This window comes from Petaurus breviceps, unplaced genomic scaffold (assembly GCF_028583685.1).
Source record: "Petaurus breviceps papuanus isolate PSGF00001 unplaced genomic scaffold, PetGlider_PUasm1.0 523, whole genome shotgun sequence".
In the NCBI taxonomy this organism is placed as follows: domain Eukaryota; kingdom Metazoa; phylum Chordata; class Mammalia; order Diprotodontia; family Petauridae; genus Petaurus; species Petaurus breviceps.
This window is the reverse complement of record NW_027186356.1, coordinates 404,413-475,624: the sequence shown is the minus strand read 5'-3', so window position 1 is coordinate 475,624 and position 71,212 is coordinate 404,413. Positions and strand designations below refer to the sequence as shown.

Genomic DNA, 71,212 nt, shown 5'->3' with positions numbered 1-71,212 from the left:
AAATCTGGGCTCAGATACTTACTAGCTGTATGACCCTGGGCAAGTCACTTCACCCTATTTGCCTCAGTTTCCTCATCTGTAAAAGGAGTTGGTGAAGAAAATGGCAAACCACCCCAGTATCTTTGATAAGAAAACCCCAAATGAGGTCACCAAGAGTTGGACTCAACTGAAACAACTGAACAATAACACTGGCCAAATTACCATGGCCAGTGGAGGAGGAAGAGAGAGAAAATCCCCTGCTCCTCCACTCCCCTAAACCCAGAGGTGATGAGACTAGCTTCTGGATTGGACTCCAGAGCTGGTGAGCTCAGTCTTTTAAGAATCTCCAGGGATATGGCCAATCTTGCTCCAATGGCTTTATCCCTTTCAATTCAATCAAGAAAAATTCCACATTTCAAAAAGAAATGGTAAGTCCCAAGCAATTAGCTACTCCTCTAACCCTGGGGTTCTAAACCCTTGTTTCCATACTGTACTCCTTTGGCAGTCTAGTAGAACCTATGGACTCCCATTCAGAATGTTTTGTTTTTGTTTTGCTTTTTGGAGGGGGGAAGGTAGGGCAATTGGGTTAAGTGATTTGCCCAAGATCACACGGCTAGTTTTTTATGTTAAGTGTATCTCAGGCCAGATTTGAACTCAGATCCTCCTGACTCCAGGGCTGGTGCTCTATTTCCTGCATTACCTAGCCTCCCCCAGAATGTTTTTAAATGCATAAGATAAAACATAAGATTTAAAAACAAACCAATTGTATTGAGATAGTTATCAAAAAATTTTTTTTTTAATTCCTGGAGCCCAGGCTGGCAACCCCTGGTCTAACTAAAAAGAAAACTTTTTCACACTTTGCAAAGAGATACAGGGTGTTATCTCTTTAATATATTAGTATCTTAATATTAGTGATGTTCCAAAGTGGAATGGACAGAGTGGACTCCTCTTCTATGGAGTTCCTCTGGCAAAGAAGGAATGAAGGGTGCACGCAGTGAGAATTAGACTGGACGGTTACTGGAGCTTCTCACATTTGAAAATTCCCCAATTCCTTGGTTCTCACCCTTGGGCCAGTCTTGTCCTTATCCTCCCATGAATCCTCCAGAATGGGGTCCACTCTGAATACTGGGAGCCTTTTCCTTAGTCCCTTTCAGCAGCATCAAGCACACCAGCTGTCCATTCATTTCCTCTTTTTGCTACACTCTGTAACCTAACCACCTCTTTTTTTTTTTTTTTGCTTTTTGGAGGGGGAAGGCAGGGGAATTGGGGTTAAGTGACTCGCCCAAGGTCACACAAGGTTAAGTGTCTGAGGCCAGATTTGAACTCAGGTCCTCCTAACTCCAGGGCCCGTGCTCTATTCACTGCACCACCTAGCCACCCCATCCACCTCTTTTCCTAGTCATGCATTTCTGACAATCTTTTACATCTGTTTGTATTCTTCCTTACTGACAGGTAGGTGGTACAATGGCTAGGACTCTGGACCTTGTGTCAAGGAGACCTAAGTTCAAATCTGACCCCAGACTTTTTATTAGCTATGTGACCCTGAACAAATCACTTTACTTCTGTCTGCCTCAGTTTTCTTCTCTGTAAAATGGGGATAATAATAGCACCTGACTCTCAGGGTATCATGAATATCAAATGACCTATTTGTAAAGTGGTTTGCAAACCTAAAGCATTATTCTTATTTATGCCCACCTAGTATCTTCCAATTGTTATTCAGGCATCTAGAAATTCTGATTCTATAGAGTGTGTAGTATTCTAAGATTCACAGTCAGGTTTAGCATGATGTCTGGCACATAGTAGGCCCTTAATTAATGTTTATTGATGGATGGATGGGGCATCACTGGAAGATTATTGGCATTTGGGAAGGGAATTTTTATTCCAGGAAGAGGCTTGGGGTCATTAAAAGCACTGTGCTGTTTCCCCAGTGCTATCCAATTTGCTTTCTTAATTCTATTCCATCCCAGACCCAGTTCATTGTCCTACTGTAGTGTCTGTCCAAGAAATCTGTACTGCTAGAGGAATCTTCTGGACCATTCACTCATATAGCATTTAGGGCACATAGCCTGGACAATATGTATCCTTAATCTACCCCATCCATGTTTTTGCAAACAATATTCTATGGCAAGTGCATCTTTACAGTAGCATGACTGACTGATCTGTGCAGAGAAAATAAAATTCTACTGTGATTATTATTTGCAAGTCATAAAAATCATTTGATTCCATAGAACAAAGTGCCATCTTAATCAATCAATTTTTTTAAAAGTTTAGCTAAATTTTAATTTAACTTAGAATTTTTAAAGTTTGGGGCGGCTAGGTGGCGCACTGGCCCTGGAGTCAGGAGGATCTGATTCAAATCCAGCCTCAGACACTTAACACAAAACTAGCCATGTGACCTCGGGCAAGTCACTTAACCCCAATTGCCCTCCAAAAGGGAAAAAAAATTTGTGATCAGATAAAGGAATTCTGGAGTTCATGAACATGTAAATGGAACATTGTGAGTGATGGCAAGATCAAGGGTCAGGCCATCTCTTTGTAGATGAGGTAGAGTGGAGGACAAGGTCATGGGAGTTGAGGAGACCAAAGAACTGGGAAGTTAGGGTATTTGAGAGTATTAGGGGGCGGCTAGGTGGTGCAGTGAATAGAGGACTGGCCCTGGAGTCAAGAGGACCTAAGTTCAAATCTGACATCAGACACTTACAATAAAAAATTAGCTGTGTGACCTTGGAAAACTCAACCTCCAATTGCCCTACCTTCCCCCCTCCAAAAAGAAAAAAAAAAGGAGAGTATCAGTACATGTGTTGAAGTCCCTCAGCATCAGAACACGTCACATGAAAAGAGATCAGCTAGGATAATGAAAAGTCTTGAGGCCATTGTCATATGAAAAGTGGCTGAAAGACCTAGGTCTATTTATCCTGGAGGATGGTTGGTGAGGGTTTTAATTTCTTTTGCTTCCCACCTCCCTGAAAAAAAAACAACAACAACCAATAAATAGAAGTTGCAAAGGGAAGAGTTTGTCTGGATGTCAGGAAGAACTTGATAACAATGAGACCTTCCAGTAAGTGGAATGGGCTGCCTAGAGACATAGTGGGTTCCCACTCCCTGGTGGTCTTCAAACAGAGGCAAGGTGACCCCTTGCCTGCTATGTCAGTGTCATCACAAAGGCAGGTTACACAAATGTAATCTGGATGTACTATTCAGTACTCCAGTGACTTCCTATTGCTTCCAGGATCAAAAACTCGTAAACCCTTCATGTTCTGTCCCTTTCCTCCTTTCTTAGTATTCTTATGGGGGCCATTTCCAGTCTATATCTGATCTATATCTGGCCCCTGGACCCAGACGGCTCAGAGGAGAAAGTGAGACTGGTAACTTTGCACAGCCCTTCCCACTCAAATCCAATTCACTCCCAAGTTATGACATCACCTTCCTGATGTCATGGTCCTCTTCAAGAACAAAGGGCAAACAATAGTATTCTTTTTTTTTTTTTTAAAGCAATCGGGGTTAAATAACTTGCTCAAGGTTACACGGCCAGTTATTTCTGGGTGTGGTGCTAAGTATCTGAGCCCGGGATTCGATCTCCAGGTCTATCTCAACACTGGAGCCAGTGCTCTTACTCGCTGTGCTACCTGGCCGCCCCAACAATAGTATTCTTATACCATACTCCCCTCCACATGCTCTCATTCGGTGAGACTGGCCTCTTGGCTGTTCCTTATACAAGACAAATTATCTCCCTATTACAAGCATTTTTATTAGTTTATTTCTTTTTATTTTCAACATCCACTTCTATAACTTTTAAATTTTCTCACCTTGCCTCCCTCCTCCCTCCCCAAGATGGTGTGCAATCTGATATAGGCTCTATATATACATTCATGTTAAACACATTTTCATATTAGTTATGTTATATAGAAGAATTATAACCAATGGGAGAAACCATGAGAAAGAAAAACAAAACCAGAAAATAGTCTGCTTCACTATGCATTCAGACCCCATGGTTCTTTCTCTGGATATGGATGGCATTTTTTAACTCATGAGTCCTTTGGAGTTGTTTAGGTCCTTGCCTTGCTGAGAAGGGCTAAGTCTATGAAGATCAGTCATCACATACCATGGGTATCACAGGCATTTTCATTGGCTGTCCCCATGCAAGGGATGCTCTAGTTCCTCTCCTCTGGGTTCTCCTCACCTTCTGAGTTCCCTGGCTTCCTTCAAATACCAGCTAAAGCCCTGGGTATGTATGGAGTGTCCAGGGAGGGCCAGCACCTCTGGTGTGAGGGCTACTTATCCACCTTGGTGTCTACCTGCCACCCAACTCTCACCTGTGGATCCAAGAAGCTGGAGAAGCCACAACCATAAACTGTCTCAGCAGACAGGCCAAACCAGGCTGAGGGTAATCAACAGGCCTCAGCCCTGTGTGTGAGCTAAAGGGCTGTCTACCCCAAGCACGTGCAGACTCTCCCCAGCAGAATGGGTGGATGGGAACAATTTGTTCCAACAGGGAGCCATCTTCACTTGTGCATGAGTTGGATTTAAGTGAGGTGGAGCAGCCCAAAGTTATGAGCCTCACTCTTTCTTCCTGACTCATTAAGTTTTTTGGCAAGACAAAAGTCAAGATGACTGGAGATGGCCCAGGATGCAGAGAGTCACGTTGGCATCTTCGATGTCTGACCAAGCGCCTGCTTCGGCTGCCTTCATGGCTGTTGGAATAAGTTGTTATCATCTGCCCATGCCACTGGGGAAAGTCTTCACATGCTTGGGTAGATACCCCCTAACTCACCGACTGGTTTGTGGTCTGTTGGTCACCCTCACCCTGCTTTAGCCCATTTGCCAAGACAGTTTACCGGGATGTGGTGTGTGCACATGCCACAGCTTCTTGGAACCACAAGTGAGACTTGGGTGAATCAGGTGGACCCCAAAGGTGAGTGAGTCCCAGGAAGGACTCAGCAAGCCTTTCCACCAGAGGTGCTGGTCCTCTGAACACCCCATATACCCCAGACTATAAGACCACAGATCAAGAATGGAAAGGGATCTAGAGGCCATTTGATCTATACCCACCCCAACCTCCCTTCATTTAGCAAATGAGGAATCTAGGGAGGGTAAGGAATCTACAAATACTACAAAATCCAAGGTCAAGGAATTTACAAGGTCAGCATGATATAAATGCTTTTTTCTTCCCTAAAAGCTAGATGGATAGGGATAATGTCTCTATAAATCTCATATTGCCCAAAATATCTTACGTGTTTTTTCTTATTTTTATAGGTCTCCAAAATAGGCCAACTTGGATAATTCCATGATTCATTTCCCTTGAGGCCACTAGGTGTCTCTGTCACTCTTCCCTTCCCTTTACTATCATTCTCCAAAGGGATTTGAGGCATCCAGTTCAGCTATCTTGTCCCAGAAGACACTAGACACTCGCTCACTAGAGGCAAGACTGTATGTAACTTCTAGTTTCAGTGGACAAGTGGGGGCCCCATAGTGGGATGGCTATAACTCTCAGAAGGCCTCTCCTTTCTGAATCATGTCTTCTCTTGATTCTGTTTTCATAGGGGTCAAGAAACAGAGTCAGGTGTCTGACCAAATGAGTAGACCATTTCCCAATGCACCTTTGTTGTAGTTCCAGGACAGCTGGGCCCTCCACAAGGCAGCTTTTGTGGAGTAGAAAACACAGGGGACTAGAATTAGAAGGCCTGGGTGTGAGTCCTGGCACTGGTACTTACTTGCTGTGTGACCTTGAACAAAACTCTTGACCTCTCTGATCCCCAGTTTCCTCATCTCTAGGATAGGGGCCATCATTATTTTGGTTAGCATTGTGAGGAATGCGCTTTGTTCACCTTAACATGCTCTAGAAATGTCCTTGTTAGAGATGAAGCATAAGGTAGAGGGAAAAATCCTGGATTAGAAGTCAGAACGGTCTGAGTCTTCTTTTTGCCACTCATTCATTCACTTCATGAATTTGTATACATCACTTACATTCTCTAGGTTTCAGTTTCCTCATCTGCAAAATGAAAGAATTCTAACATTCTACACTTCTTTATTCTAAGGTCTTTTCCAGCTTCAGTAAGGCAGGAAAACTTGCAATTTCTCATAATTTGTAGTGCATAGGAAGAAGATGCCTCCATTGCCCATCTCTATAAAGGGAAAGGAAATAGGTTGTCCTGTGACAGTCACAGGTGGGTCTCTCCCTTGGTCATTGCTGGCAAGATTCTTGTCAGAGTCTTCCTTAATAGGCTGATCCTTCACCTCGAAGATGGTCATCTACCTGAGCCAGTGTGGCTTCAGAAAAGGCTGAGGAATAGTTAATATGGTGTTTGCTGCCCAACAACTCCAGGAGAAATGCCAAGAGCAGAACACAGGTCTATATATAACATTCATCAATCTGACCAGTGCCTTTGATAGTATCAATTGTGAGGACTTGTGGAGGGTCATGGCAAAATGCGGTTGTCCAGAGAAGTTCATCTGTATTGTATGTCAGTTCCACTAGGGCATGCTTGCATGGCTTTGGGATAGTGGGCCATGCTTTTAGTTTTCCCAGTCACCAGTGGAGTGAAGTAGGGCTGTGTGCTTGCTCCCATGCTTTTTAGCATGATATTTTCATTGATGTCATCAGACAACTTTAACAAGGACAAAAATGGCCATAGTCAGCTTTTGTCCTGATGGTAAATTATTTAACTTGAAAAGGCTACAAGCCAAGACTAAAGTGGAGGGAGAGTTGGTGAGTGACTTTTTGTTGGCAGATGATTGTGCACTCGATGCACTCTGAGACTGGGATGAAACAGATTTATGGATCGATTCTTTGCTGTTTGTGCTAATTTTGGCCTAACAGTGAACACCAAGAAAACAGAGGTTCTTCACCAGGAAGCACCCTACCACCCATACATACATGGAGCCATCAGTTATAGCAAATGGAGAGATCTTGAACACTATGGATAAGTTCACTTACCTTGGCAGTATACTTTTTTGGGATGCACACATAAGTGATGAGGTTGATACACACATTGCAGAGCTAGCTCAGTGTTTGAGAGGCTCTGAAGGAAAGTGTGGTAGAGAAGGGGTATTAGACTGACTACCAGACTGAAGGTCCATAGATCCATTGTGCTGGCCTCATTGTTGTATGGCTGCAAAATCTGGACAGTCTACCGGTGCCAGGCCGGGAAACTGAATCGTTTCCATTTGGATTGTCTTCGGGAGAGTCTGAAGAACACACAAGATAAGGTATTGGACACTGAGGTCCTTTCTTGAGCTAGACTGCCAAGCATGCAAACTCTGCTGCAGAGAAGACAACTCTTCCAATGGGCTAACCATGTTGTTTGAATGCCAAAAGCACATTTGCCTTGTGATGAATGAAAAGACAGAGTTTCTGGGTAATTAATAATCAATTTATTAATTAGACTAGCAAATAATCAATAAATTGATGGTCAGTGGACTCTCTGGGTAACCAAAGACAAAAACCATGGAGATCCCTGAATGCTTAAATACCTTTGGGAAAGGAGGTGCCCCTGACAGGTAGAAATCAGCCCTGATTGGTGAACAATTAGTGGGGGTGGGCATATTAATGAGGTGGGACAAAAGTTTTCAACTTCTGCTGAGAACCTGACTTGATCAGGATAGTAGGAAGTTTCCAGCACTTCCAGACAAAAGAATCCATCTCCACCCAGACCACTAAAGTTGAGCAGTAGGAGGGTGTCGGGTGTGTGGGGGCTGCTTTTTTTCAAGGTCATGATTTTAGGTATGGAATTCACCTAGACCAGATTCTATTTACACTTTAATCAAAAGTAAGCTATCCCAGTAGGATGGGGTCCTGCCCAAGACTGAGAAGAATGTTCCCTGAAGATTAAGCCAATCTCATCATCAGCCATGTCCTTCAGAGACTCACTGACCTACAAGGACTGGTCCATGAATGAGGAAATAGAAAGGAAAAAACCTCAATCCTAATTTGGTTATTAATAATAGAAAAATAATCATTTTTCTCAACCTTAAAAGACTATTTTACGGAGAACGCACACAAGGCAAGTGCTTACGTGGAGGTCAAGAAGAAAGCTATACAAGGACACTCTCAAGGTCTCTCTGAAGAACTTTGGAATCAATTGTGAGTCATGGGAGACACTGGCACAGGACCCTGCAACAGGGTATATCCACATCAAAGAAGGGTCTGTGCTTTATAGGCAAAATAGAATTGCAGTAGCTCAACAGAAATGTGAGATGGGCAAATTTAGAGACATCTCCATTCCAAATGTTCGTGTGGAATATTTGTGCCTGACTTGTGGTAGAACCTTGTGAGCTGTGTTGGTGTGATCCACCATACTCAGACATACTGTGCCTTTACTCCAACATAGTGATGTCATTTTGGCCCTCTTCAAGAATGAAAGACAACAACCAATCAACTCTATGTCAAGGGTGGCTACGTGGCAAAGTGGATAGAGTACGGAGCCTACAGTCGAGAAGACTCATCTACCTAAACTAAAATCCAGCGTCAGACACTTACTAGCCGCGTGACAAACAGGGTCACAAGACTAGATACAACTAAACAATATCCAGGCAAAGGCAGCTTGGTGGATAGAGAGCTGTGCCTGGAATCACAAAGATCTGAGTTCAAATCTGATCTCAGATACTTACTAGATATTTGATATCAGTTTGCCTTAAGCAGCTGGAGAAGGAAATGGCACACATTATCTCATCCGATCCTCATAACAACCCTAGGAGGTAAGTGCTATTATTAGCTCCATTTTACAGATGAGGAAACTGAGGCAAATAGGGTTAAATGACTTGCTCAGGATCAAACAGCTGGTAGGTGTCTGAGGCCAGGTTTGAACTCAGAAAGAGGGGTCTTCCTGACCCCAAGAGCTGTGCTCAACTCCACTACACCACCAAGCTTCCTCTAGCTGCTAGCATTTATTAAAAACCTACTGGGTAGGCCAGGCAGTGTGCTAAGCTCTCTGGTACAAAGAAAGACAAAAAATAGACCCTGCCCTCAAGGACTTCACAGTCTAATGAGGGGGAGTAGGTATCAGATGAGCCTCATTCATTTTAAATGGACAAATAAGGCTCAAATATACAACACAAACAGTTGTAGAAATACATTAAACTCAGCAGGGAAATCGAAATATAGAGGCATGTGGTTAAGAAGAAAGATAATAATGGGAAGAAATAGATGAGAACAAAATATACTCCCTTATCCTGAAGGGGGCAGGGGATTAAAAAGAGGAAGGGAAAGAAAGCAAAGATTTAGAATCTAAGAGAGTGCCTTAGATTGGGTCCCGGGAGGATGCAATAGAATATTATTGTACCTTAAGAAATGGCTAAAAAGAAGACTGCAGGGAATTCTGGGTAGTTTGAACTGATGCTGAAAGAAGTTCCTTTCTCTTGGGGGAGATGGTTGCCAGAGAGGGAAAAGTCTAGAAATATTGATGCAATGAAAAGAAAAAAGAGGGTCATTACATTTTTTTAAAAATCACAGAAGAGAATGGAAGTTCAGAAGGAAATAGACAAGCTGGACAGTTGTAGCAGCAAGCACCCCAAGCACGTCCTCAGGGTTTGCTGTCCATACAGGTTCTTGGATCTGCTTTGTTAAAGGAAAGCAACTCAAAATGGGTTAACAAGCTTACTTTAATCAGTCAGACCATATATCGTTTACCTTGTTCAGGGGAAAAAGGTCAGCATCCCGAACTTCAAAATATACAGGCAGAATTATCAAGACAGAGACAGATCAAGTAGACAGATTTCCAAACTGTCCAACCATTACATCCATACCCAGTCAACATCTGGGTTTCCACATCTGGGTTTTTCAAAGCCGGGGGACTCTCAACAACGGCTTCCCAGAATTCAGATCAAATCACAGAACACTTCTCAAAGTGAGTCCCAAAACAAAGCTACACATCAGGGCTTATATAGCCTTCTCCTGGCTCAGAGAATGTAACAACCTTATCGACTCACTGACCAATCAAGAAGTATCTACTGAAAAACAAGCCTAGGTCCCCAGGCTTCAGGTGCATTTTAGCCTAGGGGCAGGGAAGATCTTCCAAATTTGCATTCCCATTACAACAGTTTTGAAAGTAACACATGGAATTTATTTGTAGTGAGACTTTTTTTTTTTTTAATATGGAACAGGGCTTTGGCACACGTGCCCAAGTCATCTAACATGAAGGAGTCCAGGTGGGAGAGGGCAGGGATCTTCTGAGAGAAGATATCTAGCATTCTTCTGCCATGTGGATGGGGGCAGCCTCTATCTTAAGTGATTTGGCCTTGTGCCCTAAAAACCCTTTTCCATAATAATAAATTTTTTAAAAGCAAGTCATACAAAATAGAGATCCATATTTTCTGTTGTATATATAGAAATACTCTTTATTGGAGTACTGAAACCCAAACTTCTTTAATTAAGCAAAAATGAAATTTTATTAGATGATGGAATTCTTAACTGAGGAGTTTGTGAATTTGTTTTTTTTTTAATTTTGATAACTGTACTTCAGTAGAATTTATTTCCTTTGAAATACTTTGTATACTTTTTAAAGCATGATTCAGAGAAGAACCCATAGACTTCAGCAGGCTGCTAAAAAGGTTAAGAATTCTGTAACAGTTTAATGCATATCTGGTTACTTGCAAAAAGGTCTTTCTCAATCCAAAAATAAATTTTTTTTTAGGAAAAGAAAAGAAAATCAAGCTTCTCTTCTCAAAAGGAAACATACAGAATTCCCTGAGCACATGGGTTTGTCTCACAGTCATTAGGGACCTGGAAGTTACTCTCTCACTCTATATGTGAGAAACCACACTTACTGGGTTTTTATACAGAAAACCCCAGGGTCCTTACCCTCTCCCTCCCCTGGGGCACAGTGTGGTTCCAAGTGCTACAAGATAACCCGAACTTCTGATTTAATCACAGATTTACTCAAAAGGACAGGTCAAGCTACCTTTCCTAGAAGTCCCTCCAGAATTTCTCAGATCAGCTGGGGCTCTGTCCACAAGGAATCTAGAACCCAGAGACTACTGGAAATAACTTCAACTTACCCGTAAGATGGTAAATTGATTAGATTTGGTTCTTATAACCCAGCAAGGGACCTTCTCCTTTTTTCCCTCTTCCATAAGACTAACCGTGCCCTCCTCACTATTCTGGATTAATGCTACAAAAGTCCACTGGGTCCCTGTACCAACAGAAGACAACCCACATTTATTTTCCTCCAGGAATCCCTGAAACACATAGGGAGTCCAACTAAAGGTCCTATGAGATATATGTATCAAAATAATTTTTTAGAAAAAAAGGCTTGAACCTTACCTGAAGAGCCCCTGTGGGTTTTGTTTTGTTTTGTTGGGGAAAAGAGGATAAGGATTCTTGTATTATTGTATTTACTTTTTTTTTTTGGAGGCAATTGGGGTGAGGTGACTTTCCTAGGGTCATACAACTAGTAAATGTCTGAGTAAATTGAACTCAGATCCTCCTGACTCCAGGGCCACCTAACTGTCCCTTATAATTATATTTACATAAACATCATGGGACAAAGCATGGCATTGAATTTCACACTTAAATTGCACAAAGAGAAAAAAAATCACGATACTGGTTAGTTATAGACAGTTGAGGGCACATGTAAAACTCGAACAATAGGTTTTTTTTTTTAGACATACAGGGCTCTGAAAGGTAAACATACTCATAATATTCTGTTAAAATCCATACCTTTGCAGGTAGGGGAGCTGTGGCATTCAGTCCTGAATACCTGAATTCCAGGAAAATCTCAGAAATTTACTGACTGTGTGACTGTAGGCAAGTTACTTAACCTCTGTCTGCCCCATTCTCTTCATCTATGAAATGGGAATAACAATACTACTTACCTCCCATGGCTGTTGTGAAGATAAAATGAGATAAATATTTTTTAAGTAAAAAACACCTTACAATGATATATGTTAGTGATTGCACTGATTTTATTCCTGATGTCAGAGATTATATCCCTCTTATTTTGTACCGACATACAACATGGCACGTGTATACACACACACACACACACACACACACACACAAATTTTTCTCTTACTATTCATGCTCTAGCCTACATATTGTAGACTGAGATGTACTGTACAGCTGTGATGTTATTTAGTCATATCCAACTCTTTGTGACCCCATTTGTCTTCTTGGCAAAGATACTGGAGTGGTTTGCCATTTCCTTCTCTAGCTCCTTTTACAGATAAGAAAACTGAGGCAGATAGGGTTAAGTGACTTGCCCAGGGTCACACAGCTAATAAGTATCTGTATTTGAGTTTGTCTTTCTAACTTCAGACCCAGTGCTCTAGCCACTACTTTTTCAGAGATACATTTTAAAAAAAAGATAGGAAACTAACAAGAAAATGGTAGCATAGTTTTATACATGTTAAATGTTTAAGAAATGCATAAATACCACGATAAATAGTAGCCTAGTCTGCTATCGAAAGTTGCTATGGCTAGGCCTGGGTCCAGGGTCTATACAGCTATATAACTGCTTTAAATGATACATGGATCCAGGTACCACATCAGTGAGGAGCCATGGAATAAGAATCTCATCCCAAATGTGACTAAGCTAAACTCTATAGGAGCTATTGATATACTGAACCACTCATTCAGTTAGTCATTCAGTTAGTTAGAAGCATTTATTAAGGACCTACTGTGTTGAGTCCTGGTTGAACCATTCTAGTGGTCTCCTCAGAAATCATATACAATATAACAATCAAGTCTAAAACATAATACAACAGTCCATCTGTTTAAAAATTAGACATGTATTTTATATGTGTATTTTGTTACATTATTTTAAAAATGCCATGTTGTAAAGTATATATCCTACTATATTGTTATATAAAAATATATTGTTAGAATATTTTATTATATTGATGTTGTTAAAATATAATATATTATGTTAGAATATATTGTTATAACATATTATATATGTATTTTTTATATAAAATCTCATTCTTCCAGTATAAGTTGGGAAAGTTGTCTTTTTTGAGTGTGTTAAGGAGGCACGTTCTTTAATGAATATGAGGTTGCTGAAATGGTTTTGCCTGGTATACTAACAACAAATATAAGGAGGTCAGGCCATTGTAAGGGGGTCTGCAGGCCTTCCAGGACCTGTTTTAACTCTTTAAACAATGGAATTTGGAGCCCTTTTCTAGGTTTATGTAATGGGAATGTAAATTTTAAAGATCTTCCCTGCCCCTAGGCTAAAGTGCACCTGGAGCCTGGGGAGGGAGGCTTGTTTTTCAGTAGATACTTCTTGGTTGGCCAGTGAGTCAATAAGGTTGTTAAATTTTCTGAGCCAGGAGAAGGCTATATAAGCCCTGATGTGTAGCTTTGTATTGTGGCTCACTTTGAGAAGTGTTCTGTGACTTTATATGGATTCTCGGAAGCCGTTGTCCAGAGCCCCCCCCACCCCCCCCCCCCCCTCCCGGCTTTGAAACCCCAGATGTTGTTTGGTATGGATGTAATGGTTGGACAGTTTGGAAATCTGTCTACTTGATCTGTTTTTGTCTTGATAATTCTGTCTGTATACTTTGAAGTTCAGAGTGCTGACCTTTTTTCCCTGTACTAGGTAAATGATACATATCTGATTGATTAAAGTAAGTTTGTTAACCCATTTTGAGTTGCTTTCCTTTATCAAAGCAGATCCAAGAACCTGTGAGCAGCCACCCTGGGGACGCTGGGGTGCTTGCTGTACAGTTTACCAGACACAGTCCAGCTGCTAGCTATGAATCAGCTCACCACTGGTGGGGACCAAGTGGACACCCTGGACACGAAGGAGCAACAGATGATATCTTGGTTTTTGAAAGCCCAAGTTTGCTGAGTTGGTCTTTTCTGTGGCATGTGCAAAAGTAGATAGGAAGCTGGGTCTCAAAGCATGCTCTAGTCTGGAGCATTATCACTGACCCCTTGGATGGCAGACCGTTTGTGTCTGATGATACTACAACGGCATGGAGACCTTTAATGTTTGATAATTTTTTTTGTGATGAATGTCAAATTCATCAGCCTTGTCCTCTCAGAACGACAGTTCTCACACCTGGCTCTCTGTTGCCTGGTCCACTTCCAGCCCCAAGGATGGCTTCCCAAAACCCCTGTCCTATGGGCCCTCCCACCTCTGACACTTTGTTCTCAGAACCTTCCCAACTCTGACATTCTGTGTCATAAAGGCCCTCCCAACTCTGACTTTTTTTTCTAAGAACCTCCCAGTTCTGACATCCTTTGTTGTAAGAACCTTCCCAGCTCTGACATTCTTTTCGAAAGGTTCTACCATTCTGACATTCTGTGTTCTAAGGATTCTACAAGCTCTGACACTGTATGTTCTAAGGGCCCTCCCAGTTCTGACATTCTACCTTGTAAGGCCCTTTTGAGTTCTGACATGTATATTCTAAGGTCCTTTTCATTCCTGCAATTATATATTTTGTTCTTATGCATAGCAAATAATGAAAGGCAAAATGTAATTAAGTGTTTAATTGCATTCTGCAGAGTTCAGAGGAAGGCTCTCTCCAAGAGCTGAGACTTGAGCTAGGATTGTTCAGATAGTAAGCATTTTGTGGAGAAAGAGGGTTATGGAGGGCAAGGTTGAGTTTCTATGAGCAGTGTAGAAATCTCTGAGCCAGGGTACTAATGTAGGAATGCACTTCAATTCATGATACAGTAGAAAGAGCCCTTGTTTGGGAGTGAGAGGACCTAGCTCAGTCCTCATTTAATCCTATCCTAACCTTTAGAAGGTCATTTAACTTTTCTTGGACTCAGTTTGCCCATCTCTAAAAAAAAACCCCAAAGCATTTGGATTAGATAGCCTCAAAGTCCAACTTTGTGATCCTATAAAGAGGTGGTAGTGATACAGAAAGTAATGCTTGAGCTGCCTCTTGAAGGAAGTAAGGGATTCTATGAGGTGGACAGGACACATAGGAAGAGGGAGTACATTCCAGGCATGGAGGATGGCCAGGACAAGGCATGGAGGGAGGAAACAGAGTACCAGGCATGCAGAACAGAAAAGACAGTTTTGTTGTTTGTTGGATTGTTGAGTGCATAAAGGGGTGTGATGTATGAGACTGAAAAGATAGATTGGGGCTTGTTTATCAGGGACTTTAAAAACCAAAAAGAGTTTATAGTTTATTCCAGGGGTATTAGTTAGGTGGTCACTAGAGTTTATTGAGTAGGGGAGAGAGATGGTCAGATTGGTAGTAAAGGAAAGTCACTTTGGCAGCTGTGTGGAGGATAGATGGATATTGGCAAGGGGCTCAGTAATGAGTCTATTGTAGTCCAGGTGAGAGGAGGTGAGGGGCCTGAAAGTAGTGGCTGCCGTGAGTAAGGAGAAGGGGTCAGGCAGATGTGAGAGATGTTGTGGAATTAGAAACAGAAATACTTGGCAACTGATTGGATATATGTAGTGATGGAGAAATACGGCCACCATTATGAACCTTTGCCAGAGATAGGCAAAGTTTGGTAACAGGATAAAGTTCGTGAGTTCTGGTTTGGATAGATTGATTCTGAGATGTTTCCAGAGGATCCAATTTGAAATGGCCAATAGAAGAGCCACTCCCCAACAGATAACAACCTTGAGAGATAGATGTTGTTATTAATACCATTTTACCATTCAGGAAACTGAGGCGAGCAGGTTAAGTGTCCTGCCCAGAGTCACACAGCTAATAAATGTCTAAGGTCAAATTTTAGACTTCAATTCAGGTCTTCCCAATACCAGAAGCTATGTGGCATAGTGGATAGAGGCCTGAAGTCAGGAAGACTTCCTGAGTTCAAATCTGACCTCAGAAACTTACTAATTTTGTGACCCTGGACAAGTCTGTTTGCCTAAGTTTTCTCATCTGTCAAATGAGCTGGGGAAAGAGATGGCAAACCACTCAAATATCTTTGCCAAGAAAACCCCAAAATGGGGCCACAGAGAGTTGGACACAATTCAAACAATTAAACAATGACAATAACAAACTTCCTGACTCCAGGCCCAGGGCTCTATCCACTGGGCAACCTAGCTGCCTAGGTGCTATGAAGACCCTAATGTCATAACTGGAAGGGTCTTAAATGCAGAATGTCAGAGCTGGGAGAGACTTTCGAACATAGAATATCAGAGCAAGAAGGATCTTTATTCCAACCTTCTCATTATATAGATGGGAAAACTGAGGCCTGGATTGTACATAGAAAGCACTTAATAATGTATTGAGTTTGTTTTCCTAATTGACTTACTCAAGGTCACATACTTTGTAAGGGGCAGAGTCCATGACATGGGTGGGGAACCTGAAGCCTTGAGGCCACATGTGGCCCTCTAGGTCCTTAATGTCGATCCTCTGACTGAATCTAAACTTCACAGAACAAATCCCCTTAATAAAAGGATTTCTTCAGAAAAATTTGGATTTGGTCAAAAGGCTGCACTTGGGGACCTAGAAGGCCACAGGTTCCCCATCTCTGGCCTAAGGTCTATGACAGACTTTTCTGGGGCAAGGACGTGTTTTCAATGGTCAAACATTCTGTGGACTCTGCACATAGTAGTATTTATAGTACTAGTGCTTATTGAGTGAGAAAAATACATGACAAATGATAATAAATACACAGCAAAAGGGGTATACAAGCATATATCTATATTTATCTATCTGGAGTTTTAGACAGGTTGAATTTGAGATGTTTCCTGCGGATCCAGTTTGAAATGGCCAATAGGAGAGTACACAAACACATACACAACACATACACACAAATCCACAGTGAGAGGTGAGGGCAAATACATGTGCGCCTCCCCCATACCATTCTATGTAAGTGTGTATACATGTCCTTGTGTAACCTTGCTTATATACACATATGTACACACATTTGTTCTCGAATAAGAAAGTCCGTTCCATCTCACCACCACCCCAAGGCTAGCACCTCACCTAGCGCTTTAAGAAACGTTGATTGATTGATTGACCACATAATTAACTCACATTTGAATATCCTTTGAAGGTTAGTATTTTACATCCATTCACTTTCTTTTTCCCCAATACATTCTCTTTTGATTCTCCTTACGGCCAGGGGAGGGAGTCAGGGTGAGTACCATTGTCCCCATTTCCCAAAAGAGGACGCAGGTCCAGAGGAAAACCATTTCCCTATAGAACGTAAGAAGTGGAAGGGCTCTGGATGGGATTGGACCAGAGGACCTCTGATGTCCTTTTCAGTTTCTAGCTCCAGGGATTGTCGACGAGCGTGTGCGGGTGTAGGGGTGGGGTGATGCTTGTGGACCCCTCCTTGTAATAAGGTTTTCAAATAACTGATGGAACGCAGAATTTCAATTAGAGATTACAGAAAATAAAGAGGTCTTTTTTTAAAAAAGTAAGTTCCAGGTCTCCCTGAAACCTACTCACTGACGCTTGGACCCCAGGTTAAGAACTCCTGCTCTATCTCCATCCCTTTCTCCTTCCAAATGGGGAAACTGAGGCTGGCGACTTTAAGGGAGCTGCCAAGATGACAGAGCGACGGCCCCGCGGGTCGGTCCCCGGGTCTCCAAAGTTGGCTTTCTGTAGGATGCCAGCGCCCTTCCCCGGCCGCTTTGTCTGCTACCCCCGGTGTCCAGGGCAGCGCTGGTCGGCTTCTCTTCTCCCCGCTCTCCGGGGTTTCCATTTTGGGTGCCCCCTCCTCCGGGAGAAGCCCCCGGCTCGGAGCACAGGCCCGCCCCCCTCCCCTTCCCTCCTCCCCAGCCTGTGCTGCAGCGCGCGCGCCCTGCCAAGCCTGCCTGCAAGCACGTGGCCGGGTTCAGCTCGGGCCAGGGCGAGGAGGAGGCCCGCGAGGAGAAGCTGCGGACTTCATTTCCCAGGCTACCACGCGACTGGCCTAGCGCCGGGCGCGCGCAAAGCTACCAAAGGAGGGGGAGGGGGGAGTGAGCCGGAGAGGGGGGAGGGGGGAGAGGGGAGAAAGAGGGAGGGGAAGGAAAAAGTAGAGACCTAGGGAGATCAGGAGCAGAAAGGGAGGCAGAGCTGGCAGAGGAGACAAGAGGGAAAGGACAGAGAAAAAAGGGCACAGGGTAATAAAAGACCTATTTGAACTCTCTCCTTTGATCCGGGTTTTCTCATCCATAAAAGGAGGGGTTAAACTAGATGCTCTCCTAGGATCAGCAGATACAGAAAAGTGACCATTCCATATGAGCCCAAGAAGCTAATTCAATATGATGCTCCATTAGTAGGTTAGTGTCCAGAATGAGGGTAGTGCCTTGATCGGGTCATACATTGTATGGAGAATCGGGTCCCCTTCTGAGTAGCACCTTTTAGTAAGAAAGGATAGAAACAAATTCAGACAGGAGGACAACCAGGATGGCAAGGGGTCGAGTTTATAACAGGACCAAGTAGAAGGAACTTGCCATGTTTATAGGCTGGAGAAGAGAATGGGGATGAGATGTTTCCTATGCTTGATGTAAGGGTAAAGACCATCCACTGATCTGCTCCAGGTCAAGTTGAGGTTTGCTGGTCACTTTTCAAAGGTATTTATTTACAGGGGATTCTTGATGACGCTGAAGTCTGTCTGGATGGACTCCAAGGTCCCTTTAAAGAAGGGAGAAAGAGGAAGGGTAGTGAAAAAGAGAGACAGAGGAGAGGGGGCACAGAGGTGGTGAAGAGAAAAAAAGAGAGGGAGAGGTGATGGAGAAAAAAAGGGGAGAGTGGAGGAGAGAATGAAAGGAACGGGAGACAGACGGGATGGCCATCCAGTCTAACCCCCTAATTTGACAGATGAAGAAACTGAGGCCCAAAGAGGTTAAATGAACTGTCAAAAGTCATCAGACATGGGATTTAAACAGAGGTCCTCCGACCTTTATATAGTTCATCCTCTTTCCACTGCACCACGTGGACTACCCTAAGTGGGGAAAAAAGGAAGGGAAAGGAAAGAAAAAGGAGAAAGAAGGACAGAGGAGGCAGAGAGGAAAAAAGGAGGTAATGAGAGAGTAGGAAGGGAGAGAGGAAAAGAAGGAGCATCCGGGAGAAAAAGAGAGGAAGGCAGGAGAGACCGAAAGAGCCGCAAAAAGGGAGAAGAAAAAAGAAGGGGGGGAGCGCGCCGAGGACGCACGCACGACGTGCCCTGGCCCCGCCCCCGGCGTCCCGTGCGAGAGCGCGCACGGGCGCAGCGCCGGCGAAGGGGGCGGCACGGCGCGGGGGCGCGCGGTGACCGTTGGCGCTGAGGGGAGGAGGCAGGAGGAGCTGCCGCCGCTGCCGCCGTCGCCGCCGCTGCCGCCGCCGCCGCTGCTGCCGCCGTTGCGCAGATCCGGGCTGGGGCTGTGGAGAGGGCGACGGGAGCTTGTGACCTTCCGGAGGAGGGAGCGAGGCCCAAGGCCTGGGGGGGGACACGGAGCAGCGCCGCCGCCATGAACAACTCGGGGGCCGATGAGATCGGGTAAGAGGCCCGGCGCAGGCCTCCCTCCCTCCCGCCCGCCCCGGCCGAGCCCGGCCCTGAGGGAAGTCCGGAAACGCCGGCGGCCGCGGGCCCCCCCCTCCCTCGCCCCGGGCCCCCAGCTCGTGCCTGCTGCCGCAGCCCGCCTCAAGGTCACGGCAAAGACCGGGTTAGCCTCTCCTCCCGGAGGCCGGGGCAGCCCCCCCCTCGGTCCCCTAGTAGTCTGCTGGGGCCCCGTAGCGCGGCTCTCGGGCTCCTTCTTGATTCTCTGGGCTTAAGAGCCCGAGGCCGGGCGCTTCCTGGGAGCGGATTTACCGGGGCCCCTCCTCCGGCCTGGGGAGGCCCCGGCACCTTGGCGGGGCTGGGGCGGGGGGGGGGGCAGCCTCCTTGGTTGCTGCAGGCGGGAGCTCCAGCCAATCTCCCCGCCCCCCATTCCCCGACCCGGCCCGGGCTTGGCCACCATTTGCCACCTCCCGTGCCGCTGCCTCCATTAACTTAGAGGAGGAGACGAGCCCATTGGCTTACCCGGGGCGGGCCGGGAGGGGGGAGCGCGCCTGCACCTTGGGCTGGGCCACCATTTGCCAGCCGCCCCGGGGCCGCCTCTTAATTTGGGGTGTCGGGGCCGCCGGAGATGGAGGGGGTTGTGAAGCCGCTTTGCTGGCACCTGTCTCCAGCCTGCTGTAGGGCACCAATTGCCAGTCTCTGGATGCTGGGTCGGCCCCATTAATTTTGGGGTGAGGGGGGCTATTTATCCCGAATGGAGTAACTTATGAAGCTGGATTTTTAACCCCACCTCCTGGAGGTTCAAGAGGTACCCTCCAACCCCCGGCCCAGTTTGGAGGTGGGGAAATGTCTTTTGTTGTATCTGGAGATGGGCAGCAAGAGGAAGTTAAAGCGGCTTTGTGAAGTTGAACCCTGGCAGTGGAGGTTTTCCCCAACTTTGAGAGGAAAGCAAGCTGGGGAGTGGGGGGGGGTGAGCACTGGTTTATTAGTCTGACATTCTCTTGGGCCAACTTTGGCCACCATTTCCCAGCTTCCTTGGGGCTGCGCCTCCTCTCCACTCTGCTTTGGGGTGCGACTTTGTTTTGTCTGGAATGGGGACCTGGATGGGGGTGAGGATTAGGAAACTGAATTTTCTCTTTTTTTCCACCGATGTTTTCTTTATTATTTGCCACCCTCCCTAGGACTGTTCGAACTGAATTGTAACTGGGCTCCTCGTTTTATTCCCGGATTAGGTGAAACTGTTAAGCAGATTTAGACCTCAGAGGAAATAGGGCTTGCCACCTTCCTGAGCCCCTAAAAGTTGGTTTAAAGCAGGAGGAAGTGGAAGATGTAGGTAGTGCCAGGAAGCCCACGTGGTAAGGCACTACCTAACTAACCCTTAGCTTGGGGAAAGCTAATCTGAGTTTTCTCTGATTCTGTGCCTCTACCGAAGAGTCCTTTGAACCTTTGAAATATCTTGTGCCACTCACCTTCCATTTCTTCTCCTGTACCTTTAGCTTTTCAGAACACAGTTATTTTGCTTAATGTTTGAAAGTTAGTGACTTCACTTGTTTGAGTTAGGGCTGGGGAGACAGAGTGGGAGAAATGCTAGATATCTTTGTTTGTAGTGTGTGTGGCCTCCCCAAACCCCCACTTCTAAAAGATCTAGAGCTGTGTTGCCCAGATTGCCCCCCAGAAGGAAAAAAAAAAAGAAGTAGGTCTCTGAACTGAGAACAAGTCTGGAAGTTTTTATTCAAAAATCTCTACACAGATTTGGTAGTAGAAGAAAGTATTCATCCTACCTTAATTCCATCTCTCATTGATATTAAATGAATTGAAAATAAGTTGTCCTAGTAGATGGAGAATTTTTTTGTTTTTGGAGGGGCAATTGGGGTTAAGGGACTAGCCCAAGGTCACATGGCTAGTGTTAAGTGTCTGAGGCCACATTTGAACTCAGGTCCTCTTGACTCCAGGGCTGGTGCTCTATTCACTTCACCACCTAGCCGCCCCCTGATCAAGAAAATTTAATTCTAACTAAGTAAAGGTAGATTTACTTTGCAAAGAAAAAGATTTCAGATTATCCAGTCTTCAAAATCACTAACTCTTGCATCATAAAGAGCTTTGAAAAATTGTATTTGGCATAGTGAAGTGGCCGGGTTTTCTTATCTTCATTTTAGAAGAGGCCTTTTGAATTCTTCAAGGCTGAAGAGTTTTGAACACTAGTTTTATTTGCTTAATACAGTAAATAAAAGGGGAATGTTAGCACATGGTACATTTTGACTGATACACTGTTCTCTCCCATTACTGTATAGTGAAAAAATCTTTGACAGAAAACCTTTAGAGAATTGGGCTAGTCTTAGCATTATGAAATATTGTTAAAGCAATTTACAGACATTGGTCAAGTCTCTCAGTACCCCTGTGTGGTAAGTATGAACAATATAGAAATACACCATCCTGTGGGTGGGTGAGTGAGAGAAGGGCCACCTGCATGGTATAAAAAAGTGTTTGTTTAAAAAGTCCGTAACCACTTGAAACCTCTAAAGCTCTTTTGACGGGTAAAATAGTAACCCAGAAGTGAACTTTAGAAACTTCTCCAATGAATCTTTGATCTCCATGCTGTGTGGCTGTCAGCACCACTGGACAGATTTACATGAACCAAGGCAATCTCTTCATACCTCATTCTGAGTGATTGTCTTTCTTACATTTTCTTTCAGGGATTTCTTATTGTGCTAGAGGTTTTTAGAAACTTCCATATCTTAGCCTGATTTTTACAAGATCAATTTAAGACCTTTGTGTTTCTTTCTCATAACTGACAGTAATTTAAAGTTTTCAGAGCTCTTTACATATATCAGTTCATTTCATCTTCATAACACTACCAGAAATATGTAAGTTCCTACCTGAAGTAGGAGTTGTATTACCAATATTGAAGAAGCAGAGTTAGCAAAGTTGGACATGGATGGTTCTCCAGCTATTAAGTAGCAGATGGGGAACTTACTGACATTTGAGTCTAAAACCATATATAGTGCTTCTTATTTGAATAGTAGAATTTTTGAACTAGACAAGAACTTAGCTGCATTAGAGAAGCAATATATATAGTTGGGTAGGAAAACAGTCTCTGAACTTGGAATCTGGAGAGACTTGGGTTTGAATGGTGCTACGCTTATTAGCTGAGTGACTGGCCAAGTCACCTCTTTGAAGCTGTTTCCCCATTTGCAAAATGGGAAGCATAATATTCCTGTCTGTTGAACATGTTCTGGGTTTGTTGTGAGATTTAGGTGAGAGAATCAAGGTAAAAATGCTGAACAAACTTGAAAGCGCTATGATGGAAGTGTTTTATTACTTGCAGTAACAATAATTGCCTTCATTTTCCTAAGCCTTAGTTTCCTCGTTATCAAATGGAGGTAGCTAGATTTTGGTGAAGATAGAATGAGATGATGCTATGTAAGCACTTGTAAACCTTAAAGGCCAACACAGATTACTGTTGATAGCTGCTCCAGTGATTATTAGGGATCATTTAATCCAGTCTCATTCTGTAAATGGTAAAACAGGCCAGGGATCTTGCCACTCTTACTTCAGAGCAATTTTCTTTTTCTTTTTTTTGGGGGGGGGGGGAGGGGAAGGGAGAGAAGGTAGGGCAATTGGGGTTAAGTGACTGCCCAAGGTCACACAGCTAGTGTTAAGTGTTTGTGTTAAGTGTCTGAAGCTGAATTTGAACTCGGGTCCTCTTGGCTCCAGGGCGGTGCTCTATTCACTGCACCACCTAGCTGCCCCCTTCAGAGCAATTTTCACACAATCATGGGACTTTTCAATAGTAAGTCGTGTTTCTAGAGTACTTTGAAGATTTACCAATTACTTTCTTAACTGTCCCTTAAAGTAGGAAGTGCAAGTATTATCCCATTTTAGGGATAGGGCAGGGATTAGACCTATGGTTTCATTGGTATAGGGAACTCCTGGGTGAGGAAATAACCTCTATGAAAGCAGGTCAACCCCTTTTCTGCAACTTAGACCCTTACATGAAATTTCCTAGAGCATTGAAAGGGGCCCTCCCCAGGTTCACACAGCTAATATGGGTCAGAGGTGGGACTTAAATGAATGTATTCCAGGCTTCTAGGCTGGTGCTCACCACTACAGCATAATGCCTCTCATCCCATTTTATGGATGAAGAAACTAAGAGGGTGTAAGTAATTTGTTTGCGATCACATAGTGAATTTCTACTAGGAATCTTGAGTCAACATGAATTAGGTGATTTTTAAAACAGGGAGAGTTTTAATGTAATGTTTTTTCTTCACAACAGCTCTCTTAAGTTGTACACTTATTAACTTTTATTTATGGATGAGAAAACTGGAGCTCAGCAATGTTAAGTGACTTGCCTAAAGCCTTAAAGAGTAGTTAAAACAGAACTTGGGGTGAGAACAACTCAGGTCTTTTGATTTTAAGTCTGAGTTCTTTGTACTACTACTGTAATACCTCTCAAAAATTTTTGTGCCCCTTTTAAAATATGCTAATGGCTGTGCTATTTAAATTTTCTGTGAAGTCAACTTGGTGAATTCTGAGTGTGGGAGTATGTTTAATGTTGGGATCAAAGTCATATATTTAACTTTTTCATGTTTAAACAGATAACCAAGTTTCAGAACTTAATTGGTTTTAATTGTTCTTGATAACTTTCCCCTTTAATAGATCTTATTCTGGGGCGGTTCTGCTCTGGAGTTGGGAGGACCTGGGATCAGTTCTGGCCTCAGATATTTAACATCTACACAAAATAACTGGCTGTATAACCTTGGGCAAGTTACTTAACCCCAATTGCTTTAAATAAATAAATGAAAGTTTCTCCTCTTCACCTTCTTAAGAAGTCTACCTTGTAGTATTTGGAAGTGAAGAAAGTTGAAATGGACCTCCCATTTTCTCTGCCATGTATTTACATTTTCTCTTTTCATTGAATGAGAAGATCCAGTGTGTTTATTGGCATGTTAGTGCTACTAACCAGATTAATGGTGCTCCAGTCCCGAGGCGCCCCCCCCCCCCCGACCTGTCTTTGGAGACTTGTGAGAGTTAATAGGCCTAGTTTAAAAACCACTACACTGCTCTTCTTCAGATGGAATTAGACCACTTTCCATCATCTGAATTTGCTTGAAAGTAAGATTCCTATTCTTCTTTGTTTTTTAATAATTTATTTACATAGTGCTTTGAGAATTTCAAAGTCTTTTCAGATAACAACTCTGAGGTAAGTATTCTGAATACTGTTCCTTGGTTTAATTGAAAGAGCACTTGGCTTGGGAGTCAAGAGACCTGGGTGCTAGCCCCACATGCTGAATAAATCACTTATGTGAGCCTCAGTTTCTTCCAACATGGAGATAATACCACAGGTTTGTCGTAAGGAAAGTGTCTTTCAGATCTAAAAGTGCTATAGAAATGTGAGCTGTCCTTACTAATTTTAGAGTAGTTAGAGAATTTAAACTAATTGGAGTCAATAATCAAATTCTGCTTTATATAGAGTATATTGTTCAAAGGCTAAATATTGGGCTTGTTTGGAAAGAAAGTATAAGGAATCTTGGATTGCCACAGTTTTAAATTTTGAATAGGTTGTTAATTCATTGCCCTTCCAGAATTTCTCGCATTTTACTGAGTTTGTATCTTTTAAATGAGATTTCAGACATTTCTAAAAGGTGGTATTCCCTGCCCATTTGGGTTGATTACAGTAGCTGTGAATAGTTGGATTCCTTTTTTGTGGAAGATGTTCCAAGGATTGGTATTATATCTTTTTATTAATATCTTTATTATTTTTGGAAGAGACAAAAGGTTGCTTAAACGTGTTAATTAGAGACATGTGTTTGAAGCATAGGTACACAGATGGAATTACCTTTCTGTAGCTGCATCTTTAATTTGGAACAAACTAGGAAAGGAGGGCTGACTAGGAGCTTGATAAATGTAGAGAAATGCAATTATGGCAGCCTTGTGTATGGGATTAGGAAGTAAAACATCTGCTTCCTGGTCTTGGCTCTGCCATTAAGTATAATTATGTCATCTTAAACAAGTCACTTCCCTTGCATGGTCTCAGTTTCCTTTTTTACAAAATAGAAGTGCTGAAAGGGCCTGCTCAGTTTTAAGTCCTAAGATTTCAAAGATAGTAAATCAAACCCTTCTCCCCATTTCACAGATGAGGAAATTGAGGCTCATTGAAGTTACATGACTTGCTCAGGTCACATGGTTTAGCAAATGGCAGAGTCTGGGCTTAGATTCAATCTTCTGACTCTAGGCCCAAAGGTCTTTACAGGTACTCTCTTGTCTTGGTGGCTGGTGGACTATGTCTGACAATTCATACTGTGCCTTAACTGAAGTAGGACTAGAGAGAGGCAGCTGTTGAGATTTTATCAAGCAAACTGAATTTCATTTGGTCACCTTGAATCAGTAAGTCTTAGGGAATTTGGAGGGAAGATAAAAGCAGCATTTTTAAACAAATTTTTTTAAAGCAGTTGGGGTTAAGTAACTTGCTCAAGGTTACACGGTGGTGCTAAGTATCTGAGCCCAGATTCGATCCCCAGGTCATTTGATCCCCAGGTCATCCCAACTGGGGCCAGTGCTCTTATTTGCTGTGCTACCTGACCGCCCCTAAAAGCAGCATTTTTGTTAGCTTCACTAAAAGTAAGGAAGGTTATATCAGTCTACAGATCATAGATCTAAACATTAAAAAGGGGAGAAAGCACAAAAGATATAATTGAAGAATGAAGTTAACTTGAAAATTTGGAAATTGGAAGGGAAAGAATGCTGAACTGGGACATAGGAGTCTGAGATTTTCTGTTTGTGACCAAAATCTTTGTCACTTTTCCTTTTGGGGTTTGGATTTCCCCATATTTAAAATCAGAAAGGATTGCATGCTCTTTTAGTTGCCTTTAGACTTTGAAATTTGTTGTAGTGGCCCTTTCACCTGTCTCTTTTAAAAATCTATGATTCTGTTAAACTGTTAGAAAAATATTAAATGCAAAAATTAGGTTACAGCATGTTTTCTCAAGATTAGTAGCAAAGTCCGTTTTTTGAAATAGTTAGAAACAAAACAGTGACCATCTAGTAGGTACCTGTAAACCTTAGAGACCAAAGACAAAATAAAAACAGAAGACCTAAAGTTAGTTCTTAAAAGGTTTTCTGAACTGGAAAATGACTCCATTCCAGATCTGGTCTCCTGTTTTGATGTTTTTTTTGTGAGGGAAACTTCCTTCCAATTAATAAGCATTTATTAAATACTTAGAATGTGTCAGGCATTGTACTAGACACTGGGCATAAAAGGAGAATACCTTGCTGTGGTCTTAGTCCATTTCCAGATTCTTTGGTACTGTTTTGTTCCTTCTGGCTTTTAGGACTTGTTCTTTGTCACTGATAAATCTGATATTTGCTTAAAAAAAAGGCTGTGGTTTTGAAATGGAATACTCTGATTTTGATAACTTGACAAGGTAGATCTAAAAAAGCTTATGGGATTTGGGGGTTTAATCATTGGGTTTCAGGCAGAAAATAGTTGACTGCTTGTTAGTGGATTCCTGCTTTAAGTTAGACTAGATCATCTCTAATAGTTTTGTGGAAAAGCAAGGACTGGACATGGATATTCTCTAATATGTGACTTTAGGGAAGCTATTTTCCCTTGGAGGTACTTATTGTTATCATCTGTAAAATGGTTTCCAACTCTTGACATTTTGTGAAATTGGATCCCTCCACCTCTGAAATTCTATAAATTGGGAATATCATATTTTGATCATCTGAATTGAAGGATAAACTTCTGGTGGTCAGAGCTCTCTTTTTTCCAGTGATGACCATGTTTGACAAAATATGTCTCATTGCATATTTGCAGTCTGCCACCTCAGTCAAAGAGAGGCAAATGTGCTTATTTATCTGTCCACCAAAGTCAAGATTATTCACTATTGCATATTCATTTGTGTGAAAACTCAAGTCAGTGTTTTCCTTTATATTGTTATGTTCATTGTGTACATTCAAATACTTCTGCCTTCTTTCCTCTTGGATAGAAACTTAGTCTTCCTGTTTCTCGGAATTCTTCATATTTGTCGTGTTTTTTTTTTTTAAGCACTTGGGGTTAAGTAACTTGCTCAAGGTTACACTGCCAGGTGTTTCTGGGTGGGTGCTAAGTGTCTGAGCCTGGATTCAATCCCAGTTCATCCCAATACTAGGGCTAGTGCTCTTACTTGCTGTGCTACTTGGCGCCCCAATATTTGTAGTTTCTTAAAGAACAATAATACTCCATTGTGTTCATATGCCATGAATTCATTCTGCCATTCCCAGTTGATAGGCACCCATGATCTTTTTCTCTCTCTGTTCCTCTCCCTTCCTTCCTCTCCCCTCCCCTCTTCTCTCCTTTCTTCTTAAAGAAGGAATAATCATTTATTTATATAGTCCCTTCTGTGTGTTAGGCATTATGCTAAATACTTTTTATTTCATTAACATATCTCATTTAATCCTTACAACAACCTTTCCAGGCAGGTACTATTATTATCCTCATTTTACGGTTGAGGGAAACAGATGAGTGGCTTACTCAGAATCACACAGATAATAACTGTCTGAGACCAATTTTGAACTCAGGTCTTCCTGATTCCAGGCTTAGTGTACCACCAACTGTCTACAGGCTATCTTTCCTTTTGTCATTTGCCTCCTTGGAGGCTGTATGTGCCTGGTATGGTATTGCTTAGTCAAAGAGTATGCATAGTGATTTTTTTCCATTTATTGTTTCTCAGAATGATTGGACCAGTTTGCAGTTGTGTTCCTATCTTTCTAGAGCCCTTCCAGTATTTATCATTTCACAGTATTTCCTTTTTCAGATATTTTAATCCCATCATTTTTATGGTATCCCAGTCAGATATCTTAGTGTTAAGCAATAGCTGGTTAATTAGCCCAATACATTTACTTAGAATCTGGCAAAAAATCCTAGGGCAAGGGAATAATATTTATATAGTATATACTATGTGTTAGGTAATGTGCTAACTAAACACTTTACACATTATCTCATTTGATCCTGCAGGCTTGATTCTGTTATCCCTATTTTACAATTGAGGAAATGGGGACAAACAGATGTTAAGTGACATCTTAAGGTTAAGGGTCACATAGCTTGTGTCAGAGACTGGATTTGAACTCACGTCTTCCTGACACCATCCTGTATTCTGCATCATTCAGCTATCAGGCAAAAAATTTTGGACTTGGTGTAGCTGTGACTTACATGACTGATAACTGGCAAAGGATTCACCTTTTTCAATGATCTCTCTTGGACTTAACATTTTTTTAAGAAGGACTTTTTTTTTAAAGTAACTTGCTCAAGGTTACACGGCCAGTTATTTCTGGGTGTGGTGCTGAGTATCTGAGCCCGGATTCGATCCAGGTTATCCTGACACTGGAGCCGGTGCTCTTACTCTCTGAGCCACCTGGCCGCCCCTAATGAAGGACTTTTCTTATACATTCTTCCTTTGTGCTTCAAATCCCTATGTGGCTAGGTGGGAATTATTGTCCCCATTTTTTGGAAGAGAAGCCTGGCTCAGAACTGAAGTGACTTAGTAGGTGTCTGGGTGGTGAAGTCAGAATTTGAACCCAGACCTTTCTGACAGGCTTAGGTCCCATTAAGACCCTTCTATCTACCATTGTTTTTTTAGTGGTTTTAATGTTCACTTGCTCAATTCAGCATTTGAAAAATGCTTATTATGTACAGAACATTACTGGGCTTTAGGGAGATAGGGAAGATAATCACTCATTACTACAGCATTGCAATGGTTATGTCAGATCAGAAACATTGATAGCCAGCTGATCATCAGTTCAGTAGTTTTATCATTCCTAGAAAATAGACAGCTGAGGATGTGCTGTAATGAGAGAGATTTTTTGGTGCTCCTTATCCCATGGATTCCTGAAAATACACCCTGCCAATGCAGATCTCTGATAATCTTACTCTAGTTTTACATATCAGGAAATGTATGAATTTCAACTACTGGGTCTGTGTGTTGATATAAAAGAAGGTCCTTGAACTCAGAAAACCTGCCTTTGATTACTAACTCTGCCAGTGACCTCATGTCACTTTGGGCAAGTCACAACCTCAGTGTCCCCATCTGTAAGTTGGGTGTAATTCTTAGAAGGCTTTACAAGGTGATTTGGAAGATCAGTGAATACTGGATGTGAAAGTACTTAGGTTGCTAGAATTCTGGGAATTCAAACCTCAGGATTTGATGTCCAAATGAACAGAAGGTTGAAGGGAACTTTGGAGGACAAATTTTCTTGGTAGTTTTTGTGATTCTGTTGTGTTGAGATCACTGATGATTGAAATTCACCACTGATCTAGGTCATATTTTAGACTCAGTGTTAAGGATGAAGTGCTTTGTACCCTTTGGTAATCCCCCAATCCGTATAGTCCAGTTTTTAGATAGCACATGGAAATTTTATACCAGTAGCATATAAAGTCATTGTTTTTAAACTAACTAAACTTGCCACTACAGTGATGGTCTTTTATTAATGTAAAGGCAATTACTGCTTGCTCAGTGAATTGATAAAATTTAGTAGAATCTTTTTAATACTGAATGTTTTGATTTTGGCATGCAATCCATATTTCTACCTCTCAGTTCTAGAGGTGGTTTTGTTGCTCTAGCAGACACATCTTATAAAAAGTGAAGCAGTAGCCTGGAGTAATGGAAAGAATTGGGTTTGGAGTCAGAGACCTGGGTTTGAGTTCCAGTCTTGACATTTATTACCTGTGTGATCTTGGGTAAGTCACTTCTTGAGTTTTCTTGGCCTTGGTCTTCTCATCTGTAAAATGAGAGGGTTATCTGAATCTCTGAGGGCCCTTCTAGTTCCCCTGTTCTATACTGGTAGGATCCCAGTAGGGTTAGAAATATTTCCTCATATACTGCTTTGTAGCATAGCAAAGACACAAGGGTAAATGGGATGGAGGAACACTGAACTTGAAGTAAGAAGGCTTTTATTGAGGCTCCATTTCATCCCTTTCTGAGTCAACTGAGACAATCAAATGGGGGCTAATAATCCTTGTCCTTCTGGGAAAAGTAGTGAGAAAAGTGCTTTGTAAACTGTAAAATACTGCCTTATATTTGTTATTGTTTTTAGTAGGTCAAGTGCCATCTAGGATGGTTTTCCTTATCTACAAGAACTGAAGATAAACTTTGATGACTTTAGAATGATCAATTTTTTGTGTGTGTAAACAGTAACTTTTGAGACTTTAAACACACAGGACATGATAGGACCTACTCTCTGAAGAACCAAAACAAAAATTAAATTTTGACATTGCATTGGCACCTAAGTTTTAAAATTTAAATAATGATGTTTGGAACGTTAACTGGCCAGACTTGTTCTTCTAGTATGTAAAGTATCATATTGCTTGTTGGGGAGCACCTGCTTATTAAGTTACTGTTTTTGTTGGATGTAATACTTAGTAGAAGTTGGTATTTTTAAAGTAAATTGAAGTGTTTTGAATATACTTTAAGGATTTTGCTCCTGGGAAACATCTCTTTAAGTGTAAATACTAACCCTTTTTTTGAAACCATGCAAACTTCCCCCCTCCCCCCCAATAATTTCTGAATATAGTAGTCTAGATTTTAAAGCTTCACATAGAGGATCCCCATGATTATAGTATAAATGGCTATTGCTTAAATGGTATCACAGCAGTCTACTGTGGGGAGCTGGAAGACAAATGGATGCCCTTCCTGAAAATAGATGCCATCTTTTGGGTAATTGGTAAATGGGGAGAAAGTAAATGTTAGCTCAGCATTCTCTTTGGCCTAATTTAGACATGGTATGGACAGGAGTTTGGTGATTTTTAAGTTAATGAGGTTTGAATTGGAACACCATTATGACTTTTTGTCCCATATGTTTTCCTAAGAAACCTTTGGCTTCACAATTGGAACTTGGAAGGGAGCCTCGTCATGTGAGATGCCCAGACATCCTTGTCACTTTCTCCCCCATCGAGTGTATTACTAAACAATACTAGGCATCAGTATTAACAGCAGTAGAATTGTGTCTCTCAAATGCCAGCTTTAAATACTTCTCCTTAGAGAGTGAGAAAATGTAAACTGCAGTAGAAAAGAGCACTTGAAAATTGTGCTATTCCACTCATTTTTGCAAAGGGATTTCTCTTAATTGCAGCCTGCCAGTTTATTAGGCCCTGTACAGTAGTAAGATTGAGTAGAGTTAATGGGGTCAATAGTTATCTTGGAAGATCTTTAATCAGGCAAGATGTTAGTGAACTTCCACATTAGGCAAATACCTATTTATTCAAGTGTTTTTTTGAATATTCCCCATCATTGCCACTGATGCTTAAAATTTTCCAAGTGTCTTTATCTACTCATCTAGAACTGTGTTATTCTCATCATATAAATCTTTTTTTTTCTTTTTGGAGGGGGGAAGTCAGGGCAATAGAGTTAAGTGACTTGCTCAAGGTCACATGGCTAATAAGTTTATTAAGTGTCTTGAGGCCAAATTTGAACTCAGGTCCTCCTGACTCCAGGGCTGGTGCTTTATTCACTGCGCCACCTAGCTGCCCCCATCATATAAATCTTACATGCTACCTCCCAGCTTTCTCCACTGGTCCTATATTAATCTTTTGGATTGTCCTTATTTCTAAGGAAAAGAATATATGGGACTTAGATTATCCGTTCAGATATTTAGTGAGCACCTTGATGCTATAGGTGTTGTGAAACATAGTTTTTTAGGGAGCCTTGATTAAGGTGGGGGCATTAATATCTAATATGTTAAAAGTTTTCAGAGCACTTAAAAAAAAGAACTATTGGGGGTGGCTAGGTGGTGCAGTGAGTAAAGTGCTGGCCCCAGAGTCAGGAGGACCTGAGTTCGGTTCCAGCCTCAGACACTTAACACCCACACAAAAAAACTAACCGTGCAACCTTGGGCAAGTTACTTAACCCCAATTGCCCTCCAAAAGGCAAAAAAAAAAAAAAAAAGAAATTTAATCTTAATAATAGACTTATGGAGGTCAGCAGGGCTGGTGACCCTCCTTTTATAGAAGAGGAAGGATATCGAAGTGTTGAAGAATTAAGTCATTTATTCAAGGTTACAGAGTTATTGGTACAAATGTGGGAAGGTAGTGCTTTATCTAATCTGCTACATGTAGAATTGAACTGTGATGTGTAATCGTTCTTTTTCATTATATACTTTTTTCCTCTTAAGGAGATCCAATTTTAGCAGTCTGGTCTCTACTTGGGGGTGCATTTATTCAAACCAATACACAATGAAAAAACCAGGTTTTCTACCTTTGGAACAATTAAACTGAGTCACCAGTGTAGTAGAAGACTAGTTTAATGGCAAGAGCATAGAACTTGTAGTCAAGAAAAACTGGTGGATTCAAGGACTAACTGGGCCATAGGCTCCTAGATTTAGATTTGGAAAGGACCTCACAAACTAGGCCAATCCCCTTGTCTTAGAGATGAGGAAACTTAGGTCCAGAAAAATTGTTGCTTACCTGGCTCATACGTGTAATAAGCATCAGAGACAGGATTTGAACCAAGTCATTTAACCTCTTAACCTGTTTGCTTATCTGTAAAAAGAAAATAATCTTTATACTTTTAAACCCCACACAGTTCTGAGGAAAGCACTTAGTAAACATTGTCATGCAGGTATGGGCTATAAGAATTAATAGCATAGGGAAAGATTTACTTCGACAGTCATTTTCAAGCCTTTTGGGAAAAGATGTTAAATTTGAAGAGGAAAGGAGGACCCTTCAGAGACTAGCTAATCAGTCCCAACCCCTTTTATTCTACAGATAGAGAAAACAGGCCTACACAAGTGAAGTGACTTGGCTAGGGTCACATTGGTGGTATAGCTAATGTTTTAATCAAGGTTCAAATACAGCATTCGTGTGCTATGATTGCCTTATACAACGTGGTTTTGAGAAAGAACCAATGGCCATGTTTTCAAAATCTTCTATCTTTTTTAATGCCCAGGCCAGTGCTCATTCTGTCCATAGTAGGTGCTTATTAATAAATGTTTATTGTAGTTTTTTGCACAGAGATAGCACATAAAACAAGTCTACATACATACTGTAATAGTAGAAATGTAAATATAAGGGGCGGCTAGGTGGTGCAATGAATAGAGCACAGGCCCTGGAGTCAGGAGGATCTGAGTTCAAATTTGACCTCAGATACTTAACACTTAATAGCTGTATGACCTTGGGCAAGTCACTTAACCCCAATTGCCCTCCAAAAAAGCCCCCCCCCCCAATGTAAATATAAGGTTTCAAATTTTTAAAACTTTGAATATGTTAATTTCTTGAAGGTACTTCTTAGATGAAACAGGAATAAGCCAAAACAAAGGGTTATGATAGTTATGCATTAGAAGCTTCTCCACTGCCCTGCTAATTTACACCCCGACTACCATAAGCTGTTACATATCTTGTTAGAGCATTGTCAACTTGAATGTTTTTAATTAAATTTGGCCACAAGTAGAGATTGTCAGCTTTAACCATAATACTCTATTCTGTGAATTACAGAAAGCTCTTCGTGGGTGGCCTTGACTGGAGCACAACGCAAGGTAGGTCACAAATTTTATAACTTTGACTCCTAAGTATGTTTTTTGTTTCTCAGATTCTATTTTTTTTTTTAAACAACAACAAAACACCATGTCTTTAGTGATTTAAAGAACTAGATTCCTTGAAAGTACATTTATGGTTGAGGGGTAGGGGACTGGCAAGAATGCAATACTGACACTGTCATATTTCATTTTCATATCAAATATGAAATGAAGTTATGTAGGCTTCATGTTCCTAGCTGGTATTTTAAAAGGCCATGGTAGTTTTTAAAGGCAGGACAATTCTTGGCTATATGAGACACAAAGGCAGGTGCTGTAGTCACTGGTCAATATTTAGACAAGCTGTATTGTTAAATATTTCCCTTCATATTGATTTCCTGAATATCCCAATCAGTGTTCTCTTTCTCTCTCTCATTGTGATTGATAAGATGCTACTGCCTTTGTGTAGCACAGAAAATAACTAAAATGTGTTTTTACCTTGCATTCCTTTCCTTATCCTCCCCCCCAAAACCAAAAATCACCAAATCTAAACAGCAGACATAGCCAACATAAAGAGTTCTAAGTTACTATGTTATGGAAGAGTTCAGGTTGCTGAGTTAAGAAAACTGCATTCTTTCAGGTAAGCCCTGAGAATAAATGCTTAACACTGGTTATATGTTTTTGTTTTTAATTTTGGAATAGAAACGCTGCGCAGCTACTTTTCGCAATATGGAGAAGTTGTAGACTGTGTTATCATGAAAGATAAAACAACCAACCAGTCTCGAGGCTTTGGGTTTGTTAAATTTAAAGATCCCAATTGTGTGGGAACAGTGCTGGCCAGCAGACCACATACATTAGATGGCCGCAATGTAAGTTTCCTTTTTTGTTCACTTTGAATTTTTTCTTAGGGTTAATTCTGTAAGGGGAAACTGTATTTTTATGTTGTTTTTTTCTTTTACAAATTGGGATTAAGAAAAAAAATGAGATTTACTTCTCATATCAGTTATTGTAATAATAATATATGGTAAATTGACCCAGTGAGGTTGTGGTAATTTGCCACTGGCAGCTGTTGCTAACATCTTGTTTTGTAGAGAAAGTAGTCTGCATATTCACAACTAGCTGGTTTGAAACTTCCTACAGATTGACCCAAAGCCATGCACACCTCGGGGAATGCAGCCAGAAAGAACACGACCAAAGGAAGGATGGGTAAGGGAAATGAAGGTGGGGCAGTGGGGAGTAGAGGTATATTGGTAATTCTATAAAGAAGAATTTGGAGGAATAATTCAGTTCAAGTTATACATGAAAGATATGTTTCTGATAAATGATTGACAGAATAAAGGAAGGCTCTCCAGTTTGATTGAATAATTGAAAGTTTATTCAAAGCCATTCAACTTTCTCATTCTGAAAATTGTTCTCAGTCTTAGCTTTTACACACCTATCCAGTTTGATGCATACATTTTTTTTAGCCTGAAACTTCTACTAACTTCTAATTCTATTTTAGGATAGAAGACATCAGAGTTTAGTAAGAAATGTATCTGAGCCTTCTGTTCTACCATTTGATTTATTTTCTTGGAAAGATGTTTTAAATATTCAGTGACTCAGTTATACTAGCCAAGTTACCTTCTTAGGGACATTGGGAAATAGGTAGAATGAATGTCTTGAGTTTTTTCAGGATAATACCGCTTTATAAACTAAAGATGATAGTATTTTTTATTTTTTTGCCTTTTGGAGGGCAATTGGGGTTAAGTAACTTGCCCAGGGTTACATGGCTAGTTTTTTTGTGTGGGTGTTAAGTGTCTGAGGCTGGAACCGAACTCGGGTCCTCCTGACTCCGGGGCCGACGCTTTACTCACTGTGCCACCTAGCCGCCCAGTAGTATTTATTAGAACATTTTTTGAGCATAGTTCAGTTGGCTTAGGCCTTTCAGCAGTGTCTAGTAAGCTCATCTCATTGGTTGACTATCCTTGCTAGAGAGCCTTTCATTTGTAGTCTTGATATTTTTAAAATGTATTAGTAGCAGACTTTATGATCTTATGAAAAGAGAATTGGATTAGGAATAAGAAGATGCAGCATTGAGTCTTGGTATCACCATAAATAATTGGACAAGTCATTTGATCTGTGTCTGTTTTCATATGTATAAAATGAGAATATCGATGCCTGCCTGCAGTAGCGCTGTCTCATAAATGAGGTAAAGTCACTGAGTTCTCCATTACTAGAGCTCTTTAAACACAAAGACTGAACTTGTTAGGGATGTTCAGTCAGTCTCTCAGCTAGGTGGTTATTAAATGCTTGTTCTTTGCCAAGCTCTGTGCTAGGCACTGGGGATACAAGTACAAAGAATGAAAGAATTTCTACTTGTGGTGATCTTAACATGTTAATGAGGGAGACAACAAGTATGTCTGCAGCTAAAGCAGGAAAGGGACTTTGGACTTGGTTCACACTCTATGGTACTATGAGATGATTGATGTGAAAGCATACCATAATTGGTAAGGGATTCTTTACTACTTCAGAGAGCTATGATTTTTCTAATCTGATCACTGCTTTTCACTAAAGCAAATTACAAGCCTTTATGCCTTATATTAATGAGTTGCTGTGGCCAGCATTCAGTGAGCCTCTCTTAGTCAAGCTGGTCCTTGGGCATAGAGATTTTTTTCTGGGTGTGTTCATGAGGCTTTTGCCATAGTTAAGAAGGCAAGACCATTAATGGGGCATTCGGGGGGTTAGGTTCATGAATTTGGATACTAAAATTTCTGAGGCATTATGGTGTAATGGAAAGAACACTGGATTTACTGTAATAAGCTATGGTTCAAATCTCTATCCTGCCATCTGTTTACTAGAGCAAATCACCTAACTAGTTCAGAGTCAGTATCTTCATCTATGAAATGAGAGGGTCGTGCTAGGTGATTTTAGGAGGTCCTTTTCAGCTCTTTAATCCTGCGACCCCAATTAAACATTAATATCAAATTCTTCTATTCCAGTTTAGTCATTAATGATCTAATGTTCTGGTTTTTCTCTCTTTATGCTGTTGATTTATATAAATTTCCTTGTTATCTCACAAACAGTGGCTGTTGAAATCTTAGCTTGCCTTGTTTGTTGCAATCCATCGCTGTTAAAAACATGGTTTTGGTTTAAACACAGCCCCTTTTTTGTAAAGGCAGGAATGTAGGACAGTATATATACTAGATAGCTATCTCCTTGGGCCTCTGCTGCAGAAGAATGAAAGCAAAACCATTCATGGAAAACAAGCTGAGCAGCTTAGGTTGCTCCTTTCGGTAGAGCAGGGAAAATTAGATGGGCCTAGTATGAGGACCATCCTCTAGATTATATAATAAGCACAGAGATAAACTTGTAATTACTTTCTGAATTAAAGAAGTTAGTTTTGATTTTCCTTAAAGGGTAGCCACTAAATAAGGATGTTAGTAATAATTTTAAATTTCAGATTTGTTATTTTTGAGGTAGTACCTTTAACATTTAACTTGAGCTAGGCAGAAGGTTTATATTTAAAGGAAACAAAAAGGATGGTTTTCTTGGATAATTGATTTTTTCCCTTTTGTTTTGTTAAATTAGCAATCAGCAGTTTAAAATCATAAATTATTAGGGGAAGTTAGAAGGTACTTTTTCAACTAATCAGATGGAGATTATGCTTAAACCTCTGAGATTTTAACTTGATAATTGCACAGTTTAGGTCAAGATTACTTTGCCAATCCATAGTCCCACTTTCAGATCTTCTTTCTGTGAAGTACTTTTGAGTACAGTTGTATACAAGACACTTTTTTTTATTTGAGATGGCTAAATCTTTAGTGTTTTACTCAGGTGGGTTGTCAATAGATTAGCTTTTTCTTTAAAGTGTGGCAGTGTTACACACTGTTTTACACAATTTATTGTGCCCTATTGCAAATTATAAATCAGTATATTCGAATCATACTTTTTGTGTTCCCTTCCATGTTAAGGAAGAATTTGAGATTAACAGAATATCTGACTTGGTAGAAAATGGGGTTTGAAAGTTCAGAGGCAGCAGTGTTAAACATGTTACTCTGTTATTAAGGGTCTTCAATTAGAGACTAGAAGCTAGCCTGTTGGAGATGTGGAAAGGATTTGTGTATCCCCTTTCCCCAGATGATTTGGCAGGGAAAGAAATTTGGTAATTTAAAATCCTAAACTAACTTAGGATTGATAAAGTACAAATGAAGAATACTTTATATAATACCATAGCTGAGGTAAGATAATTGTAAAGAATTTCTAACATGAACTAACCAATTTCTCCTCCTTGATACAGCAGAAAGGTCCTAGGAGCGATAACAATAAATCAAATAAAATTTTTGTTGGTGGGATCCCTCACAATTGCGGCGAGACGGAGCTCAGGGAATACTTCAAGAAATTTGGAGTGGTGAGTCATTTTTCATGACAGCAGGTATTGGCTTGTTATAGAAGACATTGCCCTTTATTTTAGTTGCTTTGATTGAATTAAGGTATTTAAATCTCTTTGCCCACAGACAGAATCATGGGTATTTTTGTAATCTTGGACACATCTTTAATTGGTAGTAGCTCTTGGCTCAAACATTTTCCATTTTATTTATTTTTATTTTATTTTTGCACAACTCTCAATCCTTCCATCCTTTTTACTTTGAAATGAATAAACCAGGATGCCATCCATTTCCCCGCATCATTTTGGTGGTCTGACTTTCTGGTCCTACCTGAAAATAGAAAGTGCTTTAATGGTTCAGGTTTACCCTAAGTTTCTACCTTCTTACAGTCGACAAGAGGATGAGATGCTTTTGGAAATGTAGGTTGCAGACTTTTAATGATTTGTTTGATTATAATGGCTTTGCTGTAGTAGATGGTACAGTGTAGCAGCAAGCACCCCAGCGTTCCCAGGGTGGCTGCTAGCAATACAGGTTCTTGGATCTGCTTTGTTAAAGGAAAGCAACTCCAAATGGGTTAACAAGCTTACTTTAATCAGTCAGACATATATCGTTTACCTTGTTCAGGGGAAATGGTCAGCACCCCAAACTTCAAAGCATACAGGCAGAATTATCAAGACAGAAACAGATCAAGTAGACAGCTTTCCAAACTGTCCAACCATTACATCCATACCCAGTCAACATCTGGGTTTCCACATCTGGGTTTTTCAAAGCCGGGGGACTCTCAACAACGGCTTCCCAGAATTCAGATCACAGAACACTTCTCAAAGCGAGTCCCAAAACAAAGCTACACATCAGGGCTTATATAGCCTTCTCCTGGCTCAGAGAATGTAACAACCTTATTGACTCACTGGCCAATCAAGAAGTATCTACTGAAAAACAAGCCTCCCACCCCAGGCTTCAGGTGCACATTAGCCTAGGGGCAGGGAAGATCTTTAAAATTTACATTCTTATTACATACAGGCATACTCCTGTTTCAGCCACTGTGATGTCACAAAACCTCATTGTAATATCATTTGGCTGTTTGCCTGACATATAAAACAGATGGTCTAATTAGAGTACCAACTATACCCTGTAACATTTCACCTAACATTTTGTTTTTGCAAAACTAATTAACAACATTAGACAGGGCTATGCCTATTTTCAGAGAAATTAAGTTCATTTGGCTTCCGAGAGTTGACTTTTGGTATATGAACCAGCTTTTTATAATGAGGGAAGGAAGTGCTTAGGCCAGATCTAAACTAAACCATAGCACATTTCTGAGAACTCGGAGGTTGTTTTGTGGATTGTGTGGAATGAGTTACATAGATAATAATTGTGACAACAACTTAATGCTAATGGATATGAATGTCATTTTATTTGTATTTCTGTTAGGGACTCCATTTTGGCCTGTTCTTTGTTTCTGAGTAGACCTGTTTCATTTTTAAGTGTTTCAGAGACAGCAGAGTATAGTGTTTAGAGGTAAATACATATACAAGATCTCTTACAGCACAAAACTTCTTAAAGTCTGAATATCACTGTGGTTGGCAAGCTTTCTAGGTCCATAAGTTAGCTGTTAACCAAGAGAATAAAGCCTTGCTTCTGTCTAAATTTTTAGCCATATTGCTGCTTGTTTGGGAATTTAGCAGAGCATAGTAATTACTGGGGTGAAACTCAAATTGGCCAAATTACTTTCCTAGTACAAAGTGAAACTCTACAAAGCTATCTAGCTTTCAATCCTTGTGCCCCTCTGTACAGTTTTGGCCCATGAGATTCATGATAGGTGTGTTTTTTAGACCGTTCTCATTTCTAGGCAGTGCTGAATTTTCTCATCTCATGGTCAAGTGACCCCAAGTAGTCATTTTTCTTTGGATTTGTGTTTTAGCCGAGAAATTCTAAGTTTGCCCAGGTACTTGTCTTCTATTGATGTGACTGTGCCCTGGCCTGGCATGCTGCCTTCTTGTAATCAACCCACTCTCCCTGCACAGCACAGCATGGTTAGTGGAATTTCCTTTCTCTCTTTCAGGTCACTGAAGTTGTCATGATCTATGACGCAGAGAAGCAGAGGCCTCGAGGTAAAGGCTGATCTCGTTTGTCCTTGAACTTCTTCATCCTCTCCTTTTGCTCAGATGGCAAACTATTTCACACCATCCAAAGAAAAAATTAGCTAGATTTTTTTTTAAACATTGCCTCAAAGATTTTGAGACAAATATTTAAAATGTAGGTCTTTCATGTACAAATCCATTACGTGTGTTTGTGCTTTTTAAGGTCAGACATTATGCATTCCTTTTTCTTTTCTTTTTTCCTTTTTCCTTTTCTTTTTTTTTGCTAGTTCTTTTGAATTGAAGTTTTAAAAACTGACAAGAATTTGGTTTCTGTTTTTAAGTGTATGTAGAAGGATTTGTAGATATTTTTAACTGTGGTGAACTGCTCCTGCTTAAGACCTGTCTCTCTTGTTTGAAGTCAACATGAACGTACTTGGAAGTGTGATTTCATGCTGTCACCTGGTTCTTTCCCCACCTCCACCCCATCTATCCATTCCCTACTCCCCAACCTCCCTTGGTATACATAATCTGCTTGAAACAGAAATTAATTCATTCCATGTTCTTTTTTTTCTCCCCTATTTGGGAGGGTTGTTTAGTCTAATAACTTTAACATGAGGCTGGTGCAAAAAGAAACTTTCGTGAGTTGCCCAAAAGCACACCTCCAAAATCGATTTGTGGAGTTGGGATGACAAAGACACAGTTTGTGTGTCATGGTTTTTAGTTTTTTATTTTGGGGGTGGTTTGGGGTCATTGTAACTGTTGCCCCCATATAGTCTTTTCCTCTCCCTTTCCCCTTCCCAAAACCCCCACCTTGTTTTTGGTTAGTGGATCACTTTTGGACAGGCTATGTGAACCAATATGTAAGTTTTGGTCTGTCTGAAATAATTGCCATGTCATTCACTTCATCCACCATCTGCAGAATATTTATTTGAGGCAATATTTTATGATTGCATTAAGCTTAGTTGCACCAACTGCCCTGTAGCATGTTCCATACATGCTGGAGAATAGTTTGCCATTTGAACTTTCATTTCTCCTCTGACTCCATTATTATGTAATGTATTCTTCACTTCATATTTATTAAGCTGTTAAGTCTTAGTTTTATTTTTAATTTAGACATACATCCTTAGAAACGTATTCAAGTGTTTCATAGTAAAAGTACAGTAATGTTAAGTAAGTTGTTTTTTTTTTCTTTTCTTTCTGTGAATTGTTTGACTGTGATTAACGATATCTCTTTAGATTTCTCTTCCCTAGGTGTTAAATTATATCACACAGGTACAGGCCAGTTCCACAGTCAGAGGAGGGACGGGCTTTGTCTGCATTGGGGTGTAAACGAAGTTTCAATAGATTTTTCTGTTCAGCTTCTTCGTTGGTGATGTAATCTTATTGAAAGATGCATTCTTTAGAAAAATCTGTTCTAGGAGTCTCCAGAATCTGAAATTTGCCACTTCTTTGCTGCTGCCCATTTAAAAAGAATTGGAACTCTATATTTGGTTAAAACAATCCTGGAGTTTGAGAAAATACTATTTTTAACCATATTGCTACATCCCTTATATTGTTCAGAATATTTGCCCTGATCTTGCAGTAGCTTAGCAAAGGGGATATCTAAAGTTCTGCTCTCTATCTGACTAGCTCATCCACTTAAAGCTTTGCAAAGAATAAGTACAAACAAGAGTGAGGTGAGTTCACTGTTTTCAGATCATTACTCAGGTCCCTTTACTCTTTTAACCCTTGCCTTCTGTCATGATGAGGAGCCTATAGTTAATGCCTAGTTGATTGGGACCTGGAGGCTAAAATAAGGGAATGGGGCAGTCAGTTAAAAGGTGGGGGAGATAGATGAATCTTAGTTATAGAATTAGGGAGCAGTGCCTAGGAATTGAGGCTGAAGGTTTTTGAGATTTTGGTAATACTGGTTAGCAGTACCAGAAGTGAATAGAGAACATTTTGAAGTATGGCTAAGGCAGGTAGTTTCCATGGACTTAGGCAAATTAAAATAACGATAGGCCCATGGTATCCACTTCAGGTCTCTGACATTTGAGTTCCCTCCCCCAAATATAAAAGACAATTGCCCAGCTTAATAACATTCTTAAATGTGTGGGTGTCTGTGTGCAAGTGAGCATGCGTGCGTGCGTGCATGTGTGGGTGTCTGTCTGTTTTGTGTGTCCTCCTGTGTCTGTCCCCATCCAAAAAGTAAGATAGAGACAATGATTTGAGTCAAGTCCTCCTTTCCTTAGAAAGCACAGCGGACCCTAGGGATCAACCTTCTGATTTTTCTAACCTTTTGCATTGTTTCTGAATTTCTGTGATACGATAAAACTCTACTTGTACGCAATGTTCTGCATGTAATGCATTAATGCTATTTCAAACAAACAAACAAAATTTCTATAGTTTGTATTCAGTAGATGCATTTATTCCTGATAGAACTTCCCTGTCTCACTGTTCATAGTATAATGCTGTTTGAGTATTTTCCCTTTTCCAGTTCCTAACCTTGTTATCTAACCTTCATTTCTACTCTGAATTACCTTCTTCAGTTACCTTACAGTTTTCCTTGTCCTTTGCATATCAGTTAAAACTTTTGCCTTCCTCCTTTGTATTTGCTACCTTCATCGTTTTGAACCTCAAATTTCATCCCTTCAGTTATATGGTCATGTTGCTGATTGATATAGATATATATATATATGAAAATTGTAAGTCAAATTGATCCTAAAATCATTCCCAACTGTACTTTGCTGGTAATCTTTGTCAACTCAGCTTCCTTAGCCTTGTCTCCCCCCATCCCTTTCATGCCTGTTATCTTACCAGTGGTATTTTGTTAAAAAATATCCTGAAGTCCCAGGTAACTCCAGTCTCAGCTTTCCCTCATCTACTTTTGTTTACTCCCTGAAGTAATCTGGACTTGAGGCACCATTTATGAAGTGATCCTGGTAATCTATAATTTTAGCCTTTCCCCTTTACTGTATTTAGACCTTTGCTATTGACTGCACATAAATTCTACCAATCCTTGAGGGCTTGAGTTTGTCCTAAGCCCCTTCTTAAATGTACTCTAAACTGCTTTCCAGACAAATAATAAGTTTTTCCTGCTTTCACTCTCCTGCTTTCTCGGACAGCAGGAGTTGTGTTTTGGTAAACATACACCTGCCATTCTCTCTTTTCTCTCTCCCTCCTCCAAAAGAATCCATAAGCAAACAAGCAAAAGAAATGTGTGTGTATATGTGTATATATATATATATATGTATGTGTATATATACATATATGTGTGTGTATATATATATGTATATAGTGTTATTATCTTTGGTCCTTTTGGTGCCCTACTGAATTCTTTGAGAATTTCATCTTTCTTCCAAGTTCTTTGGCATCTGTCTCCTCGCAGTCTTTCTTTTGTGAACAGAGTCAGTGGACCATCTCTGGAGGTGGCGGGTGCTCCCTTCTGTTCTCCTCTTGACATCTAGAGGGGAGTCTGTGATATTAAACTGATCCAGGATCCCTGCAGAGACTTGAGAGGGTCTTCTTGGCAGTGCTGCTAAGCTTTCCAGTTCACTACAGACAAATACATTGTGATGAAATGCTGCTTTCCATTGGATGGTCGCTCTCATCACAGACCAACCAAACTTCGTTTATACCACCAGACTCTTGTGTTTGGGAAATGCTCAAGTTTTTCTTTTTATTTGATTTTTATTTAATTTTTAAAATTTTGATGATGCCTCTTGCTCTTGCTGCTGACAGCAGAATTTGACCTGCTGGAATCCATTTTGGCCTGTATCTTTGTGTATTTTATATATAACCTCCTTTGATAGGCCTCCTTGGGCTTCCCCAACCACGTTGGGGAAGCTTAGTGAGGCACTAACTGTTATAGATACTGTGTTTCCGTTTAACGCTTTAGAGCAATATATATATATATATATGGCTGCTGTCAGCACTAGCTGCAAAGCAAAATGCAAGCCAAGGTGGAAAATCTTGGGTTTCAGAAAAGCAAACACACACCCAGACTACACATTCCCAATTTGTCTTCCTTTTGTCATGGTCCAGGAGCCTTGCAGATGGTTGATAGAAAATGTGTGAATTTCTTATCTTTCATTAAGAACTTGGGTTTTGTTTGAACACTTAGTATATAAGAGGCAGTGGCTTGAGTGGCAGGAAAACTGGGTTTGGAGTCAGAAGATCTGGGTTCAAGTGTGAGCTCTGCCATTTAACTACCTTTATAACCTTGTGTAGGTTGTTCCCTTGTCTGTAAAACAGAGGCAAGGTAGATTAGTTAGTAGGTCAGGGCTCTTCTGGCTCTAAATCCAGTGATCTTTGTGCCCCCTTCCCCCCCCCACCAAAACAAAACAAAACAATTATACCAAGTGTAATCTGAATACATTCAGTAAAGAGATAGGGTGAAACCTTAGGTCTGTAGAAAAAGACCTTCAAGTTTTGATTGCTTCATGATCCAAGTATTCCCGTATGTTTTTTGACTACTTAAGGATATTTTTCTCCTATTTTAGTTCAAATTGGTTAATTTCCATCACAGTTGGTTTGTGGGGTTTTGTTTTTAGTTTTTAGAGTAGTTCTTATAGCAAAGTGTAGACACTCCTTCTAAGATTTTAACCTATGATGGTTCAGAAGCTCTACCTTCTTCCATGACCAGTTTTTCCCAACTTAGCCTGCTCCCTAGCTATGTAAAACCTTTCAGTATCAAGCCAATTATATGAACCCAAAACATGTATATTTTGTTTTGCAAAGGAGTGTGGTTAGCTCAGACTCAGCCCCTAGTAGCCAGCCACACTGTCCTTGCTACTTTTTCTGGGGGCTACTGCATTTTCTGAATTTTGTGAACATACTTGGCTTATCTGAAACCCTTGTTTGATCCCTTGGTCCGCCCCTAATACTGTTCATCATCCTGTTTTGTGTCACAACACCCTGCTACCTTGATTCACTCTTCGTCGTTGGCTAGGTTTTGGATTTATTACTTTCGAGGACGAACAATCAGTGGACCAGGCTGTCAACATGCATTTTCACGACATCATGGGCAAAAAAGTGTGTAGTTGTAGTTTTATTTTACCTTAAGAACAAACCAAGTCTTGGGCAACTGGGGATTTCACTGGTAAATAAGTATAGAGTTCATGGTTTTATTTACAGAAGGGAAAGATTAGGGAACTTGAGTAAAGTAGATCATTTGGCAGAAACAAAGTTGAAGGATATTATTCCATTAGATGTAAGTTCTTTGGGAAGTTTGGGCATAGCTTTCCTTTTAGATGTTTTCCTTTGGGTAGGTGACACCATTCTCTTAGAATTCCTTTTGAATGTGGAATGACTAAAACAAAAAATGAACAAGTGGGAAATTCAGCAGGAGGGAAAGGTGTTTAGTGAGTCTGTGTTTTCAGTCTGGCTTCCAGTGAATTCTCTGTGTTGTCTAAGGTTCGGTTTAAGATACCACTCCTTCAGATGTGGATTTCATATTCAAATTGTATAGCACTTGAACTGTTAAGTGAGTAGAAATGAGCCTTTAAGAATCCCAAGTAACAATTTAAAAGGAAAGCAATACTGAAACATCATGAAGGATTGGTTTTTTTAAATTGGGTCACTTACTGTGAAACTTCGGTACAAACCCACAGACTTTATTATAGTATTTAACAACAATGCAGTTAAGTGACCTCTGGTTGTTTTATCTTCATACTGTGTTGCCATTATATGAAGATAGTAATAGGAAGTTGAAGGCCTGCCCCTCCCCAAGTAATCCCCTTGATTACTCTGTTCCACAGTGAACACTGAGCATCATCTGTAAATGAGCCTCTTTGAGCATCTGTGCAAAATCAGTACCCATATCTTCATTTTACCTGGATCCTTATGATTTCTACAAAAGGAGCTCTAAAATGAATGACTGGGACTTATTAGTATCAGATACCATAGATCTGAATTTGTGTTGAGTTTGGTCTTCCTTAAAAAAAATAAATCCCTATTAGTGCATTAAGGGTGGAGTTCATTTCAATAACAGTGCCAAATATTTTCCTGTGTTCCTGATCTGGTTATAACCCAGAGCCATGAATTTTTTTTTAATTCACTTTGAATGCAGAACATTTATTCTGTTGTTAGACTCACAGGCATTTCTTTGGCTAATAGTTAAAATATTTTGGTGGTGGTAATAATGTCATCAACCCACTAGTCCCCCTCAAAAAAATGATGGTGTTAAAATTTTAAATTTCTCTATACAGTTCAGTGTATTGTGATTATTTTTATATATAGGTGGTTTAGAATTTGTCAAAGTTTTAATGAAGTCTATTTGAACCTACCTAAAACAGGAAAAAAAATATAACTTGTACTGACAATCATTGAAGCTTTTAAGTTTAAAATTAGCATACAGATTGCAAGGATGCATGACAATTATGAACACAAGTTCAAAGGAGTCTGCGTTCAATATTTTAAGGTACTGTGACATGGTATTGAACATTTATAATTTGGAAAAAGTGTAATCTTTATATATGGAGCAGAAGGTATTTTGCCGAATTAATAGATTAGCTAGTGTCTACTAGTAGGGTCCCAGCAGGCCCCTATGCTAATGTTAAACAGTGATTTTTGAGAAAGCTTGATGCCAAACATGATTGACATAAAACTTTGAAATTACTTCCCTCAGTGTATAGGTCAGGTATAGGCATCAAAAAAAGGCAAGCGTATATTGCTTAAGGAGTCTGGCTCTTGGACTGGACATTGAAAGCAATCCCAAGTTCCCATTTACACATAGGTCAGAATCAAGCTATCTAGACAAGTGGGATGCTCGCCTTCCCATTCTTAACATTGGTTATTTAGTGGCTCTATTAAGCTTTTAAAATGCCCCAAGTCCTATTCAGTGATTAAAAATGTATTGCTGGGGTGACTCTGCATCTATATGTTCCATCATTAAGGTTAAAAAATTTTAAATTACAAGAACTACTTTGCTTTGTAAGCAGGAACCAAATTCCCCTAAGGAAAAGTGTGTGAAGGCTCATTAATTTGAGTTCTTTGAAAAAGTCCCTTGGTTCTGCTATATAGCAGATCCTTTCAGCTCACAGAGATTTTGTTACCATCATGTATAATGTCCTTGGGGCATCAGCAGAAAGGCGGGGAGTACTAAACCTTTGTCCCTGAGCTGGGCTTGTAAGGCAAAGCAGACAGAATTCTGAATACAAAATGCCCGCCTGCACTACTGCCAAGCCCCCATTCAGATTGGTTTCCTTTGTATAGGGGCCCCCATTAAGATTTATCATCAAAAAGAATTCTGAAGACATGAATACAGATTCATTGAATACAAAATTGGATTTGGGGTGAGGTTTTGGTGGGGGAAAGTATTGTGATGAGGAGAGGGCTTAGTTTTGGGTGTACAGCTTAGCAGAAGTAGGTCAAGTTCCTTTCTCCCCAGCTGTCCCAAGCCACTCAGTTTTATTATTGACAATAAAGTGTTGTGGCTCAGTGAGCGTTTCCACCATGCGGGGTCTGGGCAACTGACCTAACACAGTATGAAGATTTTGCTTACTGATTCCACTGTCCATTTATTTGCATGTCTGTTTACTTTTTTGTTAGATGTAATGTAAGATTGATTCTCTTATCACATCCATTCCCTCTGACATTATTTTGAGTTAATTGAGATTCTTTAAGCCTTAGCCTGGGGAAGGTAAGTCTTTATCTTCCATTAGACATTTAAACAAAATTAAAACCTAAGTTTAAAAACAAAACAAAATATAAACAAACCAAACCAAACCAGACTTGTGTTTCTCAGGTATGAGCAGAGCTGAAATTGCAATAGGCAGACTGGGTGGGCTTTTTCAGCTTAGCTTAGTTTCGAAATGCAACAACCAGTGTCATTCATGGTTTAAAGCATTAGTACCCTCATTCAGTGAAGATCTCTCTTCCAAGCGAGAAGGTGATCCTGCTCACGAAGATGGTTTATCTGAAAGTGAACATTAATGGACGGTTTTTTGAAAGACCATACTTAAGATTTCTGAGCACATTTTCATGTGAGACACCATTGAAAGAGGGTACTGTTGCTTTAAAGTAGGAAAGCCAATGACCTTTTATTATACCGGAAATAAGATTTAAGGACTCTCTTAGCTCTAAATACTTATTATATTCACATGTAGGACTTGCTGTGTCTTACAATTGCATCTATTGTACCTGAGAAACATTAAAAAAGCAAAACAAAACAATCTACTGGCCTAAATAAGTTTTATAATTAAGTATTTAGATTTAAGTCATAAGGTGCTAAGTGTAGTTGTAAGTGTAACTAAGGGTGTATATAAAGGGAAGGGGGGTGTATTAACCCACAGCATCTTTCTTAAGTTGGTATTCTGTTTGTTTAGGTGGAGGTAAAACGTGCAGAACCTCGAGATAGCAAAAGCCAAGTCCCAGGACAGCCGGGTGCCAGCCAGTGGGGAAGTAGGCTCATGCCAAATGCTGCCAATGGTTGGGCAGGTCAGCCCCCTCCTACTTGGCAACAGGGATATGGCCCACAAGGTACTGTCATTTTTATCTAAGCCCAATCAAGATACATAAGTGGTTATGGGTGACCTGTCCACTGCAGAGGTGCCTGAAAGAAAAATGCAATGTAACACAAATTTGTGGGTTTTTTAGTCAATAGGTAGGTTGACCTTCCTCCCACCCCCCCAAGTTCACTTCCATTTCAGTTGGATGCCATTGGTTTAGAGCTCTGACTTTTCAGCAGACATTAGGAGGAGTACTTGCCTGTTACAACTTGATAGGGAGATTTAAAAGCAGGAACTTATAATGTGGCTACTACCCACCCTCCATTCCCTTCTTTCCCATAATTCTTCAGTGAATTGTTGCTATTTTTAGACACAAAACATACAATCTTTATCAAAATCTGAAATGCAGGCTGAGTTTCTTTGCTTTTAGGTTTTTAAATTTTTTTTAGAAATTTCCTCAAATCCAAATGGTCTGTTTGATCCAAAGCACTGCGCCAAGGTAATCCTTAAAACTCATTCTACTTCCCTATAGCTCTGGTCAGGTCCTGGTGTTGTACCCCAAGAAAGGAAGTCTACAGCTAGATGGGGTTGCCTTGGGTGAGAATAAGGGGCAGATGAGACCCCCTCATGTGAAAGCATTTCCAGTCCTTAGCTTCCTGAGGCACCAGTTCTGTTTCCAAAGTAAATAGTTAGTCACAGCTGCCTTCCTATTTTTTTCCCACTTGATCTAACAAGGCTTCCTGCTCAAGTCATTTAGCAGGATGGACATTGCTGGGGGCAGTGACCCTTATTTCTAGAATCTGGTTCTAATTGGGCTACCTCTGGGTGCATCAGGCATCATGGTGAAGAGTATCTTTGTTCTGAATAGTTCTCCTTAACAGTTAATGTTTTATAAGATATGGACTTAAAGTTTGCAGTTGTTCTGCCAGGTAAAAGAGACACATTTTTCTGCAGGATAAACTGAGGGGTGGGGGTGGGGTGGTACAACACTTCTAAGATGTTGTGATGTCCTAGATCATGCTCAAAGGGACCAGTTAATTCCCTTTTTCTCCTCCATTGTTAACTCTGCAGACACAGCTATGGCTTTGATGTTTTTATAGCATGTTAAACACAGTAAAGGAACATGACATTCATGCTTTCAGTGCATTTCTGGAATAAGTATTGGCTTAAATTTATTATATAAATAATATTTTGTAGTGCTCCAAAAGTCAACCTTCATAACAAGGCAGAGAGAAAAGGAGTACAGGTACTAACCTCATTTTATAGTTGGGGAAATTAATGCTTAGGAAGGTCAGGTGACTTAATCTTGGTCAAATCGAGCTAGGGACTAGCAGAGCCAGAATTTGAACCTGGGTCCTTTGAGTCTGTGTAGCACTTTCTCTGTCCTACCAAACCTAAGGTGACTCCATCTTATCTGTAGTTAACAAACATCTGGTCCTTGCTTTTAGCTATCTGGGAGCATTCTTGTTGGATCCAGGTAGACACACAAACCATCTCTTACCTAGAACTGAGAAGAAAATTCAATTCTCATTCTCATCTCTGTTGTCCAAGCCACACTGGAAGCTTTATGCTGGGAAAGGGAAGGATCTGCTTTCAAAAACAAACCCTAAATTCTATAGAATACAGTAAAACTTCCTTATTTCCTAATACTCCTGAAATCCCTGAGTGATGAACAAAGGAAAAACTATCTGGTCTCATTAGTGGCATATTTGAAGTACTTATAATCAAATCCTAGACACATAACTTTTTTTTTTTAATTTGGAAGCTTACTTTGGATATTAGATAGAATTTAAATTTGATTCATTTTCTGAATGACACTTAAGTGCCTTCTAGGATTTTCTACTTAAATGATTTTTATCTCATGAAAGGGGAGCATCAATCTTTTTTTGTTTGTTTCGCTGTTTTAGGAATGTGGGTGCCAGCAGGGCAGGCTATTGGTAAGTAACCCTTTAATTTTTTTAAACAAAGGGGTTACAGAATTACTGGGGAATTCAGGCTCCCAAATATGTTTTGAGAGTCGGTATGGGGAAATGACTGTTTATCTTGGCAGAGGAAGTAGAAAGGACAAAATATCATTTAAAGTTGTGACTTCAAACTATGTCAGAACTGAATTATAGCATTGCACATTAGCTGGAAAGATGTTTATTTCACAATCAGTTGATCTATCTATCAGCAAGCATTTACTAAACATCTGCTATGTCCAAAGGACATTGGAGGAGATAAGAACTTCATGTCATTTGCATGATTAGACACTATTATGTTATGATAATGCACAGTATTATATGAGAAAAGAGTGCTTTGTTGTGAAGTCTGAGAAGAGATCTTTGAAAGTCAGGAAATATGGATATTGTAATTGTGGGAGCTAGTCAAGCCAAGAAGACCTTCATGTAATTTACAGTGGGGATAAAATACCAATATGTTGCTGTCTATTATAGGGTGAGGTCCAAGGAGGTTTCCTTTGGAGTCTTGTAATTATAGTATATTCTATTTGGGAGGAAGGGACCTTTGAGCTCTTTGTACAGATTGGGAAACTGAGGTTCTCATCTCAACAAGATTTGTGTAAAGTTAGTAGCAGAGCCTTGATTAGAGCTGAGGTCTTTGGACTCAGTCAGCCTAGTAAGTCTTTTCACCCTACTGTCCTGAAAGACCTTTGAGTTGGCTGGGTGTCCTGAAAAAGAGGTCATTTTACAGAAAGAGAGTGAAGAGACAAACCCAGACAGGTAAAGTTCTTTATGGTCACATATGCTTGTTAATAAGAGCCAGGACTAGACCTTAAGGAGCCCAATATCCTGTCCCCTTTGACTGAAAAGGTCAAACAAGGTGGATTTGGGGGCCATGTAGGTTGGGGATGGGTATAGTTGAATGCATTCTTTCCTCTCCTCTTCCCCTCACTAACCCATTTCTTTGCTTTTCTAGGTGGTTATGGGCCGCCTCCTGCAGGAAGGGGAGCTCCACCTCCGCCTCCTCCTTTTACCTCATATATCGTATCCACGCCTCCAGGAGGGTTTCCCCCTCCCCAAGGCTTCCCACAGGGGTACGGTACCCCTCCTCAGTTCAGTAAGTCTTTGGGGTCAGATGGGGAAAGATTTGCATTCAGGTCTTCATAATAACTGATTATTTATTCTATTTATTCTATTATTCTATTATTATAGAATATTCCTAAACAAGCCAACTTTGATGGACCTTCTATGTCCACAGTGCTGAGCTTGGACCTGGAATGAAATCCAGATAAGACATGGTCCTTGAAAGAGCTTACAGTCTAAGATAAGGAGTAATTCACCAATACCAATAATAATAACACGCAACATAAAAAAGCATCAGAGGGACAGAGTAGGTGTTGTGTAGAATCTCAAAGTGAAGGTCATTACCAAATGATGGGGAGGGGGCTGGGAATCAGGAAAAGGCTTAATAAGATCCAGAGCCTGGAGGAAATGGCTATTTAAAACTGAGTAGGACTTCAACAGGCAGTAAAGGGAGAAGGGAAGGGAGGGGAGAGCATTTGAGACAAGAGGAGTAGTATAAACACAGGCATGGATGGTGGTAAAAGTTCAGAGGAATGCTTGTTCGAGGCAGAGAGTGGCCTAATTTTACTGGAACCAGGGGTTCCTGGAAGGAAGACAAAGCTGGGGAAAATAGGATGTTATTGAATCCTGGAGGGCTTTGAATGCCAGACAAAAAAGGAGAAATTAGAACTTTTCTTAAGAGGAGATCCACTAAGCGGAATGATCTGATCATATCTCTGTATAAAAAAGGATGGTTCAATCACTATGAAAGACAGGGTGGACTGAGGGAAAGTAGAGGCAGGAAGGCTGTTTAGGCTATTATAGTAAGCCATATGGAGTAGTAAGGATCTGTATCGCCAGGATTGCTCTCTAGCCATCAGTAGTTCTGCAGAGCATTGACATTTTAAGTGTGAAGAAAAGCAGAAGTTTAGCATTTTGTGATTTGTTTTAGATGTGCCTTACCACCCCCCTCCCCAATCCCCCATTATTTGGGTAGACAGTAGAAATTCTTGTTTCAGGTCCTCTTGTAAGCAGAGATTTTCTTTAATGTCTTGATTTTTCTAGTACATTTCTTTAATATGTTGACGTTTAGCACTCCCTTAGAACTAGGATAAGAACAATGGGACCATATAGAATTTGTATCTGTGATTCCCCCCGCCACCCCGGTTTTCAGATCTTGTCTTAATTCTTAGACCATAGTGTTATGTTTTTGTTTTTTTTTTTGACTATAGTGTTTTGATAGAATCCGTGTTCAATGAATTAAGTGCCTAAAATTTATAATGAGGTGCTGATTAAAACCAGTCTATCTTGAAATGAAACAGTTCTACCTTATTGTTTCAATTTTCAACTTAGAACTTGGTTGTAAATGTATCTTTAAGAAATCATAGTACAGGTATTGACTGATAGAAGCAACCTGATCTGCTAGAGTACTTAGTGAAGAAATTATATTCTCTACCTATACACTGACATCAAACCACCAAGTGAGTTCAGTTAAAACAATTGCTTTAATGAGTATTTCTCTCTCCCTTTCTCCCTCCCTCTCTTTTTTGCTTCTACTAATTGCTATAACTTCAAGTCTTTTTCTTTTTTTTTTTTTTGGAGGGCAGTTGGGGTTAAGTGACTTGCCCAAAGTCACACAGCTAGTGAGTGTGTCAAGTGTCTGAGGTCGCATTTGAACTCAGGTCCTCCTGACTTCAGGGCGGGTGCTCTATTCACTGTGCCACCTAGCCGCCCCCTATAACTTCAAGTCTTAATAAAAGTTTGAGAGTTTTGCTTCACTAAAGGGCCTTGTGGTGGTTCTTATTTTTAAGGGCTGTGTCAGTGGAGTCACAGGCCCTAGCAGGGCCCACTTACCTGGTAGGGCTTCATCTCAAGGACAGGTGGCAGATGCTGTCTAAAGTCTGAGGAGCAGTCTAGGTGAGCAGCCCTTGACGGCTATTCAGTGAGGCAGAGAGGGGTTTCAGTCTGTGTCAGTGCAGTGAACATCCTTACTAGGGAATCACAAATCCTTGAAGCTTTGTAGTAGTCTTTCGAGTTATATATATATATAAGTAGGAACAGAAAAGGTATTTGTAGGTAGATAAAACAAGAGGTCTAGAAAGAATGAGCGAATCTTGTGATCATTTTTCATGGTATAATTAAGGGTTGTGTTTCAATCAAGAGTGATTTAATCTGGCCTGTTCAGAGAAAACCAGTATGTCTAGTCCATTTAGACACCTTGAATTTCAGGTTGGGAGATGTAAACTCTTACAGAACTAAAGGGTTGGACTTGGGAAACAATCTGGGCTGGTCATTTGGGGGAGGAAGGGTTGTAATGTGTGTCTGTATTTTTTTTTTTTATTTTAAAACAATCGGGGTTAAGTAACTTGCTCAAAGTTACACGGCCAGTTATTTCTGGGTGTGGTGCTGAGTATCTAAGCCCGGATTTGATCCAGGTCATCCCAACACTGCAGCCTGTGCTCTTACTCCCTGAGCCACCTGGCCACCCCTCGTGTGTCTGTATTTTGAAGAGAAGGATCAGTTTGCCATCACTCCATCACGACCGATTGGGTGTTCTTGAGCCCTACCCCAGGGGTCAGTCACTTGTCATAAGTTGTTCTTGCCTTCTCTGAGGCACACCCTGTAAATCCCAGCAGCATCTGGCTCTTTTTAAAGGCAGTTGCAGACTAATGGGCTTTTCCTTTAACCTCTAGTAGGCCTAAGAGCAAACATGTTTTGCATATGGAAATCTAACCAAGATGATAGTAGCACTTTACTGTTTACAAAGGGCTTTCCTGACAACCCTGAGAGGTATGTAATTCAAATGTTATCATCGCCCCCATTTTACAGGTAAGGCAACTGAGGGCTAGAGAGGAGACATGATAGAGCCAAGACTGGAACCCAGATTTCCTGGGTCTAAGTCTTAGGTTCTTTCCATTCTGTCACTGCTTCACAAGATCATTTTTTACAATCTAAGAAAGCAAAACTACTTGTATTTTGTTCCTTGTCAGTTTTATATCTTCTCTTTTCTTTTCTTCTGCTTTTTCTTTGCAGGTTTTGGCTATGGGCCTCCACCACCTCCACCTGATCAATTTGCCCCTCCGGGAGTGCCTCCTCCACCTGCCACTCCTGGGGCAGCGCCACTAGCTTTCCCACCACCACCATCTCAGGCAGCTCAGGACATGAGCAAACCCCCAGCGGCCCAGCCCGATTTCCCTTATAGTCAGTATGGTAAGTCATTAGAAATTGCGCTTCTGCCCCCCAATCTCATGCTTTTCCTGTAGTGTTAATGTGTTGGGTGCACATGTTGGGGTTTCCAGACTGGTCCACATAAGCCAAGTGTAAGCTCATCATGATTTTTAAACCTCTTCAAAAGCCTAACTACAGCCTTTCAGGGTTCTCATACACAGCATTCTTCCTGTACTTGTTTTCTGAGCTAATGCTAAGTTTTCTGGCGCCCCAACTAGCCAGAAAGTCAGTAGGGGTGCTCATGGTGGTGAAGGACAGGAATGTGTACACTGACTAGTGTTGGATCTTCTTCCCTTTCGTTCTGACTTCCCAACTGTATTTAAGCTGGTTTAGAAATTAGCAGAACATTGTCCTTGGCAGTCAGATGTTTTCTCTCGATGAGTTGACCCAAGGTAGCCTCAGCCCAGACCAGTTCTGGGTGCCTCACCTTAAAGGTGCATTGGAAATGGGAGGTGGGGGAAGTAAGGAAAGCCTAAAAGGAGCTTCTTAGTGTTAGTAGGAGGTTGGGAGCTTCAGGCTGCTTGCTAGGAAAAATGATGGAGTGGGAACTGAGGGAGAAGAATTCAGAATGACCCAAGGTTATAGCAAAACTTTCAGCATATTTTACTTTTTTTGCTCATTCTCATAAGGGCAAGAATACAAGGGCACTTGCAATGGAAAAGCAGTCAATTCCACAACAAATCCTTCAGGGTACTGTCAGTTTGTGGAACTCTGAGGCTGTGAGTGGTCAAGGAGAGTTAGCAGGGTCGAGGTGAAATTTCATCATGTGACGCTGAAAGCCCCAGGAAGGTGGTGTAGAGGGTGAGATTTCATGCTCCAGGGCTTCAGTTGCTCTACCGATCCCAGCCGAGCAGCATTGCGTGATGAACTTGACTTCCAGGGCTCTGCCTGCTGCCTTTGTTTTGAAGTGTCAGATGCTGGCCTCAGCTGCAGGGTGGGGGGGAGGGGGAATAGGGGGCAGAATGACCCAGGGATTGGATGGAGTCAGGGTAACCCTTGCCACCTTGCTCTAAGTAGCTTCTCTAGTTGGTAACTGGGGCTGACCCGAAGTACCTTAAGGAGCTGTTCTGGAGAGAGTGACAACATCATCAACATCTTTCCCGGAAGTCCCCCAGGGGTAAGGGGGCACCATTTCTGTGTGCATAGAGTGGAGCCAGCACTTGTTAGTGATTCCTGTGGTGTAGACAGTGAATCTGAGCGTCAGGATTTCACTGAAAGTAAGATTCATGTTGATGGCTGAGAATTACCAAAGTTGGGGGGGCAGGGTGACAGTGTATGAAAGAATTGGCAGTCTAGAAGAGGGGCCTTCGAGGGGTACCTGGTGCAGTGTCCTTTTATGGTTGAGGCTGTCGAGATGGAGAAAGCTTCGGTGACTTGCCCAGGTCCATGGCAAAGGGAGTAGCAGAGCCAGGACCAGAACCCAGGTTTCCCTGTCTGCCATTCAGCAAGCACTTTCCAGTGCCATAGTGCCCATCTTTTAATCTGTCAGCAGATTTTCTTGCCCCTAGAAACTGGCCTCCCTCTCTGTTTCCTGTCTGGAAAGTAAATTAGCCTCCTCTGCTCTTGCAGCAGACAAATCCTACTTAGACCTTAAGTTAGGCCTAGTTCTCCATTTATTCAGAGAGGTGGTATTGATACAATATTGTAAGAAGGTGTCTCCGTAGAACCTGTTTTTCTAGTTCTGTCAGGCCTTTCTTGGGAAATAGGGATGAAATGCTTTTTGTCCAATCTCAGGGAACAGTTAGCAAGGGTGGGGCCTGAAGTTCCACGTCTGGCAGCAAACTGTTTCTGTGAAAAACTCTGCTGGATACCATAGGGTCCCTAGTATTCACCTTAGCATCATATTTCCAAAGCTGAAAGTTTTTCTTCCTTTTATTGTTAGAGCTGGTTTTTCATAGTCTTTAAAGATGACAATGTCTAGGCAATAGAAGCACCCCTTCTATCCCATGCATGCCCTTTGTAGTCTCATTCACTGGATTACTGTCCCAAAGGCAGCTTACCAACACTGCATGTATTTTGTTTAGTTCATAGTTAAGCAAAATGCCTAGGGGGAAAAAGCATTGCTATATTTTAAAGGCATTGAACTATATCATTATTTTGCATTTGTGTAGACGTTATTTACGACACCTTAAAGCACTGCGCTGTGTTTACGACGGGTGAAAAATATGTAAATCTTCGGGTGTAGAGTAACAGTAAGCCCTGGTATATTTGTCTCCCCCACCCTAAAAAAGTTACTATCTGTACAAGGCTGTCTTGGGGTTAGTCACCCTGGTCTCCTCATTTCTTACTAGGGCTGGGTACCTATTCTCAAGACCCTTCAGGCTTCGGGCCAATACTTTGTTTACACTCTTATGGTCAGGCTGAGCAGTGATATATCCTAGGTAGGTGGAGCCTATTTATAACCAATGCTCTTACTGTATCTGCACTTGGGAAATGAATGTTTCTTAACAGGGTCTCTTCTACCTTTGTTTTCATTTTGGGTGGGGGTGGAAATTAGCGGTACAGCTCTGAAATGTTTGCTTTTGCTGGTTTGAGGATCTTTACTGGCTACAATTATCAGCTGGCCCCAGCTGGTTTGTTTTTTGTTTTGTTTTGTTTCGAAGCAATGCACAACAAAACTACTACCACCTTAAAGCACAAAGAGCTTGAATGTCCAATAACCCCGATCCCATTCTTCATTAAACCAAGTCATTGCGCTACTAGTTTTTGTCGGACCTCTGCCGACTGAACTAAGTTTACCATGAGCAACTGATTTATTATTCCTCTCTACTGTAGCCCCATTGGACTTGATTGCTTTGGACATGGGTAGTTTTCTGAAGTAGGAAGTTGCCCCCTAAGGGTCTGGAGCACAGAAATTGATCACTACCTATGAGTGAGAGAGCTTACAGGGAAGGAATTGGGTAAGACTCTATTTAGACTAGTTGTAAGCTCTGATCAGGGCATGCAGTCCACAGGCCCAGAGCTGCTCTCTACTTCCAAGATGCACTGCTAGTGAGAGAAATGTTCCTTCTTTCTCTCCCTCTTTTTTTAAACTTGAATTTCACTATCAACCACAATGGTGATTTGAAGTACATTTGGATGACTGACCTTTGCATTAATATGGCTGAATTAAATAGCTCAAGGGGGTCAAGTCCCTAAACAGCTTGTAACAAATGCATTGACCAATGTCATTAGAAATAGGAAGATCTTAGCAGCCTAGCAAAACTAGGAAGCCACAATATTGTTGCTATATGCCAAGAAGTGTTCTCACATTGGAAATCAATATTAACCTTGCACATCCAAAAATAGTGTCATGGCACCAAGTTGTGATTGTTTAGAGTTCTTGGTGATGTCTGGATTTTAAAAAACAAAACAAATGAGTCCTGTGGTCAGTTAGCATTTTTATTTCTCTCAATCACAGGAAATAATAGACCAGTTAGATAACTTAATTCCAATAAGTTTTGTTTAAAGATCCAACATTGGCATGCCATCAGAGAACAATTAAAACTCTTCTATCCAAAGTGAAAAAAAAAACTGTTTCTATAGCATTTTATGTGTTACATTTATGGTTATAGCACTTTGTGGTTACAGAGTGCTTATTTGATCCTCACAATACCCTTGTGAAGTAGGTACTGCAAGTATTATTTTCCCCATTTTACAGATGAGAAAACAGGCTGAGAGAGGTTGTGATGTGCCCAAGGTCACACCATGGGGAAGCCAGGACTGGAACCTGACTCCTAGTTCAGTCCTCTTCCCACATTACTACACTGCCACTCATCTCTTCATCTCTTAGCCACTCATCTCTTCATCCTGCTTTTTAGACACCTGTTGGACCTCATTCCTTGTCAGTAGAAACCACTCCACATGACCTTTTTGAAGGAGCGGGAGGAAGAATTGGGCTTGGAGCAGGTCTCTTGGTTACATCAAGTTCTCTGAAGTGAATTTTCCTTTCTGTGCTTGAGCAAATCTATCCACGATCCACTTTGAGCAACGTCTCAGGCATTACCGGGGGATGGTTTTAAAGACAGACATCGAGGATTATTCCTTTTGCTTATCTCCCTGCCAGTGATTTGCATGTGGAAGTGTGTTGACTCTCCCATACTTCCCACATTCCCATTGCTTTGGTGACTTGGCTGGAATTGGATGTGGTTATTGAAGCTGATAAAAGGGATGAGAAAATAGATCCCCAACCAGATCTTTTCTGTTTGCCTTGTCTCCTTCTAAAGGAGGCATAGAACAGTTTCCTCTTATCCAGAGGATTGAACATTAACACTGGGTGCCTGGTTGGCTGTGGAAACTGAAACCACAGGCCCTGTTTAACCCAAGGGACAAGGTGACGCAACATATGCGAAGCCTTCACCCCTTCTGCCTCCAAGAACTTGGCCCTGGTGTCAGTGGGAGGGGGTCAGCACTAAGAACAAGTGGGATAAAGGGGGAGGTAAGTCTTGATGTCTGTTTTGTCCTTTCTGCTGGTATGAATAGCTAAAGGGATGAGGGGCTTGTGACAATTTCAGCTTCTAGTGGGTAGCTGCCTTGACATCAGCTCACCTTACCTCTTAGGCCTTTAGCAACATAAGCCAGTGATTTGAATTTGACCTCTTAGTAGTGCCATCTAAAAAAATAAGTGTTTCCATCTCCCACTCAAGTCACCTGTCTAGTTTGATGATTAAGAATTATATTTGAAAGGTAGTCAGTCAAATTATTTCCCCCAGAATGACCCATTTGGTGGGGGAGGGGGTGGGATGGGGAATATCATTGCTACGACCGTAGTCTTGTCAATGTCCCTGTCTTGAATTCAGGTCAGTTTTTTGACCAAAGCTCACGGTAATCTCTCTTTCCCTTCTCAGCAGGTTACGGACAGGACTTGAGTGGCTTTGGACAGGGTTTCTCAGATCCCAGCCAGCAACCCCCCTCCTACGGAGGACCCTCGGTGCCCGGATCAGGTGGCCCACCTGCAGGAGGAAGTGGTTTTGGACGAGGACAGAACCATAACGTGCAAGGATTTCACCCTTATAGACGCTAGCCTGGGCTAGAAATCAGGGAATTCTGTCCACAATGGGATATCTGGTACCAGCTGAAACCGGGAATTCCAAACTTGTGAACTTGTGACAATCACATACTTGATGGAGAACAACTTAATAAACCATTTGGGGGGAGGGTGGGGAGGTGGGGAGGGGGCGAATGGCTTTTGAAGGCAAAGCTGTGGGTGTTTGGACTGCAGTTTTTAAATATATTCCTTTCTCTAGCCCATCAGCACAAATAAAACAAAACGTCACTGGTTCAAACTACAGGGTTTTAAAAAAAGTCTTCAGCTTTAATTCAGAACTTCAGGTTTCTTTTTCTTTCTTTTTTTTTCTTTTTTTAAAAATGATTCTTCCTGAGCCTTTTGTTTTACCGTATATTGTAAACTTTTATGTTTAAAGAAAAAATATACATTTACAGATTGTGAAATTTTTAAGAGAAATTTTCTACTATGTATGCTGGCTTATTTTTTAATTTAATACAGGGTTTCCGTTAGTACTGGTGGAAGTGAGGGTCAGTTTTCAAGCCCTTACTCCTGGCTTTGGGGGTTGGGGCAGTTGGTCCAGAAACTCTGGGAGTTCAAAGAAGAAATCTACTGAGTTTGGTTGTGGTTTTGCTTTTGCCACCTGACTAACTGTGGTAGCATTGCAGGTGTGTTGATGCGCACAGGGTCACTTAGGAATGGCACAGGCATTGAGATCTGTGCTTCAAAACTTTTAAATCCAGTTTGTGGATTTCATTGGGGGGTCATGGAGGCCTTGGTGAGACATAGATATTCCTCAGGCGGAAAGTTCTGGTGCATTTTGCACTAACCAGTGATTACCCCTGGTTTGAATAAAGAAAAGTACATTTGGATTAGAAACACAAGTTTGTATTCCATTTTTTCCCCCTGCCCTCCCCCCTAGTGTTCTCCACACACCCACCGTGGTGGATTGTGTAATCTTGATTTGTTTCTGCTATTTTGGTGCCTGTTGGAGATTATATGCACAAGTAATGATAATAATTTACATTTCTATAGTGCTTTAAGATTTATAAAGTGCTTTCCTCAAAATTGGTCCTGTGAGGTAGGTGATACAAGTTTTTGTATTAGCCCATTTTGCAGGTGAGGAAACCGAGACTGGTTAAATGACTTGTCCAAGGTCATATGACTAGTTATTGTTAACAGGAACTCCAGACATAGGATCATAGATTAGAGCTGGAAGGGACCCTGGAGGTCATCTAGTCCATTCCTCTCATTTTAAATTTTACATCTTTATCTAACAAATACTAAAAATGAAAAATTAATAAATCCACATACAAAGTAGGAAAAAAGGATGACACGTGAAGCTGTGAGTCTACACTTGGTACAGCTCACGGTTATTGTTTTTTTTAAATATATAATAAATTCAACATATTACTTTAAAAACCATACTGCTTGTCTGTCCAACCCCTTCATTTTACATGTGAGGAAACAGGCCCAAGGAAGTTAAGTAACTTTTCCAAGGTCACTCTGGGTTTCAGAGGATTGATTGCAGCCTTGGGCTTTGACTCCAGATCAAATGCTATGTTATACCCTGCTGCCTCACAGATGCTCCCTGGATAGCGCAACTTGGTACAAGAAGATGCTTTCTTGTGTCCAACTAATGACTTGTAGATTCTGAAAGTTGTCTTCAGTAGCACTTGGAAATTTTACTTCACCTTTGCACTTGGTTGTGGAATCCTTGAAGACTTTGGTATCAGAGAGCTAGTGGATACATCAGAGTCCTCTCCCCTTGTGTTTACTTAAGAGCCATCTGAGTGTGGGGAGGACCCCTTTCCCTTCTCTGGCACCTGTTTCCTTACCTATAAAATGAGTTAAACTAGGTGACCTCAGAAGATTCCTTCCAACTCTGCATAGCAAGGTCCTTTGCTGGGTGGAGGGGAGCTGAAATGAGTAGAAGTTTGGGTGGGGCACGTGGATCAGGGCTCTTGGGTTTGGGGGCTTGATCTGGGTCTTGGCTGCTTAGGAGGTTTGGGGGAAGCAATGATTATTTCTTGAGAGCCCAGCATACAGCATTCCGATTTCTCTGAACATTTCATAGCCTGGCAGCAGTTTGCTGTATAGAAGCCATAGTTTCACTGAGCACATTTCACCAAGTTGCATAGCCTGAGGAGATGCCTAACCAGCAGAGGTGTGTGCCATACAACTTTGTGTTCAGTTGACAAGCCCAGCTCATCAAAAGGAGAGTCTGAATTACTGGCTCTTGTTGGATTTCGATCCAACTGGGGTTTCTCTTACGATTCTGTTGGGGATCTTAATGTCTAGGCAACAGTCATCTGAAATTATAGTCATTCCAGTGATGAGGTAGTGAATAAGTTTTGAGACCTGGGTTCTAATCCTGCCCCTCCCATTAATTCACAGAGTACACGTGGACAACTCACTTAATCTTCCTGTCATCTGTAAAATGAAGGGGTTGGATTAAGATGACCTTTAAGACCTTCTCTGCAAGCTCTAAGATAATGACTTTTACAGGGTGTCCCCAGACACTTGCTGGCACTAATCCTTGTACCACCTTCCCTCCCCCACCCCCCCAACAAGCTTATTAGAGCAGTGTCTGCCCTCAGGCATGCCTAGAGTGATCTTCCAAATGGAAAAAGGCTGCTGGTAGGGGTTGAAGTTCTGTGCCAGGGGGCGGGGGGATCATTGCAGTTGAACTGCACTGGGGCTGATACTGGTGGTGAACCTATCATTTTGAGGGGACCTGCCTTGGGGAACTATAGGAAAACATCCTGAGCATCTTGATTGAATAGGAGCCCCTCCAGGTAAAATAGGGTGCTGGGATTTCAGAGCCTGGGGATTATCATTGCTGTGTGGGCATTGAAAAGAAAAAGCATCTCCTATTGGTAGGTGGCCAAAGTGGGAAAAAGTGCTGGTTTTCAAACAGTATCTTGCAATGAAAAACTTAGCATTGGATTGTGTGGACCTCATGAGTTCATCAGTTCTGTGTTTTTTTGGCCCTGGACCTTGGTGAATTTGAGGTTGCATTTTGTACCTCGAGGAAATGGTCTGCCATGGCACAAATGACAGAGAACTGTCCCTGAGTCAGGGAAATGGCTTTGTGTCTCAAGCAGACTGAGACAGCTAAGCAAGCCACCCAACTTCATGTCCAAACAGCTGTCATTCTGCATTGGCAGTCTCCTCACCCCAAGGGTCCTTCACTAATTAAATGCCGGTCAAAACTTGCCCTTTCCCTCCCTCCTCCCCACCCCCATAAAGAATACCTAAACTCAGATTTCCCTTTGCTTTGGAGTCTAAAGCACCAGAGAGGGTTGGGAGTTTGTCCATCTGTGAAATGGGATAGACTACCTAAGCCTATCTTGGGTTACAGTTGCTAAGCACTCAAAAGATATTTAGAGCTGACAGACTTCCTTTTGTTATGGAACTAATGGGATAAGAGTAATACCTTGATGAATTTGTATTGTAGCCTGTCCGTTCTGTCTTATTCTGAGCTGCTTATCTATATCCCCACCCATCATGCTAAAAGCTGCCCTCTAAGCCTTTTAATGTGTATACCAGGGCATTCTGTTTCTTGTTCCTCACTCCATGACTGTTTAAGATATTCCATATATTTTTGTCTTTTATGCCACCCAAAGTAATTGTTAATAATGTGAGGGACTTTTTTTTTGAGGCAGGGTTAAGTGACTTAGTCAGGATCTGAATTTATGTCCCCCTGACTCCAGGGCCTGGCACTCCAATCCATTGCACCACTTAGCTGTCCGTCCAGAGGCGATGGAAAGATAAGTGATAAGTCGTCCTGTACTATAAGTATCTTTAACAAAAGTGCGTTAGAGGTATGAAAGTTATGTTAGTTCCTATATGGAAAGTTGTTCATCCATGAAAGATCCAAGGATGAGTTCCTGGCGCCATTTTCTGCAGATTGGGGCTGGGAGGGCTAGCAGTACGGTAGCTAGAGATCACCAGACTCTTCCTACCTACCTGCTCTGGAAACAGCTATTTGTGGTGAAGACTAGGAGCTGGAAGCTTCTTGTCAGGGTCTAGTCATTGCAGTTTTAAACCCTTGGCTCTGTGAACTTGAATGGGAAAAAATTGCACCGACGAACTAGCTGAAGTTTTGCAGTTCCTTTGAAAACTGATGCTGAAAAGGAATCCACACATCTCTTCAGGCCCCCAAAGGGATCCCTGAAACGGAAAAAGGTGGCAGGCACTCAGTGATGGCCAAGGCCCTGTCTAGCTCAAAGCCTTTGACTCTTGATGGAACAGAAGTCGTGTAGGTGGACAGAGCCTAGCCATCTTCTAGAGCATGTCAACAGTGGAAAAGATCCCAGAAACAAATCTATTCCTAGTAGGAATTAGCCTCCAATCTTCCCCAACATCTCACTGCAAACATCACAAGCCCCCTCCTATGGTATCTTCACATTACCTCTACCTTCCCCCCCCCCAAAAAAAAATTCAGGTTAACGTGGGAGGGAAGAAGGAATAGAACTGGTTTGTCTTCATGACATCTCCCCTCCTGTTTGGAGTCAAGCCATTTTTACTTGCTAATTCACCTCACAGACTGGCCTCTCAGTGAAGTAACACATGAAAAGGTTTTGAAAAATTAATCACTGAAATTTCAATTTCTAACAAGTTTTAACTTGATTCCATGAACCAATCAACATGAAAGTACCTTTTTATCATCTAGTGCAACTTAGTATCCAGAAAGTAAATTCGCCAAGTGCAGCTAACCTTTTAGACAACAAACTTTGTACGATTCAACAGAGGAGCTTGAAGTAATTTGTTGGTTTTTTTTTTTTTTAAACAAACCAGCAGGACATCTGTGCCCATACTTGGACTGACACTTCAGAGAACAGTGGTTTCTAAAGTAGCCTCCAATGTGGGTTCTGGGCTGTGACCTCTCCTTTGATGCTCTGGGAAGCTGTGAGTTGTGACTGGCAGGCTGCCTCATGCTAGATTTTTTTGGTTTTTCCCTCTGTCAGCATGGTTTGAAACTAGGCTGTTCCCCCTTGGTAGTGGCTTTTCATGTTCCTCCTCAGAGATCAGCAGCAGCTTCTTGGTATGTCATCTGCTTAAGCCCCCACCCCAGAGAGGGGCCACTACTTCTGAGATGAGTCACAAAATTGAAATGGGCAATAAGGCCAAGGCCCTCTTAGCACTCCAAATGTGGTCCTTGGCCGTTTGTTTATCCAGTGCCAAATATGTGCACGATGGCCCCGTGCTAACCCGACGCTGAGGAAACAGGAGGTCTCCATCAGGGGGGAGAGAGTGCATACCTAAGCAGGGAGCTAACAGTACTTTGTACCATATGCTAAAATTTCCAGATGAATGGCATGCAAGGCAAGGTAAACTTGAAAAGTTCTATATAAATGTGAATGATTATTAGGTAGCTGCCCAGGGCACAATGCAGGAAAACTTTTCATATGAAATTTTATTAAATGCACGCATTTGGTAATGCCAGTAAACCTTTTCCACCACCCTGTGGGTATTTGTGATGTCAGATGGCATTTGTTTAAGTCAAGGTTCAGAGCCTCAGGTGGACCCCTTCTCCAGGCTAGATGGAGACCTTGTGCTTTCTTTAGACTCAGAGAATTAAGACTCAGAATGCAATTGGAAGGAGGAATTCCAGGTCATCACCTCCTCCTCATCTGTAAAATGAGAGAACTGGACTAGGTAACCAACCTTCAAAGGGCCCTCCCAGCTCTTAAATCCATGTAATACAGTAATAACTTAGAAAATGGAATGAATAAGCTGAGACAGCGACGAGGCCAACTTGCTGATAGACACAGGGAACTGACATCCAGAGAGGCAACACGAGGGTCTCTTAATCACATAGTGACAGAGGACAAGGTCCCTGGTGTCCTTTTCAGGCCAGAATTTTTTCTCCCCTACCACAGAACACAACTGCAGAGTCCACGAACAAGAAAAGCTAGGCTTGGCTCTCCACTTGCCTCTCAATTGATGAAGGAATTCTGGGGAGGGGAAGAATGACTGGAGAGAGGTGGCCCTGGCAGGGCTCTGGTTTCTACATCCCAAAGGGCAAGTTTTGAGGATAGGAGGACAAGGAAACAACTGAGCCCTCCCCCCCCCCCCTCTCCCCCGCCCAATCACCAGTGTGTCTTCCTTCCCACCCCACCCCCTAGCCATGGACTAGACATCCATTGGCCAAGTCATTTCCAATAGCTGCACCGGTTCCCTACCTGTAAAATAGAATTGGGGATGGTGCAGAGGATAAAGGCCAGCCCTGGAGTCAGGAGGACTTAAATTAAAATCTGCCTTTGGACACTTAGTGGTTGTGTTACCCTGGGTAAGTCACTTAACCCTGATTACCTCAAAACCAACAGGGGTGAATTAGATCAGGGGTTCTTCACCTTATTTCCGTCAGAACCCCCCTAGCAGCCTCCTGAAACCAATGTTGGCAATCTCCTTCTCACGTTTTTAAGTACCTAAAATAAGAGGAAGCCAATTACATTGAAATGATTATCAGAAGGTTAAAAAACAAGTTCACCTGCTCCAGGTTAAGAAGGCTTGGACTAGCTAGTAAGGCTCTTTTCAACTCCGACAATGTAATTCTGGGAGATCAGGTTATGGGAGTCTAGTCCGGTCTCTTAGTGCCCAGGTCAGGGACCACCAAGAGACCCAGGTTCTAATCAGAACCACCTGTGTCTCCCCCTCCCGCCCCCCCGACCTGCTTGTTTGTGGGCTGGGGCCTCCTGAGGAAGGAAGGCACCCCGGAGACCTGAAAGGCTGTTTCTGGATCCCCTCCTTCTTGGGGCTGCCGAGCTCCCCGAGAGACTTTCACACATATGCTCCTTCCTCCGCCACCTGCCTTCGCCACCCGGCAGCAGCAGCAGATGTTAAGAGAGAACCCAGGTGACCTGAGCTCCCAGCTCTGAGCTGCACAATAAAGGCACCTGTCCAAGGCTGGGCGTGGGACGGGCTCTTAGAACGGGGAACGTCAGAGCTGGGAGGGACACAGAGCTGGGACTATGAGACCTGGAGGGAGGGGGCTGACGGGGAGGACCTCAGAACCCAGAACCCTGGGAGCCGGGGCTGAAAGGAACACGTAACGGGGACTGTCAGACCTGGGGTGGCATGGAGGAAGCAGAATGGGGAGGGCCTTAGAACCCAGAACCCTGGGAGCCGGCGTTGGGAGGGACACGGAGACAGCGGGGACTATCAGACCTGGAGGGAGAGGGCAGACGGGGAGGGCCTTAGAACCCAGAACCCTGGGAGCCGGCGTTGGGAGGGACACGGAGACAGCGGGGACTATCAGACCTGGAGGGAGAGGGCAGACGGGGAGGGCTTCAGAACCCAGAAACCTGGGAGGGACTTTGGACGTCTCGTACGTGTACAGCTCAGCCCCAGGAAAGGGAAAGAGACTTGCTTGGGACAAGTTAGGCTTTATGTCCCCAGGGGTTCGACCTCATAGGTTCTATACTGGTAGCCCCAAGCGTCAAGGGAAGGATTCGAACCCGCTGGTCTGCCAACCGAACCCGTAGCCTCACAAGTCAACTCACACCCTTCCCCTGGGTCTTTCCAAAGCCCCTTAGCACACGCCTGCTGCACGTTGGAAAAACAACCCTACGTTCTGCTTTGCGCCTCCTGGCCAGGAGAGGGCGCGCTCCCAGCTCACCAATGAGGAACGGAAGGGGCGGGGCATGAGTGCAGCGCTAGCGTGGGGCGGTGCCGGAGCGCGCCGGCGTAGGGTGCCGTCGCGCGATATCTGCGCCTGCGCAATCGGGAGCGGTCTTTTCCTGACAGCAGACAAGATGGTAGGTGCTGGCGCTGAAAGGCCCGGGGATACCCGGCGGGTATTTTGTATCCATCCCCATCTGCAGTTGAGGTGGCTCAGCCGGGCCAGGAGACTTTGGTTCCCCTAGGAGGCCCCCCCCTGGGCTTCTCAGCTGACGTATATTGAGGGGCGGTCAGGGTCGGGCCGGAGGCCCCGTGGGGTCCCGGGCCGGGGGAGGGGGTGTCGCGGCGCGGGGCCTGGTACCCCCTCGAGGCCCTGCGCGGCGCGGCCCTGTTGTTTGCGCGGGGCGGGGGGCCGAGGAGCGGCCCCGGGAGTCCTCCAGGGGGACCCTCCCCAGCCCAGGGGCAAGTCCCGTGGGGTTCTCAGCGAGTCTCACCGGGATCCCCGGCTCTTAACAGGCGGAAGTGGAGCAGAAGAAGAAGCGAACCTTCCGGAAGTTCACCTACCGCGGCGTGGACCTGGATCAGTTGCTGGACATGTCCTAGTAAGGAGAGGGTCGTCCCGGGGCTCCTCCAACCCCCACCCGAGTCCTTGGTGTCCCCGGGCTCTTCCGGGCCCAGGCTAGCTAGCCCCTAGGGGAGATTGGTTGGGTGCAGGCCGTACTCCCGCGGTTCGGCCTGGGTGGGGGAGGGAGCTCCCGCTCCCCTGTGGTTACGGCATCATTTTGTCCAGAATGTGGCTTTGCCCTCCTGGAGAAAAAGGCGACTTCTGTTCTGAGCCAGCAGGGCAGTGGGATTGGGTCTGGGAGTTTGGGTCTCGTTAACGCACTCGATTCCGTTTCCCCACGTCTCTTCGGATTTGCTTCGCCCCCATTTTTCCAGGGCTTTCAACCTTTGACCAAGTACAGAGAAAGAGCCCTGCTGCCCCGGAGGCTGGGAAAGTGCTTTCCTCAGGGGAATGTCGGATTTGCACTTGGATCTCTGGTCTGAGGTTGCTCCCCTGGTTTGTTCTTAACCAGTACTTACCTGACCCTCAGGGGTAGGGGGCTCTAATTCTGGAGATCTAGAGAAGGATGCTCCTGGTCTTACTGGGCCAGTTGCTTCCATACCACTGATTCCTGGCAGTTTCTGCTCAGAGCCAAAGCTTTGATGCACAAGAAAGATCCTCGTGCCCTAGGCAGATAGATCTAAACCAAATTTTGAAATGTTTGGGAGTTCTGTGTGTGGCTAAGGAAGAAGAGAGAAGCCTTCTGAGTTAGGGCACTTTCTGTGTATATGTGTTCTCTTATTTGCTCCTTACAATGACCTTGCATGCTATTATCCCAATTCTCCAGGTATCTGAGGCACGATCTAACTTGATCTTCCCGATTCTAAGTCTAGCACCAGAAATGGTTGTCTGATCTTAGTCTTGTTCTTCACACCTCCCAAAATAAAAATGAAATAGACCCTGTTGATATTCCCAACCTCTGAGCATCTGTCTTCTTTCTCCCATTGTCCTGCAGTGAACAGCTCATGCAGCTGTACAGCGCTCGACAGCGACGGCGACTCAACAGGGGTCTGAGGCGCAAACAGCATTCCCTCCTGAAGCGCCTGAGGAAGGCCAAGAAGGAGGCCCCCCCAATGGAAAAGCCTGAGGTAGTGAAGACACATCTTCGAGACATGATTATCCTGCCTGAGATGGTGGGAAGTATGGTGGGCGTCTATAATGGCAAGACCTTCAATCAGGTAGAAATTAAGGTAAGGACTGACCCAGCCTCTTACCTATGTCTTGTCCCTGTGTCTTACCAGGTCTTCTGGAAGTTAGGAGATGTTAGGACTCTACTGTTGAAAACAATAAAGTGATACTGGAGGGGGGGAAAAAGGATTTGGAGTCAAGAACCTGGTTGTTTATTCCTAGCCCCAATTATTCCCATGTATGACCCTAAACATGTCAGATTTAGAGGCAGAAGGGAGCTTGGAGGTGGGGTCAAATCCATTCCCTTCATTGTTCAGATAAGAATAGATGACTTGCTTAGGGCCACAGCTGCTAGCAAGTGTCTGAGAAATGCCAGTAAATGGTAAGCACTTACTGTGTGCCAAGCACTGTTATTTGCTAAATAAATATGGATATTCAAGTCTTCTTTACTCATGTTCAGTACTAACTAAACCACACTGCCTCTCAGGTCATTATTTCTGAGATGAGAGAGTTGGGTGCTCAAGGCCACCCCTCATTCCTGTGAGGGCATCACAGAGTGCTTTGGCCGTGGAACAATTGGGCTTTCGAAGATGTTGCTTAGTACAGCTGCTAAGGGCTGTTCAGGGAGGAGACAGGCAGCCTCATGATAAAGAGGCTAGGAGTGATACAGAGCAAAGCAGGAGACAGTTTCAGTCAACGACAGGCATAAGCCCAAATTGTGGCAGCTTATTTTAGAGAACTGGACTTGGATGCCAGGCCCTGGGCTTCGGTGACAGCCTGGCTACTTCCTGTACAACAGTAATAGTAACATGCCTTATAGGGCATTTAAGTCACAAATGGTAGCTCCAAGATTGGAATCCAGGTCTCTAGACTCCACATCCCATGTTGTTCAAGTGTGCCTCACAAGTCACAACTTTTGTTTGTGGTCCACCAGTTTGTTCAGCTATAAAATGAAAGGACCAGAGTAAATGACCTTTCTGTCCCTTGAGCTATGACTCTTTGGAGCTCATTATTCTCAGACTTTCTTGGCCTTTGTGATAAGAGATAGTAACCCTGGGCAGAGTGAGGTACCTTCCTTCCTTCACAGCAGCTTGCTTGTAAACCGTGAACCATCCATCTTTCTTGCAGCCTGAGATGATTGGACACTATCTGGGCGAATTCTCTATCACCTACAAGCCTGTGAAACATGGCCGACCTGGTATTGGAGCCACCCACTCTTCTCGTTTCATCCCTCTCAAGTAACCCAGATCCCAACAATAAAAACAAGAAGATTCTTAGTGAATGTGTGTTATTTTCTGGCGCCTGGCCTGTGTAGGGTGGGAGGCTGTGACCCTGAGAGGAAGGGGGTTTTGTCAGGAAAAGTTGCTCAGAGTACTCATTGCATCCCTCCTTGTCCATGACCCAGTTTCCCAGCTTTGATTCTGTTTGTATAATCTCCCAGGCTATGTTGGCTTCAAGGCCTGCCCCCTAGAGATTAGTCTAGCTGAAGGCAGCATTTCCCCTTCTCTAATCAGCCCCACGGGGATGCCCAGGATAGCAGCTGTTGGGTTAATTATTCATCTTCATTAATTCACAGGGCTGAACTGTGATTTTCTGATTCTGCCAACCTAATATCTGCTGGTGACTCGAGTGAGGGGCTACTTGGGGACAACAGAGAGGTAGAAATGAACCTTCGCTGGGGTTATTAACTGGAAGGTGAGAGGGCTTGGTGTAGGCCAAAGCGAGTAGTTAGATTTTGTTCACAGCCATTTGTTAGGATGAGGTGTCTAGAAACCTGTCTCAAGGAACAACAGGGAAAGAATAGACCTGATTAAGACTTGTTTGATTGAATTAACCTGTTTACCAGATTCCAATTATCATACTTGGTGCTCTTTATGAAACTGAAAACAGCCACCCAGACCTCACTGAGTTTACAGTCTAATCAGTGTATAAAGATTATAAGAGGACTAGATGTTGGGATCAACAGACTTGAAGCACTTCTAAGTAGG

General features: G+C 42.2%; 2 protein-coding genes across 8 annotated transcripts; both read left to right on the top strand.

The window, feature by feature from the left end:
* The first annotated feature begins 19,067 nt into the window (after positions 1 to 19,067).
* DAZAP1 (DAZ associated protein 1) lies at positions 19,068 to 60,747 on the top strand. Of its 7 annotated transcripts, none has more exons than XM_069101996.1 (13): positions 19,070 to 19,300; positions 33,759 to 33,799; positions 34,478 to 34,644; positions 34,916 to 34,981; positions 38,052 to 38,162; positions 40,202 to 40,250; positions 45,151 to 45,233; positions 48,527 to 48,680; positions 50,557 to 50,586; positions 51,566 to 51,706; positions 54,685 to 54,861; positions 57,171 to 57,260; positions 59,709 to 59,846. In XM_069101996.1, exons 1-12 carry the CDS (start codon positions 19,272 to 19,274, stop codon positions 57,248 to 57,250), a joined length of 1,128 nt encoding a protein of 375 aa, XP_068958097.1. In that variant the 5' UTR covers positions 19,070 to 19,271; the 3' UTR covers positions 57,251 to 57,260; positions 59,709 to 59,846. The 7 variants fall into 7 exon arrangements, with proteins under 7 accessions (XP_068958095.1, XP_068958094.1, XP_068958097.1 ...); XM_069101995.1 differs by having other exon boundaries at positions 59,706 to 59,843; XM_069101994.1 differs by lacking the exon at positions 57,171 to 57,260 and having other exon boundaries at positions 19,068 to 19,300; positions 38,055 to 38,162; positions 59,709 to 60,747.
* A 6,725-nt stretch (positions 60,748 to 67,472) lies between these two features.
* RPS15 (ribosomal protein S15) lies at positions 67,473 to 70,506 on the top strand. Its single transcript, XM_069101990.1, has 4 exons — positions 67,473 to 67,629; positions 68,009 to 68,094; positions 69,052 to 69,286; positions 70,353 to 70,506. The coding sequence occupies exons 1-4, from the start codon at positions 67,516 to 67,518 to the stop codon at positions 70,464 to 70,466; spliced, it is 549 nt and encodes a 182-aa protein (XP_068958091.1). The 5' UTR covers positions 67,473 to 67,515; the 3' UTR covers positions 70,467 to 70,506.
* The last annotated feature ends 706 nt before the right edge of the window (positions 70,507 to 71,212 follow it).

Bases quoted from the DNA above. Each gene is read 5' to 3' on its own strand.
- RPS15 (XM_069101990.1), top strand. From the start codon at position 67,516: ATGAGTGCAGCGCTAGCGTGGGGCGGTGCCGGAGCGCGCCGGCGTAGG. The intron at 68,095-69,051 runs GTAAGGAGAGGG...ATTGTCCTGCAG, and splicing joins CAGTTGCTGGACATGTCCTA to TGAACAGCTCATGCAGCTGT. The intron at 69,287-70,352 runs GTAAGGACTGAC...TCTTTCTTGCAG, and splicing joins TCAATCAGGTAGAAATTAAG to CCTGAGATGATTGGACACTA.
- DAZAP1 (XM_069101991.1), top strand. From the start codon at position 19,272: ATGAACAACTCGGGGGCCGATGAGATCGG. The intron at 34,645-34,915 runs GTAAGTTTCCTT...AACTTCCTACAG, and splicing joins ATACATTAGATGGCCGCAAT to ATTGACCCAAAGCCATGCAC. The intron at 45,234-48,526 runs GTGTGTAGTTGT...CTGTTTGTTTAG, and splicing joins ACGACATCATGGGCAAAAAA to GTGGAGGTAAAACGTGCAGA.